Source organism: Cyprinus carpio, chromosome B8, assembly GCF_018340385.1.
Source record: "Cyprinus carpio isolate SPL01 chromosome B8, ASM1834038v1, whole genome shotgun sequence".
NCBI classification, from domain to species: Eukaryota; Metazoa; Chordata; class Actinopteri; order Cypriniformes; family Cyprinidae; genus Cyprinus; species Cyprinus carpio.
In genome coordinates, this window is record NC_056604.1 from 5530640 (window position 1) to 5589293 (window position 58654).

At 36.1% G+C, this 58654-nt stretch overlaps 1 protein-coding gene and 3 pseudogenes across 1 annotated transcript in view; 3 read left to right on the forward strand and 1 right to left on the reverse strand.

Annotated features, from left to right (window-relative positions):
* Positions 1-673, forward strand: part of LOC109045602 (metabotropic glutamate receptor 6-like) — a 200175-nt gene extending 199502 nt beyond the window's left edge. The window contains exon 12 of the mRNA XM_042729350.1: positions 1-673. This exon is cut by the window's left edge and continues 691 nt beyond it. The gene's annotated coding sequence lies outside the window, so the exon portion shown is untranslated.
* Positions 674-23022: 22349 nt separating this feature from the next.
* Positions 23023-26924, reverse strand: LOC122138174 (annotated as a pseudogene).
* Positions 26925-28627: 1703 nt separating this feature from the next.
* LOC122138318 lies at positions 28628-30285 on the forward strand (annotated as a pseudogene).
* Positions 30286-31953: 1668 nt separating this feature from the next.
* Positions 31954-48618, forward strand: LOC109086622 (annotated as a pseudogene).
* Positions 48619-58654: the final 10036 nt, after the last annotated feature.

A 58654-nucleotide genomic window follows, 5' to 3' on the forward strand; every position in this document is an offset into this window, starting at 1 on the left:
AAAAAAACCTGTAGGAAAGGACAGAATTAAATATCAATAAAGCATCCAGGGTGCACCATGTTAAAGAACAGTGTACAGTCAAACTTGTTTAACATTGTAAATAGAGGAATCTGCAGAAGGTTTAATGGATGTATTATTGTGTGTTTTAAGGCGGATATTTTGTGTTGTGTGATTGACAATATGCATGGGAAACTCTATCTGAAAAGTCTACATGAGTAACATGACTGCTATGTTTTGGTCCCATCACATTAAAGAAATGTACTTCATGTCTTTCTATATTTGCTATTTTTTACATCAGTGTTTTAGGATGTCCATATATTCTGCTGAGTTCATAATGCTTAAGAAAATGTAACACAACACTGGCTGTGTCTATGAAGATGTCATATTTGAGGCCGTATTGATGTAGAATGAATGGTACAATCGATAATAGAAAGAGCAAAGCAATCAATTGTAATTAAACAGATTGCTGATGGTCAGAATGCTTTGCTACAATAATTCCTACATGAAATAACAACAGTGGGACACTGTGCTGTGAATAAAACTCATTGTTTTCGAAATATTTCTTAGTTCAGTGTTTCTGTTCTCAAAAATCATTCAATAAAGCCCTACAGCAAGATGTTTGATACAAAGAAAATAGATATATAAAATATATATGGTCGTGTGTGCTTTCCATGCATGCCTGAGAATAAAATAAATGTTTTAATAACATCAAGACCTGTTGTTTTCTTTGTTCATATCATTGTTTTGAGCATTCATAATGTTTTCCATATGCTTAATTGTATTATTTACCCAAAATGAACATTGTATCATTACTTACAAACAGTCATTTTATTTTAAACCAATATTCTGCTATTTTCTTAAAAGGAAAGCAAAACGAGAATCCATATGCAAATGATCTGTTTCATGAAATCTTAATGATACAGTTATCACATTCAACTCACTGATTCACTGACTCACAATATTAGTAGCAGCTCACAGTGAATAATTGATTTGCAAAATCAGAAGATTCGATGCACCAATCATATGGAATTCTTTTATGTTTCATGATTTCCTTTGTGTTGCTTTTGGATCCTTTTTGCAGCTTGAAAGCTTCCCATATATTGTAATTGCACTTTTGATTATTTGGGTCAACTTCCTCTGAAAGCATCTCAATATAGTTCTTTCTTGTAACACTTATTATAATGCATTCTAACATAATGGTCCAAGTTCTCATGTATTTTGCACGCACTACTGTTGCATTGTTACATGCAATGCACAAACCACTTTACTTATGTATAAATATTAATGTGTATTAAAGAGAATCATTCTGTCCCTATTTACATAAGTGCTTGAATCATGTGTGACAGTATTTGGGTGAAAAACACATAATGGGCCGCTAAAGATGGTGGAGATTTTTCTTTTTTACAACATATGATTTCTTTTTCTCTACGTTGACAACAGAGGAACCATTAGGCCATTGCCAGCACAGTTTACTCACAGTCTGTAGGCCTTAACACTTAACCTTGATGACAGACGTGTGCGCTGGGGGTGAAGAAATGATGACATCTGATGACGGAGCAATAGGAGTCTAAACACAGGGCTGCAACGGAGAGACTGAAAGGCTCGACAGAGTGAACATTCACCACCAAATTATCAGCTGCTCATACATCAATCAGCCGTCAGTCAGAAATATGGAATTATGACAGTGACACATTTACCAGCCTAAAGATTCAGGGGCCACGAGAAGTTCTTGAGAACTTTTTGTGCAAGGGAATAGAATAAAATAATTGAAATTTAGACTCCGGGAATGTGTGTTCTCAAAGCAATAATGGTATTGTCTAGTCATCCATTTTTGTCTATTACTTTAGAATCATCACCTTCTTCAGGAAGAAAAGAACTAAATTCCAAGCACTTCTAGAACATGAACTTTGTCAGCTTTTATTTATTAATTTCATTGTTTTTAATAAAGAACATTAAAAATCTCTTAGGTCCCAAGGCAAATTTGAACAGTGCTTGTGCCCACACTAACAACCAAAATGGTATGCTACAAGATTAATCAGATTAGTTAAAAGGTCCTTTATTGATCAATAAATTAATCAATTTCTGGGTAATTGAAATTACTCGAATCACTAGTGTCTGTGTATTTTTGTCAAACACTGCCACCTTGTGCCAAATGCATAGTCCTACATCCAAAACTTTAGGTTACTTGGGTAACCTAACACACCCATTCTCTGATAACAAGAATGAAGAAATTAGGTCATTTGAATGCTTTTTATTCATCTATATTATTAATAGCTAAATGTAGCACTGTAAATTGTGGCTGTCAAATCAATGTCCATTTTAAAGGTTTAAATGTTGGAATATTATCATAACATACTGTAGCCTACTACTACTTATTTAGTATAAATCAGTTTTAGCTGATTTATGGGGACATTTTTCAGCATTTTACAACAATAATAGTTAACAGTTAAATTAATTAATTAAATAATAATTAAATGCGAAAATGTATATATTTTAATCAATGCAGAATAAATGTTTAAATAAATATAATATATATATAATTGCATAAATGTAATATTATCAGTATTAGCTGAATTTATATTGTAATGCATAACATGCTTCACTGAAAATACGGTCCATTTCCATTGTTGTAATATAATATTTAGATCTTGATGTAATCATCATCATCATCAGTTTTAGCTGATTTATGGGAATTTTACATTTAATAATTAAATGTTTCAGCAATAGTAGTTAAATAAATTAATGGAAAAATAATTAATGTATAAATTAGTATTTATATATATATTCATAATAATGCATCTATAAACAAATATATGTAGTATAAATAAATAAATAATTAAATGGCAGAATTAAAAAAAAAAAAAATCCAATGAAATGTTTAGGATACATCTTGTTAAAGTGGGAAGATATTGGTCATATCTTTTTGGACTTATTTTGCAGATTTGATCTAACAAAATAGGATCGAAACAAACTCTCTCCCTTCACACACGCCCTCTCGTCGGACACCACGCCCTGGAGTTCCTCGCAGGGCGGAAGTTGTCATTCTAACCGCTTCCTACTTCCTGCGTCAGAACATTCCGCTGTGTCTATGCGGCTTTAACGGCGCTTTTCGGATTTTCTGAGTGATTATGGCTGCGAGCAGCAGCACCGGCTCGGCTACGGAGCCTCCGGGACTAGAGACCCAGTGGAGGGAGATCGACAACCTGAACCAGCAGCAGCTCCGGGCCGGAGACAGCTGGTGAGAGAAACTTCAGCCTAAATAACAAACAAACAAACATTCAATAAACAACAACAACTACAACACACATTGCGCTCTGACAGAACTCTGTAAAACTTATAACGCTCTGGAGTTTGTGCGGTTCGGGGGTCTCCAGGTTCTCCAGGTTTAGTAGCAGCCGTGCCAACGTGATAAAGAGTTAAATGATTCAGATATCAAATAAAAGAAGGAAACTAACATACAGGTCAGTTTTCAGGCCTAATTAAAGATCGGGTTTCCTGGTTAACAGCTTCCTTGGCATCATTTAGTTCTGACAGCTTGCTTGTCTCACCAGATTCTAACACCATCAACTCCACCCGCTTTAAACGCTTTCATTTCTTTTCATTTTCATAAATCAGATGTGAACATGACCTAGTTTTATGTGTAGAAGTCATTAATGCAGTTGTTTTAAGTTTCACTTCCATCTCTAGAAGGTGTGTCAGTCTGTTATGGGAAAGTTACTTTCGGTTTGTGTTTGTCCCTTGGACAGGAAAGGCAGAATTGCTGTATTTCCTTCTCGTCCTTAAAGGCAAATGACAAGTGTTTGGTGTCTTAATCCATGTCTGACACTGGCGCCCTTTACAGTTTACATTAAACAGATTTGTACTAATGCTCATTAAATGATGCTGGACTGACACAGCCAATCAGTGTTGAATGTGACAGGTGCGTGTGTCTGTATTGCAGGTATTTGTTGGACAAAAGATGGTATGATCAGTGGAAAGAGTATGTACACGCCGGGGACCAGAATTCTTCATCCTATCCCGGGAAAATTGATAACACTGAGCTCTATGAAGGTAAGTGCTGCTATTCTGTGTGATGTTACACACAAGATCCCATTGATCCCATTACACACAGATCCCATTACACACAGATCTGTTCCCTTAAAGAAGTGGTTCACTTAAAAAAAAAAAAAAAATTGCTGAAAAGTTACTCGCCCTCAAGCGATCCAAGATTAAGACTGTTTCAGATTTAGAGTAATGTAGTTTTATGTCATTCACTCACAAACGGATCTTCTGCAGTGAATGGGTGCCGTCAGAATGAGAGTCCAAACAGCTGATCAAAACATCACAATAATCCACAAGTAATTCACACAAATCCAGTCCACCAATCAACATTTTGTGAAGTTAAAAGATGCATGTATGTAAGAAACAAATCCGTCATTTATGCATCTTCTGGCCAGAATATGAGTCCATAATCCATAGTAATGCTTAAAAGTTATTGTATGGAGGACTTGTATTTTAGCTGGAAGCAATGGTTTAAAGTTAAAAATACTGTAATGATGAATTTGCTTCTTACAAACACTCTTGCTTCACAAGATGTTTATTGATGCACTGAAGTCTATTGTGATGATTATTGTGATGTTTTTATCAGCTGTTTGGACTCTCACTCTGACGGCACCCATTCACTGCAGAGGATCCATTGGTGAGCAAGTGATGGAATGCTACATTTCTCCAAATCTGTTCTGATGAAAAAACAAACTTTCAGCAAATGTTAATTTTTTTAGGTGAACATTTCCTTTAATAATTATGGAAGTAGAAGATGTTTTGAAATACTTTTGTATGCTTTCTGTAGATCTGGATTCCTATCATCTGAAAGAGAGGCTGTCTGAGAATGAGGACTTTGTCCTGGTCCCAGCAGAAGCCTGGCATAAACTCTTGTCGTGGTATGACATGATGGACAATCAACCTCCTTTGGAGAGAAAGGTAGTGTTAACCAGACTGTTAACTTTTCTTTATATTAAAATTAAATGAGATGTTAAATTCAGAATCGGCAGTGTTTGTCATTAACTGAGGATGATGTGAAATCATCTTCTTTCTCTTTGCAGGTTGTTGATCTTCCCAGCACTGTTAAAGTAGAGGTCTACCCTGTGGAGATCTACCTCTGTCTTTCTAGCAACATGGAGAGTACTGTATCTGCATGCTTCAGTCGAGCAGACAAGATACGTGAGTACAGGCTGTTGATGGATAGAAAAACTATTTGGACACTTAAAAATGTCTGATTAAATATTACAGTCTCACTGTGCTTTCTGCATGTAAAATCACTGCAATGAATATCAGGACTAGGGCTTCTGTTTTAAATAACGTGAAATAACAAGTAAAAATAAATTCAGTCTACTTTCCAGCAACACTGTAAATTATGTATCTTTGAAGTTTGCTTTCTCAGTTTGTGATATTTAGATCCTCTACTGATGTGCATGTCCTGTACACTATACAAATTCATGGAATGCGCTTCCATTCAAAAGTTTAGGGTCAGTAAAATTTTTGAAAGAAGTCTGTTATGTTCTTCAAGGCTGCATTTATTTAATCAAAAATACACAAAACAGTAATATTGTAAAATAATATTAAAATGTACAATAACAAAATTTCCTGTGATACTGACATTTAAAAATAATTCTATTATGCTGATTTGTTGCTGATTTTATTTATTTATTTATTTTTTTTGGAAATGTACTTTCATGTTTTTTTTTTTTTTATGGGTTCCTTGATAAAATACATTCTTGTTATTTGAAAAACTTTTTTTTTTAAAGCATTCATTTCTTTAAAAAAAAGAAAAAAATCATACTAACCCCAAACTCATGAAAAGTAGTGTAAGTTATGAAGTGTGTATCTTTTTAAGTTAGATGACAGTTACCTTAATACATTACAATTTCTGCTAGCCATAAGCATAAAATTATGGTTGACAAACAGGCATACTACACTATACTTAAATTCAAATAAACTAAATGTCTTCTTTGGCACATCAAAGGTTTAGCTCAAACTCTGGATTGCCACTTAATTTACAGAATGTTCTCACAGATTTTATTTTATTTTTGGCATGTAATTATGTTTTGTAAACAGATGTGTGAACCCCCTCAGGTTATTGGCAGCCTGGTGTATCTGAGCTGCAGATCTCTGAGTGTGTGCATGTGTGTAAATCTCTCTCATGTGTACCTGTGTTTGATAGACGCTATACATCAAAAGATACGGCAGCATTTTAACGTGTCAGAGACTGCTGAGAGCCGACTGTGGATGAGGAGTACGGATACGAGCTCAGAGAGGCTACGCAACCTCAACATGACTATCCTAGACAGCTGCCTCAGCTCCGGCATGGTAAAATACACACACCTACCATTTACACCCCTAAACTCTGGTCATCTGTTATGTTATGTAACCATTTGGTAACATTTACTGTAATAAACACTGCCCGCAACCTCACCTGGCAGGTTTGTCATATAGACGAACTTTGCTACTAGCAAATGAATGCTCTGTCATGGGCCACCCTGCATGTGTTTGTGTGTGTGTGTGATGTGTCCTAACATGCTCTGCTCACTCTGCAGACGGTGATTATGGAGATCAGGAATGCGGATGGTACGTGGCCCACATCAAGGCCTCAGATCATGTGAGTATAAAGACTCCAGCTTTCTTCTCTCATGCACTAATGCAGGTTTCCTTTCTGTTTTTGTTTAGGAAAATGGAAAGACACGTGTCTAAAGCACAAAATGTTCAAACATCCACATATGTATTATCAGCTCCATTCATTTACATTGGTAGCTTGTTGAAGTAGGTTAAACGCTTATATCCTCCAGAAATGGCAAACCAAATTTGATCAGTGTAGCACAAATTAACTTTGAAATCAATCTTGTGGTTGGTAGAAAGCATTGTTCATTTTGAAAATAACTGGGACAATATAATTTACACCCACTGTCTAGTAAATCAGAATAACCCACATGTTTTTGTTAATGGGCAAAAATAATCCTTTATGCCTTCTATGCTAGTCCAATAAACAGTAAACCATTATAGTAGGTTAAAAAGAAGATTTTGCCTTATACAAATCAGTTTCAAAAATAAACAGACCATGTTTTAAGGGGTCACATTATGACCTTAAAGCATAGTATTATAGTCAACACAAATTTATCCATATAGCACTTTTTCAATGCACATTATTTTAAAGCAGCATTACAGAATATCATGATGTTCATGTATACGTTAGCCCTGTGATGCACAACATGGGTCTAAAGTGACCCAACTGAGTTTATTTTTTCTAGATCTTTGTAAGAAATTAATTTCATCATTCAGAATTCCATGAATTCCTCAATTAACTTGTTTTTGATCATCACAAATCCTTATATTTTCTTTGTTACTTTGTTTTTTTTTTTTTTTATAAAAAATTTTTTTTGTGTCACTACCCCTGTAATGCACAACATGGGTCTAAAATGACCCGTATTCATTTCCTGTGTTATTTCAGTTATGGATGAGTGATTCTTTGCTGAATCTTTGAAAGAAATGCATTTTATCATTTATTATTCCAGGTATTCATTAAATATCTTGTTTATTTATTTTTTTCCATAAATAATTATGTTTATTTGTCCTTTCTTTACTTTATAAAAAAGACAGTATTAATTTGATATATTTTTTTTGTTTTTTTTTTTTTTTGATAATTGTGTTTTATTTACTGCATAAAACTTTTCACCTGCCCCACATTTCACAACTCAGCATGGCTGCTATTGTATAATTGATGCATTTAGACTTATTTTTTATTTTATTATTTATTAAAATATTTGATATATTGTGAAAGATAACTGGATATAATATTTGAATGTTAGGCTAAGGTTGCCTTGACCTTGAAATCTATTACTAGTGAAACAGAGAAACATGTCCAATGCTATTATCTAGCTTGTTGTGGACATATTCTATTTTAACTAGCTAATGTTAGCTTGGTCAACAAAATAAAAGTCAAAATAATACATAATTATATACAAGTATATATCATTGCTGTCAGGCAGAAACCTTGTTTCTCCGGAAAAAAAAATCTGATGCTGATGACATAGGCAGTGTGCCACAGGGTCCGTCTGGAGTGGGTGTAAATCCAGCTCTCCTAGATGAAGAAGACTCATTTGATGTTCTGATGAGTCCTCTGAAGAGCAAACTCAGACCCAGTCCAATAGATTGAGTAAAAATGGTTTGCACCTACTCATGTAAGCAGAGAACACAGAGGTAGCCCCATGGTGCTGTGGTACAGTGTGCTGGATGTTCACCTTCAGTGCCTACACTAGGGGCGGTCAATGTTGGTCCTGGAGAGCCACAGTCCTGCAGAGTTAAGCTCCAACCCTAATCAAACACACCTGAACAAGCTAATCAAGGGCTAAAGGTTACTAGAAAACAACAGGCGGATGGGTTTTTATCAAAGTTGAAGCAAAACTCTGCAGGACTGTGATTCTCCAGGACAGACGTTGGCCACCCCTGGCCTACACCAACTTTGATTACATGTGTGGTGTGACCAATGCACATCATCAAGGAGCTGGTCATGCCACACAGGAAGAGGTGTTTGGATGGCACACCCCACCTTTAAAACCATATTTACATAGTCAATGGCAAGATGTGGGATAAAAAACAAAACACAGTCACCACCCAGCCACAGGTATGCATCGGGCAGGAGGGTCAGTCGAAGAGAAAGAGGTGCAGGATCTGCCCAGCTGCCAAAGACAGACAAGTCAGCAGCTGGTGTTCAGTGGCAGGCCTGTTTGCAAGGAGCACAAATCTGTAGTTGTCATTTGTGAGGCATGTAAGCACTAAGATGGCAATTTGAGTGTGATTTTATTTTGTTAGTTTTATTTTCCTCTATTCGGTCACATCACTACAGTTGCACCACAGACAGTTCAATTTCAGTGTTATCGCTCATCAGTGATATGTGTATGTTATGTGCGACAAAGTGACAAATAAACATATTTCAAGTGTTAAATGGGTTGTTCTAAACTGCTAAAATAATTATTGTAACAAAATGCCTATATTCTTTTGTTTTATCATGCTTGCATAGATGGGTAATTTTTGACCCATGTGTGTAAACTTGATGTAGTAACAAAAAACCTAGGGAAAAAAATATATATATATTAATTTGTAGTCATTGTAAAATGATATTTTGAATATTCATGCATAATGGAATTTATAGATCAGGGAATTAAATGCTGAAATAAACAGATTTCAAAAGATAAAACAAAATAATGCCCAGCGAAGTATGATATAGCATAGGAAATGAATACGGGTCATTTTAGGACCCATGTTGTGTATTAGAAGGGGTTTTCATAGCATGTGCATCAAAGGGTTAACATCATAATGTCTTATAGTCACATTTACAGATTAGAGCTGGGCGATAATGTTGTTTTGTGTCATTTTGTGACAATTAAATCAAGCAGTAGGGATTTGCTATATAGTATGCATCACATTACATGAGTGTACTGTGTGTATGCAGATGAATTTGGATGTACTTACTGTATATTTCCAACATTTTATATAGAGCTGGACGATAATATAGTTATATTTTGATTTGTAATATAGTTACAATTACCTATGCTGTTTACTTTTTTGTGACAATATAATTTTTGTATATAGTGTACATTGCTGTACGTTACTGTACTGTATGCATGCTGGCCAATATTATGGTTTACATTAATATAATATATTTTATAGTCATGGATTGTATGGCTGAAAAGAATGGTTTGCAAAAGTGCTCAAAAAAATAACAGATGCCGTTTACACGGAATTCTTAATGGTAACCTATCTCTAAATGTCTCATTTTATTTTAACTGTCAAAGAGAGAATGGAAAATAGTCGTATGAATATAAACTATAACTGGTTGTGCTGCAAAAAGCTTTACTAACATTATAAGATTAACCTAAAAATGAATTAAAACCTAGCTAGTACGTGTCACTGTAAGTGTCTTAGCCAAAAATGCTGAGCTCTGAAACTCACTTTTATTGGATATTTGGAATTTAAATGGAATTTTGTGTCTCTAGGCGGAACTCTGCTGACGAGGACTCGTATCGAGGGCCTCCTGGAGTGTGTGGCCTCACAAACCTAGGCAACACCTGCTTCATGAACTCAGCTTTACAGGTCAGAGGTCATGGATTGCTGAACACTCAGTCACATCATTTTTACAAAAGGCTTTTCTTGAAGTGAATTGTGTTTTTTTTTTTCCCACAGTGTCTGAGTAACACGCCACCACTGACTGAGTATTTTCTGAGGAACTCGTATCTGGAGGAGCTGAACTTCACCAACCCTCTGGGCATGAAGGGTGAAATTGCTGAAGCCTACGCAGATGTTATCAAGCAGATGTGGTCAGGCAGGCACTATTCTGTGGTTCCTCGGGTATTTAAGGTAACGTAATTGTACTGATCAACCTTGCATTGCCATTTTTTAGTGCAAAACCACACCAGTGGAGCTGAAATCAATTGGTCCATTTCAAATCTGGTTCCCATTCGAATTCATAATACCATTTCCCCTTTTTATCATTACCTGTCCTCTCTCTGTTTTAATATCTTAATAAAATAACTTAATATGCAGAAACAACTATGATTACAGTAATCGTTTAATGTTTTTGGAAGAATTATGTTCACCAAGTCTGTTTTTACTATATCAAAAACACAGTTAAAACAGTAAAATTGTGAAATATTTTATTATTACAATTTACGATAAATGTTTCAATATATTTTAAAAATATTTTCTGATGCATGCGAAGCTGAATTTAGCAGCCATTACTCTAGTCTTTAGTGTCACATGATCCTTAAGAAATCATTCTGATGCTATTTTTACTGCTCAAGAAACATTTTGAGAAAACTGATGCATTTAAAAAAAACTGCATTTATTCGAAGCAAATCTTTTGTAAAATTTTAAATACCTTTACAGTCACTTTTGATCAGTGCAAGTCATTTATAGGCTGCAAACAATGTGATTTATGATTGTTTGTTTTTTCTTTTGCTCCATTAATAGTGCAGAAATTAAGCAGTATTGTGTGTATGTCTTTGCAGACTAAGGTCGGCCACTTTGCGTCACAGTTTCTGGGCTACCAGCAACACGACTCTCAGGAGCTGCTGTCTTTCCTGTTGGACGGTCTACATGAAGACCTCAACCGGGTCAAAAAGAAGGAGTATATTGAACTCAGGGATGCTGATGGCAGACCTGACCAGGTGCTTTTTACACACTCACTATAAGTGCATGCCATATTTATCAGTGTCACATATCACTTTATTGATAGTTCATTTATTAAATGCTGTTGTCACTCTTGTTTACAGCCAAACTGAGTAAATGTGAAAATAAAAGTAATAAATGTTTTGTGACACTAGTGGAGCATGCTTATTTTTAATTATTTTATTTTATGGAATTTTTTTAAATAAAATTTTATTATTTCATAATTACATTTCCATGGTTAAACCATGGTTCCATGTTTTTTTTTTTGTTTTTGTTTTTTTAAATCAGCATTTGTCCAAAATGGAAACATTTTGTAACAAAATTTTAGTCTTTACTATAACTCTTTATCAATTTAACATATCCTTGCTGAATAAAAGTATTAATTAAAAAAACCGTACTGAACCACCAAACTTTTGATTGATAGTGTATATTGTTATAAAAGATTTCTATTTAGAATAAATGTTGGTTCTTTTTCATTTTTTAATCATCAAGTGATAATAAATAAGCTTATTATTATTATTTTATCTGTTTTTTTTATCTGATTTTTGTAAAATTTGCCCACTTACAAAGAAATGAAAGGTCTGTAATATTTATGGTAGGTTTATTTTAAAGGATAGAGACAGAATACCAACCAAAAAATCCAGAAAAAACACATCATAAAAAAGGTTAGAAACTGATTTGCATTTCAGTGAGTGAAATAAGTATTTGATCCCCTACCAACCAGCAAGAATTCAGGCTAGTGTTTATTGTTATATAAGATTTCTATTTAGAATAAATGCTGTTCTTTTTCATTTTTTAATCATCAGTGATAATAAATAAGCTTATTATTATTATTATTTTATCATGTTTTTTTTTATTAAAATTGCATTCTATTTTATATTATGGAAAGCTGTTGTTCGTATAGATGTTTACAAATATCTACTGAATTAATTTATCAACCAGTTTTTCCAGCTTAGCCTCTGTTAAAATCCACTATCGGTCAATCTTTTAAGTGTAACAATATTTTAACTTCACAACAAAACAAAGTGTTGCTATGGGAATCACATTTCTATTTGTGTATTGCAGGAAGTTGCTGAGGAAGCATGGCGTAACATTTGCGGCGGAACGATTCAGTCATCGTCGACACATTCCACGGCTTGTTTAAGTCAACGCTGGTGTGTCCCGAATGCAACAAGGTCTCTGTGACCTTCGACCCCCTTCTGCTACTTGAGTGGTGCCCTTACCTGTTTAGTAAGGAGAGGGTCATGGAGGTCTTCTATGTATCGCTGGATCCCACAGCCAAACCCACCCAGGTTTGTATTTATGTCCATATACTGAGAAAAAAAAAAACTGCAAAATACCAAATTGCTCAGTCACTTTTGGCAGGAAAAACAGCATGTGTGCAGCATGACAGACATGATCATTATGAGTGAGCCCATGCTATGAGTTTGGCAGATGTGAATGATGTAGCACTGCAGGTTTGTAAGCAGGAAGACAGCTGGTGGTGTGTGTTGATGTCATCAGAACCAGTTTTTGCTTAGGGCAAATTATTCTGTTTGAACAGAGTTTTAATAAGGATTCAGTAAAACCATTGCTTTACTGTGAGTTTCGTTCATCCTGATGACTGATGAATGTGTCTGTCTTCCCTCTGCAGTATCGTGCTGATTGTACCTAAAGCTGGGCGAGTGATTGACTTGTGCACTTCCCTTTCTCAGGCAACAGGCGTCCCTCCCAACCAGGTTCGAACAAGCACTTTAACTAACTGAAACACTGGCAAATTGAGTTTACAAATGACTTTATGGCTATAGTCTTGGTTGAGTTAATGCTATGACCCTGTATCCATTTAAGTTTGATTTACTACTGACAAATGTTGTATTTGTTCTGGATACTATAAATGATCTGCTCTTCACAGATGGCTGTGGCAGTTTTTTCAATCACCGCTTCTATAGGATTTACCAGGCTGATGAATCCTTAAGCTGTATATTGGACCGGGATGATATATTTGTGTAAGATAGAACTAATCTGAGTAAACAGCTTTTTTTTTTAAACATAAAAATTTATTATATATTTATATAAACAAATCAATTTATATATTTTTTGCCCCTTTTTTTTTTATTATTGTTAATGTCTGACTTTTCCAAGCCTTTAGCTTTATTGTTTATTTCCTTTCAAAATATAATTCATAATATGATATATATTTTATATATAAAATTATAAAAACATAATCTTTTTTTTTCAGTTGTTGTTAGTGTCTGACTTTTCCAAGCCTATAACATTTTTTTGATTTCATTTCGTATTAATGCAGTTTATTTTCAAAAATATAAATCATAGTGCATTACAGTGGGGGGAAGTGTTTATTTGATCCCCCTGCTGATTTAGTAAATTTTTTTGCCCACTTACAAAAGAAATGGAGGATCTGTAATATTTATGGTAGGTTTATTTTAAAGGATAGAGACAGACGAATACCAACCAAAAAATCCAGATAAAACACATAAAGGATAGAAATTGATTTGCATTTCAGTGAGTGAAAATAAGTATTTGATCCCCTACCAACCAGCAAGAATTCAGGCTCCCACAGATTTGTTATGTGTCCATGTGGAACACAGATTAGTCCTGTCACCTTAAAGAATTTACTCATAATGTCACCTCATTAGGTATATAAGACACACCACAATCTGTTTCTTCCATTCCAACCTCTCCCACCACCATGGGCAAGACCAAAGAGATGTCAAAAGATGTCAGAGACAAGATTGTAGATCAGCACAAGGCTGGCATGGGCTACAAGACCATCATTTAAGACAAGAAAACTAAAACAATGTGAATCAAAGCTGCATCTTGAGACAATCGGCTGGGTCTAAATGTGTTTTGTGATGTGTTGACGCAGGTATCAGCTGAGCAGTGGTTGTGTGGATCAGGATGGTGAAGAGGTGGTTATGGCCATCTATATGCGTGAACGCTCCCATTACAGAGATTACGGCTCGGGAAGCAACAACTATGGCACCTCCCTGTTCGGTCACCCGCTGCTGATGTCTGTGCCACGCGCCCAGTGCACACGGGAAGATCTCTACCAGCTCCTCCTGAAAAGACTGGCGTAAGTCTAATCAGCCATGCATGTTTGTCACAAGCTAGTTTTTTCATTAAATATTGGGATAGTTTAGTTTTTAATATTTTGTACATTTTTAAAGTGTTTTTGTTATTAAAGGGAGCACATGCAATGACCATTATGGAATTATTTCTACAAAAAAATATATATGTGAATATTAATACGGTTACTAAAATTGTTGCCAGCTATGTATGTCATTAGTCCTGGAATCAAAATTCATTAATTATACAGAAACACAGATGCTTTGTATTATTCCTTTATTTTGTGCATTTTTAACTGCATTGTATTGAATTATTAAAACAATTTGTACATATTTTACTGCCAGTAGATGCGTTGAATTATTAGTTTTTTTGTATAAATCTGGTAACTGCTTCAGTATGCTGTTATTGTGCATTTTTATTTCAGTATCACTGGTTTTTGGGTGCATAAATCTGTCGTGATCTGTTTTTTTTCAAGGCCAAAGTTGGGTTGCCATTCATATGTGTCATAATTCTGTCCTGCACAGGCGATATGTCCATCCCCTAGACCCTTCAGAAGAAGTAGAGGAAGAAGAAGATGAGGAAGATTTGTACAAGGCTCAAACCAATGGAGTTAGTGATGGTATGACTAAAGGAAATATATACTTTTATTCTGCAAGGATGCATTCAATTCATTCAAAGTTACTTTTATTCTGCAAGGATGCATTCAATTCATTCAAAGTGGCAGTTATGGTTTTTTTTGTTATTTTATATTTATAAAAGAATTTTAATAAAAATGTAAGTTTTTCAAAAAAAATATTCAGTTTTAAAGTTTCTTAATAAAATATTTTCTTGAACAGCAGATCAGCCGCATATTAGCATAATTCTGAAGATAAGTGTGACACTGAGGACTTGGAGTCAATGCTTGCTGAAATGCTACAGGGGGCTCAATGGAATTACATTTTTAGATATATTTAAATAGAAAGGGTTATTTTACAATTGTCATAGGGGGGGGGGATATTTCACATAACTAGCCTGTTATTTTACCTATATTCTTTATTCAAATAATACGCGGTGTTTGTGTTTTGATGGGTATAAGCTGAGAACTCTTTTAAAAACTTGAAATGACCCTCAAATTTTGTGTACCAAACATTGATTCATTTCTGAACAGATGAGGGTCGAGGAAGACTCTGAGGAGGCAGGGCCATCCAAGACAAGAGGAGGAGACTCAAGAAAAGCGGCCAGGCCGAAGAGCGATTAAACACCTGCCAATCAGAAGCCAGCCCAAGCATCGAGGGGAAAGAGAAGCTGAGAGGAGGAGTCGAGTAGCGAACCGGACCGGGGCAGCAGTACCGAGGAGGGCCAATCAGCCATGCGGCAGCACTGACACCAACTCCCAAGATGCCACTGACAGGGACCAAAGTGCTGGTGTGGAACCGCCGGGAAAGGACGGCGAGGATGAAGATGAGGACGAAGAAGAAGAGAGGACAGGCCGCATCTTGCGCTCAGGCAAACAAGAGGCTTCCGGGAAGACGGCGCAAACACTGAGAAGCAGAAAAAAGCCCTCTTTACCATTCATGCAGCTGGTGAACTCTAATGGCACCACAGAGCGAGGGATTGGATCTGAGAGGTGGACGCGGCTTCTCTTTTAGCTGTGAGTACATTTACTAATGAGAAACTCAGTTTATTACAGACACTTCTGATGCTTTGTACAAACTTCAGGGTCAATGGTGCGCACAAGCAAGGGTCATAAACAACTTGAGATTATGTGGACTTTTATCTCTCCGGTCTGCTCAATTCGCATCTTTTCATAGTCATGGTATCTTTGAACTCCGAGTGTTCATAAGTAGAAAATGTTCCCTGCTCTTTATGGCACTTAATGGCATCACCTGTTTTTTGTTTAGCTCAGCCATACATCGCCATCGACTGGGACCCTGACATGAAGAAGAAGTACTACAATGAGAATGAAGCCGAGGTAAGATTGCTAATGAACTCTTTGATCCTTAAAAATGCTTTTCGTCTGTTATTTGCAATCTCTCATATAAGGCTCAATCCAGTCTATTCCATTAGAAGTTTTGTGTCAAGTATTACTCCTAATGCAGTGAGTGCGTCTTGTATTGCATCACCCGCAGTCAATTTAGGGTCACCTCACACTTCTGTAGAGCTTTATACAATACAGACTGTTTCAAAGCAAGTTCACAGTAATGCACAGGACAAAATAACAGAATTTATGATATGCAAATTCTGCTGAAAGCATTTCTATAAAGACAATAGTGGGGTCATTATTCAGCTGTGGTCAAGTTCATGTTGATTCAGTTCAATAAAGGTGTAAAGCTGCTCAATTGTGAAACAAGTTCAGTTTAGCTATAAGAAGCTCTACAGAAGGCATAGTGTCGTTTATCCAAATCGAGTCAGCTCAGTTAAATAACGGTATCATTGTTGCAGAATTCATTAATTATGAATAACTAATTCAATTCAGCTTTACAGCAGCTCTACAGAATACAATATTTTCATGATTCTGCTTTACTTCAGTTAAAGTGTTGTTCGCATCCGATAATGTCAGTGCAGTAAAATCAAATATATTACTAAATATTAAGTGTTTTAAAACAGCACTGCAGCTTTTCTTTGTCAATTTTATTTATCAATTTATTATGTACATTCAAATAATAAAACACACATGCCTTTTAAAATGTACACAGAGAAAATTGTACTTGTTCTCACCCCAGTCTGCTATCGCAGTGATTTTTTTAAAGCTTTTTAATAAGCAAAATATGCTGCTTAAATGCAGTATTAATTTGATCATTTAATTGAATAAATATAAAAATCCATTTATTTCTGTAATCTTTTGTCTTACAAAAACCTAATCTTGAGTCTTTTTCGGAGCTATGCAACTGCAGCATTTTCTGTTGCAAACCTGTTTTTTTTATGTGTATGCAGAAATATATAAAGCATTCAGAGCATGGAGTCCCTCACCAGCAAATCATGATCAAAAAGTTGCAAGCTGCAGGAATGCATAGAGCTCTTTACCCACGGTAGAGACACTGGAAGAGGCAACAAAAAACCCCTGGTAATCTACTACTTTAGACCTATTACAGATTCAAGCCTTTTTATTTCAGTCTATCCTTCATAAGCATTGAGAGAAGAGAAACCCTGTCTGTGTTTGTTGCATAATGTAGAGCCATAACCATGTGTTTTTTCATAAATTACTAGGGATTGTATTTAAAGAACTGGATTGCTTCCTCCGCACACGTTTGTTTATGTGGTCTGTAGGTATTGTCCAACATGGTAAAAAGCATCAGCTTGCCACTAAGAAATTGGATCTGTGTTCCTTTGCCTGAGGTTCTTATCATCCATTTAAAGCGCCTTCTCCTACACAAAATACTCTCGAGAGAAAACTGGATACCATCGTGGAGTTCCCCCTGCGGTAAGATGAAGACATACATACACTAGTGTTCAAAAACGTGTTTTTGAAAGAAATCTCCTATGCTCACCAAGGGTTATATTTTTTAATCAGCAATACAGTAAAACAGTAATATTGTGAAATATAAATTACCAATTTCAATGTAACTGTTTTTCTATTTTGAATATATTGTAAATGTAATGTTTGTGTGATGGTAAAGCTAAATTGTCAGCATCATTACTCCAGGTCTTTTGTATCACATGATCCTTTCAGAAAATCTTTCTCTATGCTATCCGAACGATTTGCTGCTTAAGAAACATTTCTGATTATTATTATTGAAACCGTTTGTGTTATTTACTATTTTTGTGGATACCCTGATACATTTTTCAAGAATTTTTAATAAATAGAAAATATAACGCCATTATTTGAAATAGAGGTCTGTTATAATATTGTCAAATCTTTACTGTAATTGTGTGATCAGTTTATTGTGTTCGTTGCTGAATAAAATTATTAATGTCTTTCAAAAAATCTTACTGACCCCAAACTTTTGAATGGTAGTGTGCATTATAAATGCTTTTGTCTTTGATGTGATTGGGGGTCATAAATGTTGAAAATGGTGGACGGAGCAACCTTTTATCTTTTTTTTCTTTCAATTGTTGATACTCAGACTATTGACTTTTTCAATATGTGGTTTGCATATGTTGTTATTGCTTTCTAGTATTGACAAACATTAAAAGCAGCCTCTCTTTCTCTGACTGCAAGGATCTGGACTTCTCAGGTTTCCTCCTAAAGAAGACCGTGCAACAGTACTGAACCTCCCTGTACGATATGACGCTGATCTCTGTGTCCAACCACTTCGGCGGCGGACACTCCGAGATTGGCACACTGTAATGCATCAGTCTTCTTAGCCTTCATTAAACAGCATGCTTATTTGATTAGTGAGAATAAACATTGCAACACATTTTTCTTTTTCTTTTTCCCCCTTCTAGATACTAGTTATGCCCGGGAACAAGGACAACGGTCAGTGGTACTACTTTGACGACAGCAAGGTGACCTATGCAAGGGAGGAAGGAACCAAATAGTGGTGAGAATTAAAGCACCTTTTCTGTGGTTTGCATATCAACATGAAATCAAATAGGACTTTTTAGGGTTTTTAGTAAATTTCCTTGGTCTTGCCCCTCACATTACTCATCAGTGCACACTCCCTTTCTAAAATGAAATGTTTGTTTTTCCTCAAAATACAATAACTTTCTCAGCCTCTGAAATGACTGGGCCACATGTGTCCAAAAAAACATGGTCTGGTTTAAAATGATGTCCACAAGAAGTGGCCATATCAGTGGGAGTAGAGTTGATTTATTCTACATGAACCATGGTTGGTTGCCAGATTGAGATCATGTGATCTATCCAGTGCGTAATTTGGGAGTTGGCATATAGGACCATTGAAAATACAATTCATAAGTTTACTTATATAGTGCTTGAGGAGAGTTTACTAAAGTGACATCTAAACAAAGTCAAAAACACATTCAAAAAATAGCACAGTATGGGGTCAGTAATGGTTGTTTTTTTTTCAAAGATACATTAATATTTTTATTCAGCAAGGATGCATTTGATGCTTTATTAAAAGTGATAGATAAGACATTTATAACTGTTACAAAACTGTTTCTATTTGATCAATTTTCTGAAGGATCATGTGACACTGAAGGACTGGAGTATGATGCTGTAAAATCCTGCATTGCATCACAAGAATAAATTAGATTTTTATATTAATTTATATTGAATAGAAACAGTCATTTTAAATTTTAATAATATTTCATAATGTTTACCGTTTTTTATTGGACATTATTTGATTCAAGTAAATGCCGCCTTGGGTAAGTCATGAGCATTACTTTTTTCCATAAAACATAAAAAAAACTTGCAAACTTTTGAATGGTATTGAAAATACAATAGGCTTGTAATGTTTACTCTTCCTTTATTCCTGTATGACCAGCTGGCTCGTCTACCTCACTGTTCTTTCTAAACCACCAGCGGCCAACGCAAGAGCCGCACCCAGCCCACCGGTCCCTAAAGCCACCCCGTTCCCCTCCTCCCAGCCATGCCGGAGAAGAGCTGCAAGCGTGTGCCGTCATCCCCATACCCGCCGATGTCAATGGATTGCGCGCCTCTTGACGCTGTTTCAGCATGGAGACGGACTGATTTCTGTCCACGTTCATTCTTTCTTAAACTGCATCATCGTCCTAATCAACAGAACTTGAAGCCCCGCCTCTGCTCTGACTCTCCAGTACATGAAGTGCGAGGCATGGGGCAACACGTCTCTCATGGTTGGCTGGTGCACGAGCTTCAGGGGAGTGTGAATGTAGAAATATGCTATGGTCATAGTGGTTTGGTGGTGTGGGTGTCAGTTACACGTGTGGCGCTTTAGAAGACAAACATCAAGGAAACCTGGTTAGGGCTGGTAGACAGCAAGGTCGGATTCATAAGATCGCAAGGCACAGTATGGCATTTTTCTGGCGGCGTGAGCGGTTGAGAGACCGTGACGATAGAGGACAATTCAGGGAGAATGAGTGTTTGCGCTGCGCAGTTTTCATGCGTCACCCGCCATGTTGGTTCTTTATATTTTCTCCTACAGCTTGTCTGTCCACATGGTGGTGATGTTTGTGCTCTGACATACCTACCAGGTGTTTGTGCATCATGACTCAGTTTTATTCCAGCCCGTCGACGTGCCATCTGGTCGGCGCTTCTTTCAGCATGGAACGGTTTGGCTTTCTCCCTAGCCTGGATGGTCATGTGCTGTGCAGATATCTGAGATCTTGTGTAAAATGTGTGGGTGGCGAAATAGGTTGTAGGTAAATGAGATATTAGCTTTCTGTCCACCTCACGTCGTGTACACTATTTATTTTCATATTTGCTCAAAGTGCGCTATGGTTGGGAGTGAGAGCATCGTAAATTCGAAAGAGCTGGCATTACTAAAGATACTTCCATTTTTAGTCTCAATCTTGATGATGGGGTTTTTTTTTTTTTTTTTCTCCGTACTGTCCAATGAGGTCTGGGGAAGAGCCCACTCGTTGTTGCGGGCACCCAATAACAGGCCCTTTTGTCCCGTTGAGAATTTGCTTTTTTATCTTAATTAAAAAGTTATAGGGCACGGCAAAATTTAAATAATTACATTCTTTTTGACATTTGCGTGCAATTTCTAGTAACAAACTCTTTTGGAGCACAAGTTATAGATATCTTCCATCAAGGTGCTTATCTGGGAGAAGCTCTTTTGCGGGATGAGTTTTAAAAGGCATCCGTCTTGGACAGTATTTAGGCGATTGTCATAAATTGTGGTATTATCTTTGCTCATTGGCTCAGATGCTGGAAATGTGGGAGCTTTCATTTTATTTTTGTTTAGATTATAGAGTGAAATATAGATTTATAGCACAGATCTAGTTTTTATATGAATAACTGCTGACTATAAAAGTCAAGGTTTAGATGGAACACCTTTGGCTTCCATTTACATGGTTTTTCTCGATCGAAAAAAAGTGGATGTGCGAGTATCTAATGCGTTTCCCAGAGGGAGAAGGTCAGTTTTAGTGCTGGGACACATGGCATATTAACATTTCTCGAGGCTTGCGCACGATGTTTGTCTAATTAATTCGTCCCGCTGCGGTAAAGATGTTTCTAAAAAAAAAAAAAAAAAGCTTTTTCAATTGCACCTTGCCCCATTAAGTGACTGGCTTTATTGCATTCCTTGGATTTGTAATTGGACACAGTTTATTCTGTGTAGTCCTTTATGAGATTTTTATAAATATGTCCTATAGACCTCGGTATGTTCCAATATTCTTCACACCAGGTGAATCCTCACCAAACCTGCTGGACCAAAGACATCAAAACAAAGGAAACATATGAATAATAATATTTTTTTTATTAGAAAACGAAGCATTTTGAACATTTTCATGACCAATTTAGCATTCCATAAATTCTGTTAGTATGAAAATTTCTATACTCCTGATAGTATTTGTAATTAAAAGACCTGTTATTGTTTTCTTGACTTGCATTTGTGGCTTTACAAACTGTGAAAAAAGATGGGGGGGGGGGGAAAAAAAAAAAAAAAAAAAGCTGAAATTCTTGTATCTGCTTTACAAATAGACCGTTTGTTTTTAAAACAGTTCCCGAATGAACTGAACTCATTTATTTCTCAATCTGCTTCTCCATTTGTACAAGTACTTAATGAATGCAATGATCGAGTTTAAAAGAGAGCTTTTTAGTTTTTTATATTTTACAGTAATTAAATGCTTCCTTTTCGTATTTATTTCTAAATAATTGACTAGTGCTGAATCAACGCCTTCAGGAAGCCACAGTACAGGACCAGCCTAATTTCTTAAAAGCAGCATGGTTATAATATTACAATTCAGATAATTGATAGAGCTACTGTGTGACCTGCTGGTATTATTTCAGTGAAAATCCATCAGATGGTCAGCTGTAAATAACTTGAGATATTAAAGCAAATTCAATTGGTTTTGAGCAAATAGTCTATTTTCTGTCAATGCCTACTCAATTTTCTAAAGGCCACATTTCACAGTGATAACACCAAATTTCATATTTGTGATTGTGCAATTGTGTGGGCTTTTATTGTATCGAAGTTAAACATAAAGTTATCAAATAAAAGCGTTGGAGTTTTTGAATAGTTGAGGTATGTAGTAGTTCAAATATGAATCTTGGAGCTGTGTACGTGTACAATTTGGACCTCACCCCTCTGGGTGATTCACAAACATTAGACCAAACAAACAACATTTCCGGCTCGTCTGATTCAATCAAAAGACACAAGCACCAAACTGATTTCCTCCGCACCTTAGGGTTACATATACTGTTTATTAAATAGCTCTTTGTACCAGTAACCAAAATGTTATCGGTTTGACATTCAATTTGCTGTTATATATCTCTCTCTTGCTGAAATAATGGATTGTAAATAAAGAACTGTTTACAAACCACACCAGAGGAAATCTGCCGGATAGCGACTGTTTAATCAAAGATGAAAAACGAACTGACAGTTTAAGAACCAACTAACCCGAAAAAATCCATTTTCAAGGCCATCACGTCACACATAATAGACAATTACGACATGAGAACTTAATGTATTACTCACACCTGTGGCAACAATGAATACAATTTAGAATCTACACTGTGGCTTACAACAAAATTAAATGTTCATGTGCAACGCTCACCGTTGACAAAAACATGTCGACATAGTGTAGATGCTTTGCAGGCCATTCACGATTCATTCACAAAACAAAACTAAACGCTATCAGGATCACTGGAGGTCTATGAGTCCTGTGTTTTAGAATACATTCTGCTTGTGAAATTAAACCATCTTGAACAGCACTGGTGATTTGCAATCAGAAGTTGTTTTTACTGTAGTTCTTAGCTAAAGAGTCCTCTGAAGTTCAGATCCTGACACATGAAGTTTCCTCCTCTACGTTCTCCAAGGCCCAGTCTGTGCTCCACAATCTCCAGAGCTTCCCACTCGCTCTGAAACAACGGTAATGACTACGTGTTAGAGCATCGCAGAGCTTTATGTACATCGGAGAAGTCCGTGTGAACTTTCTGCTAAACATCCCCTTTTTTTGTGTTCTGGCAGGAGCAAGAAAGGCCATACGGGTTTACAAACAACATAGCATGAGATCTCTCTCTCCAAGTATATAAAATTATTTCCTGTTTGAGGACTGGAATTTGACTCACTGCAACCAACACTGAATCTGCATTCCTCAAGAAATATGATTGTGTCGATAGTCCTGAATTATGTGAGCTTCAAAAAACGCAAAACGGGTAAGGTTTCGCAAATATACTAAGATGATGAGGTTATGAAATTAAAACAACCACGTTTCCACATCGGCACTGCTGTTGCATGCATCATCTGTCCACTGCGGGCTGTACCGGTGCTGAATTCCCAAGAAAATTTGACTTTAACTAAATTTTCTGTTACAACACAAATAACTGCTGGCATGTTGTGTTTTTTTTTTAGATGTGCAATGTTTGTCCCAGAATATAAAGTCATACAATGACGAATGATCACATATAAATGGTTTTAATTTATGCAATGATGTTCTACTCACCTTAAATGCTTTATTAGGATCAGGATGGCATCGCCATTGCGAGGCATCCCGTCATTTTGATCCTGCATAATTCTTGATTGATCTGCAGCTGAAAATAAAACAAAACGTCTGGTTGAAATAGTGAGAGAAAAGTAATCTCAATTTCACAATTTTAATATAGCATTTTATATACGCAACTACAACAAAATAGGTTAAGTGTATATTATAGTCATTGAATGTATATAACTATTCAAATAATGCATAATATAATCAATCATAAAAAAAGTCTAAATTCAGATAACAAAAACAACCAACCATTGTCTTGTCCAAGGATGTGAGTATTGTACATGCTTCTGAGCCCAACACACATTGAGAAAATCCCCATGATGCTGAACTGAACCCTATACAAGCAACAAATTCAGATTTTATTCACGTTTTCAGCTTCTGGCAAAACAAAAAAATGCATCACATGTGAATACTGTACCAGGATGCAAGTCTAGTAGAGAGAAGCTCAAATCCTCTCTGTAGCATGGGCATTGATCTCAGCGTCAGAGGACAACGGAACTTTTAGCTGAAGGGGGAAACAAGCAGCACACAGAAAACCGGACTTTGGTAACAATTCATTTAAACTAACTCTGCAAGCTTACTTTTTTCAAATAACATTCACCTTGTAGATTTAATCAGCATAAATAGCAGCCACTACAACTTTTAGACATTTTCAAGTCATTGTATTTTTCTTTTGGTGACGCAGAGAAAAATCAAATGTAGCTGCTTTAAGAGAGAACAGAAGCCTCCATCAACAACTTGCATCAGCAGTGGACTGAACAAATGTTTATGCGGTAATCCTACTATGGTTGAGAGCCCACTTACCAACGTCTGCCTTTCAGAAAATGAGTTATGAATGTACTGGCCAAATTGTTACATCACCCCATTAGAATTCATGAGCCGGCTGTTAAGGTTTAGAATGTCTCCCTTCACATGTTCAGATGCTTCCTACACCCCTGAATTTAATCACACTTACAAATGGATTGTTTCAGAAAGAAGACCACATACACACATGGCTACACTAAGATCCTTTTTATAGTTTATAGTTTTAAGGGAGTTGCGCACCCAAAAATGAAAATTCACTGAACATTTACTCACCCTGAGGCCATCCAAGATGTAGATGAGTTTGTTTCTTCAGGGGGAACAGATTGGAAGAAATTTAGCATTAAATCACTTGCGCACCAATGGATCCTCTGCAGTGCATGGGTGCCGTCAGAATGAGAAAGTCCCCAAACAGCTGATAAAAAACATCAACAGTAACCTTCGCCAGTCCATCAATTAATGTCTTGTGAAGCGAAAAGCTGTGTGTTTGTAAGAAACAAATTCAGCATTAAGACGTTTTTAACTTTAACTCGTTGCTAAGAAAGCTAAAATAAGTTTTCTATCCATATATCACTTTCCACCATTGATCTTGGATTTTCTTCATCGGAGGATTAATGTAGATTATGGACTACAGCAATGGTTTAAAGATGAACGCGCTACATGATTGATCGGTTTCTTACAAACATGAAGCTTTTTTCCACAAGACCTGGAGTGGTCAGTGAGGACTGCTTGTAGCAGCTTATTTGTGATGTTTTTATCAGCTGTTTGAACTCTCATTCTGACGGCACCCATTCACTGCAGCGGATCCATTGGTGAGCAAGTGATGTGATGCTACAGTGTGTGGGGGGGGGTCCAAATCTGTTCCCATGAAGAAACAAAGTCCTTTACATCTTTTGCCGGTTGGTGAATACATTTTTCAGCAAAATCCTCGTTTTGGGGTGAACTATTCCTCTAATTCTGACAAATAAACAAAGCTCTTACTTGTGACAAAACCAGAAAAGGGCCCAGTTGATCCATCCTCCAATCCGAATCATTGGCCGCACACATTGGTCAGGGTCCCTTTCATCATGTCCGTCAACATGCTGGTGTCTGGGACAGGTGATGCGAAATGTTATGATGAAGCATATTTAGTCATTCCTTGTAATTTTAGGATGTTAAAGGAGCTCACTTACCGGTCATGGGGTTTTTTGGGGATCACTTTTCTTTTGACCCTATTGAAGAATCCAGTCTCAGTGGTTGTTGAAATAGTGTTTTCGCATGGCAAATGACTGAAATTGGACAGCATTTATTGATCACTGACACAAACAAGTAAGTTTATTCCATGAAAATATGCAGGGAACTGTTATTCATAAAGTAATTAATACCTGTTTGGGAAGATATTTTCCATTTTCCTTTCTCCTCAGGATGCGGCTGCGCAGCAACACCTGGCTGTGATTTTAAAATGAATTAAAACGGATAAATGTATGTGTTCACATTATAATTTGCAATGATTATGTATAAACTGCAACAGTTCCAAAGAGATTTTTATAAAGCATTCTTTCCTCAAAATGTTTCCTGAAGCTTTAAATAATTAAAATCTTAAGAAGAACTTGCCTAGGATTTAATATATTTGAAGAAATAAAACAGCTTTATTGTATTTCCATATTTTGTAATCTAATGATTATATTCGGGCAAACTTGAGAATTTAAAAAAAAGTCTTGCATTTTAAATTCCGATGGATTTTGCATAATTAATTTATACCTGTTTATTCCCTGATATCCAGAATACATATTTGCATCAAGTTATTTTCTGACCAAGACTGACATATCATTTACTCAGCAATCAAAACTTTAAATTTTTGCCAAAATAACTTTATAAAGACTGAACATTTTTAAATTTAAGTCAATCATTTTTATTTATTTTTTTAAGCTAAATGTAGTATTAATACAACTAACAAATTTGATAGACAAACTTCATTCATCATATTCTGCCAGACAGACTTTAAAAAGATAAACACAGGTATCCATTTTTTTTTTTTGGTTAATTATTATTTTTATTAAAAAATCAAGTAGTGATATAAATGAATTTTATATAGATGGCATTTTAAACATTCATTGTTTACTATTTTTTTTATAGAATTACAGTAGTCTATATGTTGTGAGTCTGATAACCGTTTATGGTTAAACACCTGTGTGTAGTCTCACCTGTCAGGACACCTGCTGTCAGATCCACTTTTTCTTCTCGTTATGAAGCAAGTTGTTGAGTTGACGTCATGCCGCAAGAACTCCGACAGATGAATGTGATGAAAGACTATGGGCAAAACGACCCACAGCGCGAATACTGGAGTCTAGCAGCAGCTCTGGACCTGCCATTTCCTACCACCAAAACTATCCTCTACACAAGTTGTAGTTAAATACTCAAATTACAACACGATGAAAAGTCAATCTATGGTAGAACTACTACTGCACTTTTATACGACAAGTAACCACCTTGCTGCATGAACAGCGCCAGATGCACATTGCACAGCTGCCTTTTGACCTTTGAACTAAAAGCGAAGTTCGATTCGTGAGTCGAATCTATTAAATGAAACCGTAAGAATCGATTCATGCACGGGGAAACTGGACTGTATCGGTCTGCGCGTTTATCGAGTCCTCACTGACCGAGTCTCTGTTGAACGTGACAGTTTTGTTTTTACAGTCTATGGTTTTTAACACATGTAAACGAATAGATATAGGGTGTGTTTTAAAAGTAAGTAGTAATGTGTGCATTTAAATAGTTTTATTACACGTTTGGAGCATATAAAAACCACGCGAGGATGTCGGGGATAACGTCATATCGTAAAAGAAACTTTTTTTAAACTTGCTCTTTAAGACGAATTGTTTAACTGAACCGATTCGCAGGAAAGAGTCGCACGTCCCATCACTACTTTGAACTGTGAGATATTTATGTTTTATTTTATTTTAACTAAACGGATTAGACTTGTCTAATTTATATATAAAAATGTATACTATTTATTTTTTTCTTTAAAAAAAAAAAGTTAGTTTAAACGCAATTTCCGGTTTCGAAAGACGTTTCCGTGTATCTTGTAAACAAGTGGAGAGCCACGTGACAGGCTGAAAGAAGGTTAGCTTCACACAGTCCGAGCATTTACTATTAAAAAAACAAATTCATTTGTCAACACTAATCTTTTTTATCGCTGCATCGATTTCTGATGCACGTTTATATTAGAAACAGACTACGATTAAAATAAAATATTGCTGTATCATAGTCGATCTGCAACCATCTTTTTTTTCTCATACCATGACTCCTGGGGCGAAGTCTTGCAGTATGAGAGACGTTTTATCAACGATAGTATTGAGACGAAAGACTTTTGCCAGTAAGTATCAAGAGCTTGAGATTCAGCCCTTTCGTGTAACACCTGCTTTACGCATGTTTACATGTTTGTAGCAATGGTAATACCATGATTTCTGTAAATATGTTCTATCGTAATACCATGTATTATTTAAAGTGCCATTGGGTTCTATATAAATACCATTTTACATGGTAATGTGTATGTTATATGTATATGTAAATCTTTCTCTCTCTCTCTCTCTCTCTCTCTCTCTATATATATATATATATATATATATATAAAGATTAAAAATAGGTGGATAAAATATTTTCTATGCACTTTACTTTCCATTGCAATAGTGTAAATTATGTTCATATGTTCATAGTTCTGCCTATAGTGTACATACACTTTCACATAGTCCATCTGTATAGTATGTTCATAGTACACCTATCTGTATATCATGCTGATAGTATTTAAAATTTAAAATCTGTAAATTATGTCCATAATAATTATCTGTATAAGTTATTGTACATATTGTAGACCTTGTATATTCTGTACTTACTGCTTATTGCACTTCTGGTTAGATGCTAACTGCATTTCGTTGCCTTGTACTTTACATGTGCAGTGACATTAAAGTTGAATCTAATCTAATCTTTTGATTTTAGTTGCATTTTGTTTTATTTTTGTTTTGATGTTAAGTTTGATTATAGTTTAATCTGATCTTATTTACACTTAAATTGCGTGTATGAGAAAATAGCACAATACCTTCAGCTGAAGAACACAATTAAAAGCATTCAGGTGTTTTATCTCTGTCCTTTTTTATTCATTTATTAATTTTTTATGTAACCTTGCCTATCTCTGACGTTTTCTTTGCTCTCATTCTGTATTGAGAGATGTGTATTATAACATGTAGCGTTTTGCTGTATTTTATTCATCTTTAGGAAACCGACAGCAAGGAACTCAAAACAGATGTTTGACCTTGGCTGCAATTTCCATGTGCAGGCTCACGTGTAAGTATTGCAAGTCTGATTTCTGTGTACTGTGCGTCAATGCCTCCGTCTTAACATTTAAAAAGGGCAAACTCATAAAGGATTCATTCCTTTTTAGACCTGATGCATCAAAAATATATGTGGCAGTTGGATATGGATTCTTTGTCGAATTCACACATACAGAGGCTTTGAAGTTCATAGAAAAGAAGACTAATCAGCTAACAGCATTTAAGATAGCATTTGTTTTATCTGCCGGGTTGTGTTTTTGATTGTTTTGAAATGTGCATGTTTGCCTATTCGTTATATATATATGCTATATATATAGTCATATATAGTGTATATATATATAATTTTTTTTTTTTTTTTACCGTGAGATGTTCAGACGTTTCATCATTATTGGAAAAATTTCAGGTATACTGAGGTCTTACCAAGATGCAGCAAAGAAAAAGCCAACATCCGCATGGTTTTGGAGGTACAAATCATTACAGTTTACTTGCTTATACTTTTTTTTAGTTCATTGTGATGCTTAAAAAAAATCTGTTTCCATAGGGTTTGAGGGAATTGCAGGTCTGAAAGATCTTCCAGAGGACAGAAGGAGAGAGGTGTGGTGTAGTACAGTACACCAATCACAGAACAGTGTATTAAATTTGGACACATGACTGTTATGTTTTGTTTCAAAGAGTGTGAACTTTATGGCAGCCAGGTCAGAGGAGCATTGCGTTTTAACACAGGTTATACTGTTGTTTTGAGAAGTTTGCTTGAATAAATACATTTTCGGTACAACTGTCAGTGTCATTGTGAATCATTTTAAATAATTATATCACTGTACACACAGTACATTAACACAATGACCTTTATAAACTTCTTCATATAAGATAGATAAGACAGTCTATATGAAAACAAATATGTAAGGGATTCTCTTTTTTAGATATGTCAAGCAACTTATTAATTGTACATTGAGATTGTATTATTAGTAAATGAAGAAAGTCATGTAATCTGTTGAAATCATTGGCGTTATCTAGATCATAAATGTTCAACCTTTCATATAAAACACAGGAATTTTTTTCACTGAAATAAGAATTCTACCATTAATTTCAGTCATTTCAAAAAGCCACAAAATTATACTATGAAGCCAATCCTTATGTATGTCTAAAATGTGAGGACAGTTTGATTCTGGAATAAAAACTTTAGCTTAGAAACTCTTATCTAATGTAATTCAAAATGTAAGCAGTAATTATATATTTGTTGAATCTACAAATGATAAGAACACAAACTATGTATAGATTACCCTGTCCACATAATCAGTTCTTCATTCTGTCTATGAGTGTGGCGTTCGATAAAATGCTTTCAATCTGTGTGCGTGCTTCTTTCAGGATTCAAGATCGCACCTTCAATGAATTACGTGGCAATTAATCGATCATTAATTGTACTTCTATTTTAGCTGTTCTGATTGATGGAGACTGTGGTTGATTTTAAGGGTTCTGCAGCGTCCATGTGACGGCTACCCTGTCACACTAGTAACAGTTGCCATGGAAACTGGATGTTGAATTGTGGCAGCACTGTAAGACTCTGCTTCCTGAAATAGATTATTTTTTCTTTGTACAAAGACTCACGCCGCATTTGGGCACAATGACACACACACACATCGTTGTAATGTGACATTGTCAGCACTGGGCTGTGAAAATTACAGATTTTTACGTTTTTTAAAATGATATATAATTCAGGATTTAAATGGAACTTTTTTGTACGTATGATTTCCAGTGCATCAAATATAAAGATGATTAATGCTTCCTGTATTATTGTATTACATGTGCAGTATGTATGCTTGACATTATTTTTTGATTATACACTATGTCAGAAGTTTTCAATCTTTTTAGATGCCACGAACCCCAAATATGATCATCCTTGTGCGACAGACCCCCATCTTAAAATGTAAACGTAGCTATAATGGTTTTCCCGTATAAAGTTGTGTGCCTGGATGAAGACCTGAAGGTCGAAACGTTGCTTGATAAAATTCTTCTGGAGCAGTAATTTTCAGTGTGCAGACTTCAACACTTCTTTATTTGTCTATATCGTTCAGTTGTCTTGCACCTGCATCCTATCTGGATGTTTGGGATGTGCACACCCACAGTTTTGTATATTTGTATTTTTGATTCCTGTGTACAGTTTCCAATTTAAACTGTGGGAAAAATGATATTATAAATGGAAAATACTTTAAGTTGCATTAGATATTCATGCTTACAGTTAGATGTATTGGTTTTTCTATTTATTCATTCATTCACTCACTCAAATCAAACTACTAGTTTTTTATTTATGTTGACTGTTTAAATATAAATAAATAATTATATAATTTTTATCATTGATTTTTACAATTTTTTACACTTTTTTTTTAAACATGTCCGCGGACCCCCTAGCACTCTCTTGTGGCCCCCTGGAAAACCCCTGCATTGTGTTACATGAGTGCGCAGGCCTGCAGCAACAACCTGTGGCTCGCGCTCGTCAGTGTGTGTGTGAGAGAATTTACGCAAAATTATTTGAGCTTGTATGTATTTTTTTTTTTCTGCGTAAGGATTTTCACTCGACCTTGGTGCTTAATAAAATATCACCAAGGTCTCTTCACTAGAAGACGGCAACACACACAAAAGTTTGCTCTCTTTCATTCATTTTTGCTCTACAGCCGACCCGCGTCATGCCTGTGCGGTGACGTCACGGCCGCACAGGGGGACTCGCGGACCAAGAGAGGTGGAAAAACAACAAAACAAGTAGTCGAGGCGCTCGTGGAAACAGGAAGCAAACGGGGGAAAGCCAAGCAGAGATTGTTGTTGTTAATATAAAAAATAAATAAAAAAAACCTTCCGAGGGGAGCGCTCTGTCTTTTACCTCCCCGTTATTTTGAGCTCTTTAAACTGACAGTGTAGCCAGTCCGTTGCTTGGACACCGCGCTCTGAAGGAGGGAAGCTCGCGCGCTTCGCGCCGAAGTGGATGGACCTGATCGGGGTTTCGGTTTATTTGCCCTCCCTCACCGGTCCACCACGCTGGAATGAACCCCCTCTTTTCTATTACCCGTATTGTTTTAAAGGCAGGGCGTGACATTCCGCCGTTTAAAAACGCGGCCCTGGTCGATTTTACTGGAGTATTTTGACGTTTGAAGAAGTCTTCAGTCCGTCTGACAGGAACGGTGTAACGTTACGCGCAGCCAGCCTGAGCTAACGCGAGCTAGCGACTTAGCTGCTAATGTCAACTAACATGGAGGGAGAGGTGCATGTGTTACATAACAGCCAAACGCAATTAAACCACCGACTTTTGACACCCAGCAAGCACAGTTATGGACGTGAATTAATCTCCAAAGAATAAAACTGCCCATAAACACATTTATTTGGGAGAGATGGAGTCGAACCCGCTGATCAGCGGTAAGTTTTATTCCACTTCAAGGAGGTTGGACATGGAGGAGTGAGTGATTGCATTAGAGTTTAATAAAGTGCTGGTTAGTCAAATGATGCTAAACACATTCACAACTCGCTCTGTTTTATTCACTATTTATTCGTACACGCTGCCTAATCCTGGTGTGAGTCAGAACGTTGTGTACAAATCAATGTGGATTGTCCAAAAAGTATTAAGGGACCGTATTTTGACACCATATTTTGGTCAGGGTGGGTTAACATACCTTTAAGAAGCCAGATGCACTTCAGCTGTGTTTTGAGTAAATGTTTTGCAAGCCAAATGTCTGGTAGTATGTCTACATGCTGCTGTTTCTGAATCAAATAGTGTTTGGCAGACTTGATTGCCTCCTGGTTATTTCTGAACTAATCAAACATCAGCTAGTGTAATTTTTAACAGAATTGCATTTGATTGTTTTATTGTGCATTAAATATTTAGATTTTGAGCTGTCAAACGAACTAGTTTTCAAGGGTGGATGTTTGTTCTTGTATTTGGAAAGGTGGTTTATAAATTAAGTGATTTAGATTATTATTATTATTATTATTATTATCATCATCATTTGCTCCCTTTGGTGTAATGTACAACAAGCCCTTTATAATTACTCTGAAAACTTTAAATAAAATGCATAAGAACTTGTTTGATTTGACGATTGTGCAATGCTTATGTCAGCATTTCTTTACTGTGTTTGTATAAATGAAACCAATGTCATCTGATATTAACCAGCAGACCTCATGTAAACCCAAAGAGACCATGTGGACACCTTGATGACCCACCAGGAACTGTCGTGAGCCCTACTTAAAACAAGTGTATGTGTGTTTTTTAGGGATTTGTTTGGTAATTTAGCTCTGGATTCATTCTGCTCACATCACAGTCCTGTCTGGCTCTCTCCTCTTTTGGGATGCCCAATTCATTCATTGGCTATAAGTCATCATGCAGTCTGAGAACTCAAGATAATTGACTATGAGCATTGAGGTCTCCTGAACAGTCTTAAGGCAATAAGGTCCGATGGGGAAAAACAGATCTGTGTTGTTCAGTGCCGGTCTTTGTTTGCTTTTCTCAGATGTACAGGCTGATTTATGAGGCATTAGACCAAGGCAAGCTGTGCAGTGTTAGTCCCTTGATTAGTCATACTGGAGCTCCTCGACTAAAATGTAACACTGCAAGGAAAATTAAGGGAATAATCAACATGTAAATAAGACAAATGTGCATCTGATTCTTTGGTTCAGGCTTCACTATGACATTTTTATCTTAATACAGTGATCCTTTGGTTATTTTTACCAGTATCTTCTGATGCCATATTTTTTTTAATGATTATTCACCATTGAAGTATATGTTGTTATTCATAAAATCTTTGATGTGTTATTGTGCTATTGGGAAAATCAAGCTGTTTGTTTTACTGGCCTAAACAGTTCAGTTCATTTTAAAAAACACAATTTATTATACAGCTACATTATAAAGGGCGTGCTACTCATTCTTTCACACAACTGGCTTTGTTTTTTCAATGGCTGTTTATTTAAGAATACACCTATGATAAAATTCAGTTTTAAAAGTCAGTCATAGTATTTTAGTATTACACTATTAGTACTATTTGTATAACTCTGACTGTACTTAAAACTAATTGATTGATTAAGTGAATTGAGACATTGCAACATTATAATGTACAAGATTAATTTTGAACTGAATAGTTGATGAAAACTATTCAGATAGGTTGCTATAATAAAGGTAAGACATGTATAAGAAAGTACATTTAAAGGCTCATAAATAGAATTAGCTGACTAAAGAAATCTGATATCTAAAATATCCAATATTGATCGATACAATTCAGGAAAACAGTCATTGTTGACATAAAGGATAACTGTACTGATATTATCGTTAATCTATAGAAAATTACATTTTGCTCACGTTTGTGTTCATTTTACAGTGTAGTTATATTTCATTATATGTTTATTACTTTCCATATTTTATTCATTTTTAATTAATCTATTTTAATTGATTGCTTAAAAATGTGTATATTCAGACATCTCGAATGTAATATTTTGTTTATGAATAACAGTGAGAGGTATTCTTTGTTTGCTTTTATTGGTCAAAAGATTTTCAAGCCGTGATTTTACATTTTTTGTAGAAAATGTCAATTGCTAATCGTCTACACGTTCTCAATGCATAATTACTGTATGTACAGTATATCTAGTAGGAAGAGTAATGGAAAGAGATGTCTTCACAACTTCTATTTTGGGGTCAACCTGTATGGAAATGAGTAATTTCAGCAGTCTGAGGGTCTCGCAGTGAGATATTGATTTGATGAGTATAAGAGTGGATAATGTGCCAGTAGGCACATCAAAAGTATGCCATTTAAATCCTGAACTACAGTTTTTGTAAAACCCCCTGTTTGCCTCAGTGTGTGTGCAGCTGTACAAGCTGCCCACAGGATATTCTTCTGGTGTTTCAGTCCTAGACTGATACCATTTATTAAAGACATTTTACTGCTAATGAATGCACTCACTCAATCACTTACAGCTCGATTTAATGACGGAATTAATTAATGAGATTTTATGTGCTAGGTTAAAATGGAAAGGGGTTCCCTTCATTGTCATCAGCAATTCACTGCGATTAATTTGGTTCAGTGTGCTTAAAGGGTGGCAGGGTCTTTTTTATTCCTTAGAAACTGTTGTTTAAATGCTTTTACCATGGTGATCGTTTCTAAGGTGTTGCTTATGAGTTACGTAAATGGAGGGGGGGGGGGGGGGTAATAAGGTTAATTTGCATTCTCAACATGTTCTTCCTGAACTTGTGATACACGTCCTCTGCTGACGGTGGCAGCATTAATTCTCGCCTGTTTTTCCTTGATTTCACTGCAGATATAATGTTCACTCTCCATTTATGCTCGTCTACTCAATCCAACCATAAAGAAAGAGGATTTCATTTACTACTGAGGATGTGAATTTGATTTCAGTGGATGTAGGATTCTGTTAAATCCCATAAAGGCTGTTTTTTCTAACATGGCTTCAGTTTCCAGAACATACTTTTCATGACAATGAGTTTCTAGGTATATTTGATGCAGTATTTTTAGAAACAGCTAGTAAAACCAATATCTCTTGTTTTCACAGCAACTTATGGATTTATGGGGTTAATATATTTTACAAGCAGGCCTTATCACAACTGAAAGATACTGTATATTGGTGTGTATTTCAGTGAAAGCATTAGTAATTGCAGGTTGTTTTATGTTTATTTAGTACTAACTTGAGGTTTTTCAATTCGTACACATTGTTAACATGATACTAAGCGCCAGTAAGGTTACAGACACTGCCAATTATCATAGTCTGTTTTTTTGTGCCCCATAGCAATGGATCCGTCCATTACATTGTGGCAGTTCCTGCTACACCTACTGGATGATCAGTCTCAGAAGCACTTGATCTCCTGGACATCTGGGGATGGGGAGTTCAAACTGCTGGATGCCGAGGAGGTGGCCAGACTCTGGGGGCTGCGCAAGAACAAAACCAACATGAACTATGATAAACTGAGCAGGGCACTTCGTTACTACTATGACAAGGTATGTGCGGGACTAAACTATGAATGGTGTGAATCAAAGTAGGGCTGCACGATTATGACAAAAATCATAATTGTCGATTATTCCCTTGAAATTCTAATTGCGATTATTAATTACGATTATCACAATTTACATTGAATAATGTTTATACCATTTGTTTGATGCAACTGCATGCCATATTTTTATATGGAAATAAACAAATTGAAAACTGAGAAACTTGTATTGCTTTTCTATAGTATTGTCTCAAATGTCAACTATAAATCGGATTGTTTTCTTCTTTAAATTATAAAAAAGTAAAAATATGAATGGTATTATAGTGTTACAAAAAAACTAAAATTAAAATAATGGGAAAAACCCTTAAGATAACATGTAGAAAGAAAATAACGCGTCTTAAGCACGCAGAATAACATAAGTGGACTATGAACGATTAGTTGACGCTTTGAATGATTACGTAATTGTGGCATCCATAATTGTAATCGTGATTAGAAATTCGATTAATTGTGCAGCCCTAAATCACAGACCTAATCGGTTCATTTTATATATACATTACTGTTTAAAATGTTGGGGTCTGTAAGATTTTTTTTATTATTATTATTTTTATTCTTCACAGATACAGTAGTGTTCAAAAGTGACAGTAAAGACATTTGTAATGTTACAAAATATTTCTATTTCAAATAAATGCCGTTCTTTTGAACTTTCTATTTATCACAGAATCTTGAATAAATATATCATGATTTTCCACAAAAGTATTTAGCATTCAAAAAATAATACGAAATGTTTCCTGAGCAGTAAATCTGCATATTTACTGTGCATTCACACCGACGCCGGCGAGAGCATCAAAGTTACTGGAAGTCATTCATTTTTCAATGTGAGCCAGTGGCGGGGCGCGTCTTGGACGGTGTGGGCGTCAATGAGAGTAGAAGTCAGGTCAACTTTTATGGTAATGAGCTATGAAGCGGTTGGGCAGCAACCAATCAAAATGTAGAAGTGTAGAAGCATGAAACAAACAACACGTTCTACGGAGTCACTAAAAGGTTAACCACTCGCTAGCGGTAGCCTGTTGCATTACAGTACATGAAAGTTCACTTATCACATGCACAGAGAAAGGAGATATGTCTGATAGGATGATTTGCAGATCCTGAGCACCAATGACAAACATCTAATCTTGTCAAAAGGTGTAGTAAGTACTGCTGTCCATAGTATAGAGTCCTTGTGATTGCGAATCTCGAAAGTAAAAGTAAAATGAGAGCGTGCAATCGAAAGTGGTTTAAATAGCAGCTCCCTGATGCCCGCAATTTATATATAGTCACCTGTACTTACCCAACGATATAATTGCGAGGAAAAAGTATTGAAATATTTTTTTATCCTCCCATCTCATAGGCTATTTATTCCCTTTAGGGTTTCTATAGTACACTTAATTTCCTTTCCGAAAACGGAACTGGGATGTGGCGGATTGCGGGAGGCGGGGGTTGGCAGATCACGATGTCAGATTAAATGGTTAGTTCATCCAAAATAAAAATTAGTGGTGCATGCGCAAAGCTGACCTCATACGTTATTCCACCGGAGCTAGATTCAAGTTATTATTACGTTTTGAATATTGGCATTTTTCTTACAAAAATGCATCCATTCGCTACAGGAGGCCTTTGTTCACCCCCCGGAGCCATATGAGACACTTTTTTTTTTATGGAAGGCCACTTTTCATTTCATGTCTTTTTGACTAAAGGAATGCAACACTCGTTGGGTGCCATGAAACTTTTTTTATATAACTCCGACTGGATTCGTCTGAAAGAAGAAAGTCATATACACCTCGGGGGTGAGTAAAATGCAGCCTAATTTTCATTTTTTTGTTGTGAACTAACCCTTTAACATTGTGATGTCTGTCAGTTATCGGTGATGGACGATGACATCGCCTATCGGCACAAACCTAAATAAGGGAAAATAACACTGCATAGTGTATACTGTATAAATTAAATATAGATTTTTATTCATAGCTGTTTTGTTATTTGATGATCAGTAATGACAACAGCAGTATGTATAGGCAGCTGTCCCTTTAAGACCTGATGCATGGATCCGATATAATGATAGACATATCAGAAGAGGATTCAGTTCAGTGTTCCCCCGCGCCTTCTGAAATGTGTGTGCACGCTTCATGCGTGTGCGGCTGTGCATGTAGAGAACAGGGCATAGTAACAAATCGAGTTCCCTTTCGCCTTTTATCTCTGGAATTGTTTAAAGGTGCCATAGAATGCAAAAAAATCACTTTTATAAAGTGATTGAACGCAGTTGTCTGGCCACAGTGTGTGAAAACAACCAGCCTATAATGGTAAAAATCAACTCACTCATTGTTTTATAATCCCAAAAAATCATAAACGGTCTCTCCACACAAGCAGTTCCAGACTAAGACGTCATACTCGGTTGTGCAAAGATTGCTTCTGAAAGAAGGATCGATACCAACGCTTTGTGCGCAAACGTGCAGACTCCAGACAAAGTAAGCCTCACGCATCATATTTTGTTTTACAAAAGAGTTTCCTGGCTCTCTGTAAGTCTAATGTTGCTAAAGCTACCATTGTCTTTCCCTGTTTTCACTAATGCTGTCTTCACGTGCTACCAGAATAATCGTGAATAGAAATTGCGTTTGGAAGCAATGTGAGGTCAGTAATACGGTCACCATCAGTTAAACCGTAACACCGGTGGTATGCCTGCGAGCATGAGCTCTTGAAGCGCCGTACTCTTCTGAGAAGGGAGGTGGGAGCATCAGCTCATTTTCATTTAAAGGGGACATACACATAAACAGTGTGTTTTGGCTCATACCCTAAAAGTGGCAATTTCCACAAGCCAATAAAAATTATCTGTGGGTATTTTGAGATAAAAACTTCCCATACACACTCTGAGGACATCAGAGAACAATTTAAAATATTGTATCAATGCACCTTTGTGGCACCTTTAAAATTTGTTGCTTGTGTAAATACGAACAAATGATAAACTTATACTCTAATGTGGTTAAATTTTGTAATTAATCCACAGATCACATGCGTGCCGAACCGTGGGGCTTGGTCTGTACAGATCACGGATTAACTGCGATCTGTTTAACCACTAGTCTCCTATAAACTGCATGTTGAAATTAGACTAAGTTAGCACTTAACCATGAACACAAAAAAACACCACACAAATGGCTTTTATTTGTTTATTTCATTAGCAGACATGTATCTTTAAGTTCTTTCTATCTATCCATTTCTTACTTTCACATTTAAAATATTTCATGAGGTTAACTTACACCCTAACGTTACTTGTGGTCAGTCTGCACAAGCTCAACATGCTTGTTTCCTTTGCGGCTCCTTTGAACACAAGACTAAGCGTTCAATCATCAGAGCATCCACAGATCTTTCTACAGCATTGTTGGCAGGGCGGCCAGAGTAAATTTGAATGCTCTCGTCGGAGGTGGTGTGAAACACTGGTTAGAATGAGGATCATGACACTGAAGGCTGGAGTAATGGCTGCTGAAAATTCAGCTTTGTATCACAGGAATAAATTACATTTAAAATATTTTCAAATTAAGAAACAAATTGAAAAAATTACATTTGAAATTAAATTGAAAAAATAACAAAAAAATAGCACGGTGTCCGTCAGAAGATGTCAATGTTTTACTGTCATAAATGTATTTTTTTGTTGTTAGCATAACTGTTGCAAATAAACATACATTTTATATTTTTAAAAGTTTTTAAAATATGCTATATAATATATAAAAGCTAATATATATAAAACTTTTAAAAAAATAATATATATATATATATATGTATATATATGTATATATATATATATATATGTATATATATGTATATATATATGTATATATATATATGTATATGTGTATATATATATATATATATATATATATGTATATATATATGTATATATATATGTATATATCTATATATATATGTATATATATATATATATATATATATATATATATATATATATATATATATATATATATATATATATTTATATTTTTTTCTTTCTTTCTTTTACTTACTATTTCATACATATTATTCTATTGTATACCAGTGTCCATCAGTGAATCTGCTAATAGACACCGTACTGTGTTGTCGCGGGAACATGCCAGCTGAAGATAATGAGGAAATTAGTAGCTCCCTTTGCCCAGTGCATTCCAAATGACTACATAATGGCACACATGTGCCCTGCTCACTCCAATATCCTCACTCCAAGGGATAGGGATGCTCACTTCCATTTGGAATTTGCCTTGTGAACCGTTCGGTACCAATTTTCATAGCAACACACCCCCATTCACAATATTACTGTTTTTACTACGTTTTTTTAATTAAATATGTGCAGCCCTAGTGAGTATAAGAGACGTCTTTCAAAAACATGAAGAAATCTTACCAACCCCAAAGTTTGAACACTAGTCTATATAATTGATATACAGTAATACCAATTCAGTGATATGAAATAAATGAAATTAAATGATGTTAACCAGTTAATGAGCCTGGACAATATTTTTGGTCCATCACTAGTATTTATCCATAAATAAATATGAATAATTCTGGGATTTTTACTGCCTAACTACTATGTAAAGGATAGAAAAACTTTTAAGATTGGAGCATGATTTAATGTTTAATGTCGAGTGCATGTTATTGTTATATTTATAGCTTTTCAACAAGCTTTCATACTTCCACAGAATATTATTAAGAAAGTTAGCGGCCAGAAGTTCGTCTATAAGTTTGTGAACTTTCCGGACCCCAACTCTGCTGATGGGCTGAAAGGACCTGAGGATTCCCTGGGGGCCACCATGGGGGAGAAATTGGAGCTGTCCATTCAGACCAAATCTAATACCGGTGCTAACACCACCAACCCATGTCTCTCCAAGAGCCTGCAGGTTCAGCGCTCCTCCCCTAGCTCAGTGCAACGCAGCTCCCGCAACGATTACATGAAGTCTGGTCTCTACTCCACTTTCACTATCCAGTCCCTACAGACGCCCTGCAAAACTACATCCAAATTCATCAAAACGGAGCATGTCCTGAGTGACAACAGCCCCAAACCTGCTCCTCTGGACCGCACAGTGCATGAGGTCAGCTTCTTTCTGGTTTTCATGTTTTTGTTTTGGAGCTGATGTTTTTCATTCTGCAATAAATCCTCTTCATATGACATGTGACATTAAATTAGTTATCAACAGGTTAAAACCTGCAAAACCTTGTGAGATGCATTGTGTGTAATGTATTTGATTCACATTGATTATGTATTATGTATATGTTGCAGATGCAAATGTGTCAGACAGAAGCACAGCAGGGAACTGCTCACAGGTGCAGTCGAGTATTGGAGAGCAACAATTTGCATGTGATAGTTGACCCACCCCTCCCCATGTGCTACACCCGCCCCCAGCCCACAGACGTCCTCTGGATCTGCCACTGCAACCATGGTATGGATTTGCTCTTTAGCTCTCAGCGTCTTTAAATGCTTAAAGCTGTGCCATTTTAGCACAGATGATGGTGTCAACAATGTTTTGGGAATCGTGTAAGATTTCTTGCTCTAAGCAAAATTGTCAGTCTTTGATCTCTTAATGTGATGTCACTTATGGCAGTAGTGTTCATTTTGTTTTTTGTTTTTTTGGTTTAGTCTTAGTCGTGTGTCAAATGTCCTTTATAGTTTTTATCATATTTAATCAACCTATTCTGTTTTTTGTTTAGTCATACAGCCAAGTATGGTAACCCGTACTCAGAATTCGTGCTCTGCATTTAACCCATCCAAAGTGCACACACAGAGCAGTGAACACACTCACACACCATGAACACACACCCGGAGCAGTGGGGCAGCCATTTATGCTGTGGCACCCCGGGGAGCATTTGGGGGTTCGGTGCCTTGATCAAGGGCACCTCAGTCGTGGTATTGAGGGTGGAGAGAGCACCGTACATTCACTCCCCCCCACCTACAATTCCTGCCGGCCGAGGACTCGAACTCGCAACCTTTGGATTGCGAGTCTGACTTTCTAACCATTAGGCCACAACTTCCCCAAAACTAAGTCGTATTTTACTCTGGCTGCATAAGGGTTAAACTGATAATCACAGTTTTTTTTGCTCAGAATTATTACTATGATTACTGATCATGATTTTTGTCATTCGAGAAATTACATCAGAATTATTGCACTTTTACCCATAAGTACCCATAAATGATCATGTTTTTTTATTTTTGTAATATGGTAATGTTTTGTTATATTTATCATATAAAACACACTCTTTACATTATGAAAACTGGTAAAACCTTATTTGTTTTTTCAATTAAGACTTTAATTGTGGCACAGAGGTGGTGAAAGTGCATTTATTCAGCAACCCCCCCGATCACAAACATAGTTAAAATCCATGTTTGAATTTATTACGGTCAGCATTCTGAGGCCTTGTGTGTGTTTTAAATTTTTTTTAACTAGTTTTAGTCTCATCTTTTTTTTGTCAACAATGTTGCAAAGAAAAGGTTGTCAATTAATAATTTTTCTTCATTGTTTTTGTTAATGAAATTGCATTGAATAGCAGGTCATTGTTAGAAATTGCGTCAGTCAACCAAGCCCTTTTCCCAATGAACAAAATAAAGCACAACATTTTTATTGTTGCAGTTAAAAATGTGTAACACTATGGAAGAAAATGATTTACAAACTAGTCATTGCTCATTGAAGCACTCATTGAAGCCCCTGAAAATTGTTCATCAGATTTATAAAGCTTATGCAACCGAATTCCTGGAAAATACCTTAAAGATCAGCTAAACAGCTTGCAATCCAATTATTTGACACCATGTTAAATACTGTTATTATTAAGAATTATGTGCATAAAATGTTGTTTTGAATTCATTCCACAGAATACTCAAGCACAGAAGAGCCAGGAATTTGGGGACCCACCCCAGATCTACCTGTCCGATCCCAGCTCTCTGACCTCGCTCATTCCTCTAGCTCATGGAGAATGTGTCGTCAACCCCCTCTCAGCCTGTATTTGTGGTCATAAAGCCTTTGCCTGTTGGACTGCCCAAAGAGTCCAGCCTCCCGCCTGAAGAAGAATTGCTGGAGATTGTCGATTTGGATGACAAAACAGATGTTGAGGTGAGCAGATGAGTCAATTAGAAATCATTCAGTGTACATCATCCAAAAATTATTGAACATGTTTGGTTGCAATGAAATGCAGGAGTAATTTAGCAATTTTATTTATTTATTTTTAGCTTTTTATTTATTTTATTTTTTTATTTGCCATACTCAGCCAGTGTCCACAGTGCCTGTCTCTGGAGTTACAGATGCCCCAATCTCTGTGGATGCCCCATCACCCTGCGTGGAGCCGGTGGCCCACCCCGGTTGGAGAAGGGGAGGTAAAAGAGAAGCCTGAGCTACCCGGTTAGTCAAACATTCATGTCATTTATGCATTAAAAAGACATTGAACTCAAAAGAGCTGGTGTGGCTTGTAGCAGTTTGTTTTTTAGGTTTGCAGTTTATGAATTGCAAGCAAATCTTTGTATTAGTAGAAGTTCATTCATTAGCGTTTTAGTTTTTAAAGTTATAAAAGGGACATCAGTTAAGTTCCATTTTAATATTGGTTGTCTGGCAATGAAAAACAGCCTACTGTTAAGATAATTAACTACAATACCTATCAAAAGTTTGGGATTATTAAGATTTTTTTTTATGTATTTGAACAAAGTCTTTTATGCTAACCAAGACTGGATTTATTCAATCCAAAATACAGTAGAAACTGTTGTTTTAATATTGTTAAATATTACTACTATAACTGATTTCTGTTTTAATATATTTTAAAATGTAATTTATCTCTGGCACAGCTAAATTTCCAGCAGCCATTACTTCGGTGTTCAATGTCACGTGATCATTTAGTAAACATTCTAATATGCTGATTTGGTCAAAAAACATTATTATCAATGTTGAAAACAGTTGCACTGCTTTATATTTTGTGGAAACGTGTATAATTTTTTTCAGGATTCTTTGATGAATAGAAAGTACAAAAGAGTAGCATTTACAGTGGAAAAAATATTTATTTGATCCCCTGCTGATTTTGTAAGTTTGCCCACTTACAAAAAAATGAAGGGTCTGTAATTTTTATGGTAGGTTTATTTTAAAGTATAGTGACAGAATACCAACCCAAAAATCCAGAAAAAAAAAAAAATTATAGAAAGGTTAGAAATTGATTTGCATTTCAGTGAGTGAAATAAGTATTTGATCCCCAAGCAAAATATGACTTAGTACTTGGTGCAGAAACTCTTGTTGGCAATCACAGAGGTAAGACGTTTTTTGTAGTTGGTCACCAGGTTTGCACACATCTCATTCCATTTCTTCCCCTCAATGTGGTGAAGTCGTCTTGTACCCTTAGCAGAAAAACAGCCCCAAAGCATAATGTTTCCACCTCCGTGCTTGACTGTTGGCATGGTGTTCTTGGGGTCATAGTCAACATTTCTCTCTCTCCAAACATGGCGAGTCGAGTTAATGCCAAAGAGCTCAATTTTGGTCTCATCTGACCACAGCACTTCTCCCCAAGCAACTTTAAACAGGCCTGTACATGTGTCTTCTTGAGCAGGGAGACCTTGCGGGCTCTGCAGGATTTCAGTCCATTGCGGCGTAGTGTGTTACCAATGGTTTGCTTGGTGACTGTTGTCCCAACTGCCTTAAGATCATTAACAAGCTCCTTCTGTGTAGTTCGGGGCTGATCCCTCACCTTTCTCATGATCATCCTTACCCCATGACACGAGATCTTGCATGGAGCTCCAGACTGAGGCCGATTGATGGTTATTTTGTAATTCTTCCATTTCCGAAAAATCACACCAACTCTTGTCTCCTCACCAAACTTCTTGCTGATGGTCTTGTAGCCCATTCCAGTCTTGTGCAGACCTACAATCTTGTCTGTGACATCCTTTGACAGGTTTTTGGTCTTTGCCCCTGGTGGTGTGAGAGGTTGGAATGGAAGATACAGATTTGTGGGCCGGTGTCTTTAGCCTCGTTCAGACTGTCAGCCCAAATCCAATTTTGTGCATATCCGAATGGAATCTGATTTGAATAACTGACTGTCCACACAGTGTATCGCAATGGTTCATTTCCGATTTGTGTGTCCATACTACGGAATGTGCTTTGGTTTCTATGGCAATGGCGTTGTGTTGTTATGCCTACCCTAGAAAACAACAATAACAGCAATACAGTTCGCAATACAGATGTTATTTTACGACATGACAACATGCCGCCATCGCAGCTGCGCTGTATTATATTTTGTCTCGGGAGGCAGCATCAGAAACGCAGGAAGCTGGAATGTGTGGCTTTATTCCACGCTGCTGTCTCTGCTACTCAAAGAGGTGCATCTACTGGCAATATATTTGTTTTTTCCACTTTACTTGTGCCTACTCTTCATTTCTTTGTAAGTGGGCAAACTTACAAAATCAGCAGGGGATCAAATAAATATTTTCCCCATATGTATTTGTTATCGAAATCTTTGGTAACATTATAAATGTCTTTATTGTCACTTTTTATCAATTCAATGCATCCATGCTGAATAGAAGTATTTATTTCCCTAAAAAATTTTTTACTGCCCCCAAAGTGTATATTACTTGGTAGAAGAGTTGTTTATTGTGATTATTAATAATAAATTAATTATCAAATGACAATAACTTTTATCATATTGCTAATCCTACCTTTTTATAAAAGCAGTAAGCCACTCCAAGCAATCCTTTGCAGTTATTTGACATGGTTATAGGTCAACAAAACCTGCAGTGCTTAAAAATCAATTGTCAATTTTAGCCTCTCATTCAAAACTGTTTTCAGAGGACACCAATACTGCATCAGCCTCCCTCCCAGCGAGCACGCAGGAAGTCCAGCCTCCTAAATCAAAGAAGCCACGTGTGCTGGAACTGCCATCCTCGTCTACGCTGCTACCGTACTCATTAACCCTGGCTCTCGTTGGATAAGGTCAATGCAGCGGTGAACAGCCTTCTTGCTTCTGGCAGTGCCACAAACACCTTAACACCCACAGTCATCACCTCCCATTCCCTGGTGAGCCATTCAGTTCAGAATTGTGGTTGTTTAAAACATGCTAACATTTAAAATGTAAATTTTTGCCTTTTAAATGCATTTAATTCTGTTAAAAATTAAGTTGTTTGCACTATTTTGTGCAATTGTATTATTGCTGCTTGCAATTGCATTACTAAGATGAAACCCACATGAAGACATTTCAGAAAATAATTATTTTAAGCAGTTGACAGCCCTGATTTCAACACAATGTAGTCTTTTAACCACATTTACTGCTCTTTTTTTTTTCTGTTAAATGACTGAGTTTCAGCATTATCTTACAGTCTTTCAGTGGAGTCGTGCTTGGGTGTTTTTAAGAGCTAGATCTCTGTTTATGCCATACTTTTGATAATTATCAGAAAAATTTTTTTTTTTTTTTTTTTTTTTTTTGTCTAAGGCAAACAATAGCGTTTGTGAGGTATGAATGGATGCTTCACATGTACCAAGCTCTTATTCACACAGTCTCAATGTGATTTTTAAACAAAGCCAGAGCGATATAAATGCTTGTGTTACCAGATAACCAAGAACAAAGAGATGCAACACAATGACCTTGTAAAATGGTTCATACACACACACGCATGCACAAACCTCTTCAACTTCCTCTCTCTCTCTCTCTCTCTCTCTCTCTATTTCAGACTCCAGTGCTGCTGACACCGAGTCCGCTGCCATCAACCATACACTTCTGGAGCACGCTCAGTCCAATCGCTCCACGCAGCCCTGCCAAGCTCTCCTTCCAGGTGAGACTTCCTGTCCACACAGTTTCCGTCCACAGCATGGCAGCAGCACACCATCTGTCTCCCTCACACTCCTCGGCTCATTGCATGGCTGAGAATTTACTCCCTTCCCACTTCATTCATTACCATCAAATACATTACAACATATACATTTTATGTATTCCACCTTTTCCCAACTTTTAAGATTGCCATGGTAAACAATATCTTATTTACATTTGTGCATTATAGACACTTTTATCCAAAAAGACTTCCAATAGAGAAAACATAAGTGATTTTTTCACAGAACCAACCATATTCCTATGCAGTGGCATGTTTATTAGAAAGCTAGATTAGGAAATAAGCTGGAAAGAAGCTCATGAAAGAGAGTTTTTCTTTATTACCAAATAGTCTTGTAATAATTTAAAATTCTGAAATACTATTTGGTTTCGTGACTTGAATATGAAACTGGTGTATTACATGGAGTATTTTTTGGATGATAAATGGTTTGGTAAATTCTGAATGGATGAGCTACATTTCAAAATGTTAAGTAAGTTATCCAGCTATTTCCACACATGTGACCACACATTTGAATTCTGTTATTGTGCCTTTACATTAATACTGCATTGCTACAGTGCAATAAAAACCGTAAACTTTGATTAAGCTAACGAGCTAATAATTTCAATGCTCTGCACTGCAGGAAATTCACAATGTTCTCTTACGCTTCTTTCTTTAGTGGACGTCAAATCTTTTGTGCTTAATTTTGAGAAAGTGTTTGTTTTTGTTAAACTGTTCCTCAGAAAAGCATGTGAGCATCCTCTGCTTGACAATAGCAGCAGTGCAGGGTTTGGAACATTTCTACATTGTTATTTTTTAGAGGAACAGGTGCATTAACCTAATCCTACATAAGTGGCCTCCTGTCTGTCTTGGTAGATGTTCTTTTTGGACTAGTTTATATTTTTATTATTATTATAGGGCAATGGTCTTTTAATATTTTCCAGTTTATTAAGTAATCCATATCAAGTATCAGTACCAGCTGAGTATTCCAGGTTATTAGAACTTTAATGTTCCATTTTAAATGCATTGCTGTTAATTTGCACATTCATTTATACTCAAAGGGGTCAAAAGTATTGTCTGTGGCAAGGTTATTTTCATTAACTAAAAACAAATGTGTATCTTTCCATTACTTGAAGTGCAAAACATATTAGCTGAAATAAAGTGTTAAACTATTATAAAATCTTAAAACCGCATTTCTTTATTTTTTGTGTAGTTTAAGTAGAAGTACTAAAATAAGAGAAACTAAATAAAAAAAAAACTAAAACCTAATAAAAACAATATAGACATTTTTAAGAAAACAATACTAACAAAAATGGCAAACAACTAAAATTAAAATGAAAAAAGATAATATAAAAAATCTAATTCAAAATATTTACAAAAACTAACTGTAAATCAATAATACTAAAATAACCATGTGGTCTGTGGAGACGGATAGCATGCCATGAATACGATACATATAATAAAAGTAATAATTTAATAGTCAAGCTTAAGTCCTAATTAATACCTTCCTGTTATTCTTACAGTTCCCCACCAACGGAAGCAATCAGATCCAGATCCCAGCACTGAGCGTGGACGGCCTATCCACACCTGTCGTTCTCTCCCCTGGACCACAGAAACCATAACTTTATTTTAATTCCCTTGTCTTCTGCCATAGCCATTGGCTCCCTCCACAGCCAATTAAATGCTGAGGACGGCCAATGAAAGTTGGGACACTCCATAACAAGTTCTTCTGTGAGTTGGGCGGGGCCCCTGCTCCAGTGACGACTCGGCAAGAGGAGTGCGCTCTCAGCCGTCCTTCACGATTGGTTGACGGAGCAGCCCGATTCTGTTCTTGATGGTGGCATTTGCATAGACTATTTGATCTTTTGTTTTTCCCTTTGCTTTTTATATGATCATCAACGGTTATTTATTTATTTCTGATGTTTCTTGGTGCATTGTGAGATGCTCGTTCCCAAATGCTCATGTGTGATTTGGAACTCTGAGATCTCACTTCAGTTGAGTTATGGACCAGACAAGTTATCCTTTGATTGAATCAAGGCATGAAATGCCATTTACTTCACAGACGGAGTATAGCTTTCTTAAAAACTTTTTTTTTTTTTTTTTTGGAAATGGAAAGCATGCATTTGAAATCTGCAAGTTAATTTCTTTCTTTGGCATTACAGAGACACAAATACATCATTTTTAGTATATGACACTGCTGTTTTAAACATTTTGTGTTTTTCCATGGACAACGGAGTCCATTTTGCTAAAGTGGCATTGAAAATGCCAGAGGAATGTCACAGCCATTCCCAGGATTTAAAGAGGTGGAACCAGGGGGGAAAGATACAAAGAGATTCTGAATGATATCAGGGTCTGGAATGTATCAGTCTTTTTCTTCTATGACATCATTCCTTTATTTCAGAACTTTCTTCTTGTAAATAGACGTTGCACCCATTCCAAGATTTGAAATATTGAATTTTTTGTTCTTGCTTTCCTGTTTTTTGTTGTTGTTTTTTAGTAATTCTATCAAGGAGCCCTTTCTCTGGCAGCATCGACAAAGCAGGCAAAGGTTTCAAAAGTGTCACAGTGAATCTTTGCAGTTTCATGCTTTTTTCTTCTAAAGAAAATACCAGAGGAGACCAAAGACCAGCTGTTTGTATACAATCCATCTTTAGTGTCTCTATCATTTTTTTTTTCTGTTATGTTTTGCATTTTCTCTCGCTCTCGTCTTTATTTTTACTCTGCCACATCAAAGGGCTAAAAGAACCTTCACGCAACCAAAACGCTCACACTTCTGACACTGTATATAACTGATACATCTGACTCGCCAGCTATAAGTGTAAAACTCAATAATCGTTGTAAATAAAGTAATTTATGGCAGAACAGGAAGTATGTAGCTTCAGCTGCTTTTGATATTGTTAGTCATTTTGTAAGGCCTGCCTCTTATGCTATGTTCGTCTGATGTGTTAAAATCACACTCACGGTTGTTACCTCAAAGCTGTCAACAGCTCGACACATCAGAACAGGCACGCATATACGTTGCAACTGACAAACAAAGCCAACGATTATATGCATATATTATTGCGCTTGTAGTTTGTGTGTGAAGCTCAAGTTTCCTGTGGGGAAATCATGGTGGATATATATAGCATTCTACAGAATGCTGTAGTCAGTGTATATGGACAGTAACTGCCTCCACAGCATACAGCCTTTTCTAAATGGCCGTTTTTATCATTTCATTTGACCTGAGTTTGCTGAACTCACACATAACATCCTTATTTTTTAATTTTAGGAACATTTGGGTGTCAATGTCTTTCACTTTTAGAACATTTCAGCTCTTTAAGTTGGTGCTCTTTGTTGTTTTAAAGAGGTTTTCTGCTTTTATCTGCGTAATTGTAATGAACTTGAGAGGATTTGCTTGTAGCATGCTGCAATTGCTTAAGCGTGTCACCTCTCTCCTGCATTTTGTGCGCCTCATGGCTGATTTGTTACGTTCTGAACCAATGTTCTGAACTGTTCTGTTGTCAGTGAATGACTGTTTGTTTTCAGATGAAGCGGTTTAGAAAAGCCTTGAAGATCAGTCAATGTTCACTACCGCTCTTGGTGTCGCTCTGATATGTACCGATGATGTCATGGATGCCCACAAGTCGACACATTGAATGTTCTGTTCGGGTGGGCATTTTGGGAGTCGCCCCCTCACGTTACTACATGCCAAGCTCAGTGACCTGATATCAGCTTATATCATGATCAAATTGATTTTAATTGGTGAGTTACTTATGGTTCTTTTACACCATGCGTTGGGCAAAATAAAAAGCCTGCAATATCAAATAACTCACTCTGATGATGAATTAAGTGATTTGTGAGTAATACTTTCACCATTTTTGATCTTTTATGTGGTGTAGTAAGTCTGCAGTACTGCTTTCAGCCGTCTTGTCACTTTCCTCTCAAGCTTGTCTGGATCGCTGGGATTGTTTGTGCCTCTGAACGTCTGTGCAGCTATGCTCTGTAATGCGCTGTGTATGCGTTTTAACAGCTGATGTCTTTGAGCTAACCTCCTCCTATTTCCCTTGCTCTGATGCTGCTGTTACTTTTACTGTACATCAGCACTGATCAATACAGTGACAGCATACTGTGCACGGTTCCCCCGAAATGAACTATTACATAGTGCTGACTTCATTTATCCCCAGAGAAGTTGTTTACAAACTAGCAAGCTTAAAAGACAGAAATAAAGAGCCATATCTATTTAAAACTATTTCTGTTTTATAAATACAGAAAAAAAAAGTTTTTTAAAAAAGTCAAATATTGTAATATTAACAAGCCTTTGTCATGTTGATGAAATTGCTGCCCCCTTTCAGATAATGAAACTAATGCTGCACGTCTCTGGACCTATGAAGACTGTTTGGGTATCATAATACCACATTAAATGGGTCTTAAAATTGGATTTCTGGGTATGTGCTCGTCCACTGACTAACTATTTTGGTATTCATACCTTCTAAAAAAACATTGTTCTTTTTTTCTATTAAGTCATCCCAGAATAAAATCTTCATGCGGAGTAATGTTAATCAGTAATATTTATTGTCCTTTTAACAAGTAAAGCTCCAGCTGAAATTTTTATTTCCATTCTATTCTCTTATTAGAACCAAAATTGTGCAGATATTGTATTTGTGCAAGTTTTAATTGTGCAAAAAAAATTGTAAATGGTTGTTGGTAATCTGCATGTGTAAATGTTCTAGTCACTGAAACCTTTATGCAAATGAAGTCGCGCGTTACATAAAAAAGCCATTTATTGAATAATTGATTGGACCGTAGAGATGATGGCTGAGACGGTTTTTCTCCTTTTGTGGAGGAGTCTCTAAATTATTTCCTAATACCACCAGCATAGATTTCGTACCATGTACAAGTTTCCATTGTAGGACAGTCGATCATATCAATATTTCTCATTGAGAAAACCTGTTTAATGCTTGTTACCTGCTTATGAAGTCACAAATCCAAGCACCAAACTGGAGTTGATACTTGCGTGGCTCAAAACTGTTAAGACATTTGCCTCGTTTTGCTTTTCAAGTTACTGAATTTGAACATCTGCAGTTGTCAGATGCTGTAATAAGTCTTTTCACTTGTGTTTTCTCTTTGAAACGTTATGTGGGAACTGTTAACGTATTGTATGATTCTATATTCAATAATGTGTTGGGAAATCTTGCGCTACGCATATATTTGTGTTTTTTTTTTTTTTTTTTTTTTTAAAGTCTGCTATTTGTGTGAAGAGCGAATAAACATGGTCCTGTTGGACTCTTGGACTGTTGGGAAGCAGATCTCTGTGGCCTGAGCTCCCTTTCCCAGATGAGAATCACTCTCTGGGAGTTTATTTCATAAAGGGATGGAGAGGCTTTTATTTTTGTCTAAACTGTCTAAATACTATATTATATGTACTGGAAAGATACAAAACTATTTTTCATCTGCACATGCTACTTTGTTTGTGTATGTGATAGATATTAATCTTGTTTTCTAAAGACAAAAGAGACTCGGAACTAATATGAAAGTTATGAATAAAAGGCTATTTTGTTCTTTACGTTGTGTAATATATTAATTTTATCCATCTATCCTTCTATCTATCCATCCATCTATCCATCGTTAATTCAGTGTAATGTTCTATCATATGTGCTATCATTATTCTACCATTTTTATGTATCCATTTATCATTCCACGGTTCAATCTATTGTTCTATGTTACATTGTTCATTCTATTCTATCTAGCATTTGGTCTATCTATCATTTTATCTATCATCTATCATTCTTTCTATACTGTATATCTATTAATCAGAAAAACTATTACAATGTATTGTTTGCAGTTATTCACAAATGTGATTGTAAGTAATAATGCGTGTGTGTGTGTGTGTGTGTATATATATATATATATATATATGACCCTGGAACACAAAACCAGTCTTAAATGTCAATTTAAAATTTGTAATTGAGATTTATACATCATCTGAAAGTTAGATAATTATGCTTTCCGTTGATGTATGGTTTATTAGGATCAGACAATATTTGGCCAAGATACAACTATTTGAAAATCTGGAATCTGAGGGTGCAAAAAAAAATCAAAATACTAAGAAAATAGCCTTTGAAGTTGTCCAAATGAATTAGCAATGCATATTACTAATCAAAAATTATGTTTTTATATATGTACGGTAGAAAATTTACAAAATATCTTCATGGAACATGATCGTTACTTAATATCCTAATGATTTTTGGCATAAAAGAAAAATCGATAATTTTGACCCATACAATATTTTTTTTTTTTACTATTGCTAAAAGTATACCCCAGCGACTCAAGACTGGTTTTGTGGTCCAGGGTCACACACACTATATATATATATATATATATATATATATATATATATATATATATATATATATATATATATATATATATATATATATATATATATATATATATATATATATATATATATATATATATGGGCCATTAAGTACAGAATTAGTGAGAAAAGATCACTAAATGTTTATTGCTTGATACAAAAATAATTGCATTATCAAAACAGTCTAAAGAAACAGCACCTGATCAAGTGAAGAGATGAAGAGATCTATAAATAATCCCTCTTTTTTTCCCTCAACCTCAAAATTGGATGAAATAATACATGCCTCTTCCTGGTGGGGGAATGTGAAAATTAAAAAAAAAAAAAAAAAAAAAACATCCAAAAACAAATCCCTGAGGGACTCAGTTTTGTATGTCATGCCTCCTCCGGGACGGCAGCCCTTGGGAGGAGAGAATAGATATTAATTAAAGCCAGGCTAAGACTCAGGCACAGTAGGACCCCCGCACAACACGCTGATTAACCAAACCCCACAATGCTCCTCAAACTGACTTTCACTTCTCCCGAAATGCAAGCAGAAAGAATGATGAAAGCATCAGGATTCTTTTAACGTGTTGACGATATCTGCGCCGTAAGCTACAGAGAGACTGAAGAGGAAAGAACTGTTGATATTGCGAAGAGATGCAGACGAGGCAAACCTGGAATAACCTTCTGAAGATAAAGCATGTTTTAGAAAGTTTGGCAGTTAGAACTTTTAGTTCATGAACTGTAGTTATGTTCAGGATGACAGCATACTTCTTCCTCTATTTCTGCAGTATGTATTCAGTATGACCTATTAGAAATAACCATCCATAACACGTTAGCATTGTGCTGGTGAGGTTTGAATACGTAATTTAAAAATGTATATATATTTTTCTTTCTTTTTTTTTTCAGTGTGTCCTGCATGCATAGTATTCAGTTAGCAGCATGCTAAAATTTCAAAAACTGACCGCACAATACACCAAAAATGCAGTAGAGTTGCAGTCAAATAAACGTACCAGACCAAAATCTAATTATTCTTCTTTGTGAATTTCAAATAACAAAGCAGAGACTGTAGAATAAATGATATTTGAGAGCATAAGGCCTTGTTTTATTGTCCTGGTGCCTTGGGCACAGCTGCAGATGGCACATAAGAGACCTGAGCATCGGGTCGCTGATTTTATTATGCTGAATGGACTTTAGTAGCTTCACGCTGCAGGTTTGCTTTAATTGCACCTCACCCAAGGTCCCCCTGATGAAGATCTTCAGTAAGGCTCATTAACTCCCAATTAAACAGTCTGTTTACACCACCACCTGTAAGCACTCGGTTTTTGTCTGTTCAACATAGATCCACAGCTCAAGCAACAATAATCCTGTAGATTAAATGAACGTGCTCTAGGGTGGAAGTAAAAAACAAAATGCATTATGGCCTAACGCATATCAGGGGACTGAATACATGACTCCTATGGTTTGTTAACTGCTGATGTTTAGCTTAACTGCTGTCAAAGCTGCAAACACAGCTCACTATCCTTCTGCATGTACTGGAAGATCTGATAATTGGGTTGTTCTTAGGAAGTGGTGCCATTTGTGATTTTTTTTAGCATTTCATTTAAAATTATTACTGTTGAATTTTAATTTAAACATGTTCTTCCACATCAGTCTCAAACTATAAGGGCTGTAAACATTGTAAATTGCATCCAGCCCAATTTTATATTAGAGGTCAAAAGGTATCCAAATTAGCTGCAGTGCCTAATATCTCCACCTCCCAATGAAACTAAGTGAAACTAAATATATTGACTGTTTTCAAACAGGTTTCCCACTCCAGCTGACTTTTAATATATATTTAAAAAAAGATTTTGCAAAGTAACTTACTGTATTTTTCATTGCTGTTAGCCCAGTCCTAAATCACCACATTATATTACAGTTGGGAATTCATATGCTTATTTGTTCACTCAAACCATGTGGTCAAAATTAACCTTAAACACTGTGTCAAAAAAGGCAGGGTTGATAGGGAAAATGCATGAACCTATTTCAATAAAATGAAATAGAAATAAATAAATAAAAATACAAATAAAAAAGGCTTTTTATTATTGTCAGATAATGTAAAATGTATATAACACGCAGAACACTATAGCATCTTTATAGCAACACATTAGAATCTAAAAACTACATAGAAACACCCTGGCAACCACCCAAACACACTAGAATTGTGCTAGTGAGTTTTGCATGGGTAGAAACCATGCATATTTGTCCTTTATGCCCTAGAAGCCACTCAGAACACCATAGCATCTAACAACTCATTAGACACCACTCAGAGCACCTTAGCAACTGCATAGCAACTCCCTGGAAACCACTCTAGCACGGCAAAATGTCTGACATGAAAATTACATAATTTCAGTAACCTGTTAATTATAACCGTAGTCCGTCATGAGGACACAGATGACACCAATTCTTGAAAATGACCCAATCACCACATCAATTTAAAATCTGATGAAATTGTTCATTCTATAAAAATTAATCTGCCGTTTCAAGCAGGTCTCTGAAAACCGGAGACAGCATGGTTAATTAGTGTCTGAATAATGGATTCATAAGAGGTAAAATACCAGTGATATTTTCTGTGCTACTTATACAATGACCTTTTTCCTCTGTATAACAAAATGAGTGGAGAGCAAAGGGAAAGAAAAGGAGGCTGCTTTAAGAAAAAAGAAAAAAAAAATCTTGTTGAAAAATTCATAATCACTCAGAATATAAGCTTGCATGCATGTCATTGTGCAAAGCCAGACGTCAGATGCCTTTCAAAGCCAATGTGAAGCAGAGTCCTGCAGTAATCCTGGTTTCTCTCTCTCATGGGTTCGGTTCTCCTCGCTCCAGCACTTCTGTGTCCTTTAGCATATACTGAATTACAATGACCTATTTTGTCAATGTCGAGCCCTAACGAGGCAGGGAGAACAGGCGGTCTGCGGTGCTATGATAGTCATTAGAAGCCATGACTGCAGCGAGGTCTCATAAACGCAGCAAACATCTTTACATAAATAACTGCACTCAATCTACTGCGAGTAAGAGACGAGACGCTGAAAATATCATATCAATATGCACAGATGTAATATGTGTTGGACTCGGCGGAGGTTTTTATTGGGTTGTTAACTTTATTATTGTGGTTATTTGCTTTGTGAGCATAGGATATATTTAAATTTTACATTTTTACTCACTTATGATGTTAGTCAAGGTTTTTAGTGTGTTGCTATGCAGTTGCTATGGTGGTCTGACTGGTTGCTAGGGCATAAAGTGCAAATGTGAGTAGTGTTTTTCCATGACAAAAATAACCTGTACAATGCTAGTGTGTTGTGGGTGGTTGCCAGGGCATTGCTATTCAGTTGCTAAGGTGTTTTGACAAGCTGCTTGTGCATAAAGGACAAATGTGAGTGGTGGTTCCCTGTGCAAAACTCACCAGCACAATGCTATTGTATTTTGGGTGGTTACCAGGGCATTGCTATGCAGATGCCAAGGTGTTCTGGGTGGTTTCTAGTGCATTGCTATGCAATTGCAATAGTGTTCTGAGTGGTTGCTAGGGCATTGCTATACAGTTGCAAAGTAATTTTGAGTAGTTGCACAATGGTAGTGTGTTGTGGGTGGATGCTGGGGTGTTGCTATGCAGTTGCAAAGGCCTTTTGAGCAGTTGCACGATGATAGTGTGTTGTGGGTGGTTGCCAGGGAGTTGCTATGCAGTTGCAAAGGCGTTTTGTGCAGTTGCAAGATGGCAGTGTGTTGTAGGTGGGTGCCAGGGCGTTGCTATGCAGTTACAAAGGTGTTTTGAGCAGTTTCTAGTGTATTGTTGTGCAATTGCCATAGTGTTTTACTGGTTGCTAGGGCATAAAAGACAAATATGAATAGCATTTGTCGGTACAAAACTTTCCAGCACAATGCTAGTGTAATGTAGTTGGTAACCAGGATGTTGCTATGCAGTTGCTAAAGTGTTCTGAGTGGTTTCTAGTGTGTTGCTATGCAGATGTAATAGTGTTCTGAGTTGCTAGGTCATAAAGGACAAATATTAGTGGTGTTTATCAGTGCAAAACTCACCAGTACAAAGCTAGTGTGTTGTGGCTGGTTGCCATGGTGTTGCTTAGGTGTTCTAAATGGTTGCTAGGGTATCTTACATGAGTGGACCCTGTGTAAACAGCACTCATGCAGGTCTGATTTTTCATTAAAAGTGGCCCCTTTAAAAAATCTAAATTTTCTGAACATCACAGAAAGAGTCTAATAATAGATGTTTGAACATTTAGATTTGTTCTATCATGACAGAACAGACACCCTCGGTTCACACTGGTCCCCGATGGCTTTCACTGTGAGTCAGACACGTGGCTGTACTGACTGCCTCATCCTTTCACTCACTTCATGATTCAGCACTCCAGCCCTACATCTGCTCCAGCTACATCACTGCAAGATCGCACGACACAACACCGCCTTAAAGCGCTGCACTGTTCAATAAAGAAAAGTAATAGCATTGAAAGGTTACTTGGCTGGAACACAGCACAATCCTCATGAAAGAGCATGTGTAGGACAGACTTTTGTTTGATCGTGATGTTTACAAAGGAAGCTCACTTAGCTGTGTGTGTATCAGCGGGCCTCTGAAGTCACAGGCCTGTCCCATGGACCGGCCCTGCGGGAATTAATATTTGCCTGCATAATCCCTCTTAATCCCAGATTTCAAAGGATGTGATTGTTTTTCATTGAGCGTGGCAAAGCTGTAAGATAGCCACAGGTTTCTCTTTGAGAGGACATTAATGACAGTTAAAATAGGCTGCACAGTATTTATTTAATACTTTGGCTGCTCTGTATGACACAACATATAGGGAAATATGTCATTATTATTGAACTGCAACTATAAAAAAGTTTTACAATGCCAAAAAATAATTACAAAGAAATCAAATTTAAAAAATATTAACAACATATAAAAAATAGCCTACACAAAATAAAAAAAAAATTCCAGAAATTTTGTATATATATATATATATATATATATATATATATGAGTATATGAGAATATTTATTTTTATTGTTTATTAAAAACTGCCCTATGGATTTACCAAAAAATTTATTTTCTTGCCCATTTAAGTAAATTCAAAAATAAATAAATAAGTAAATGTTGTATATATATATATATATATATATATATATATATATATAATATATATATATATATATTGTATTAGTGCTGTCAAACAATTAATTGCGAATAATCGCATTAAATATAAAAGGTTTTTGTTTACATAATGTATGTGTTTATAATGTGTATATTTATTATTATTTATTATGTATATATAAATACCAACACATGCATATATATTTAAGAAAAATATATTATGTTAATGTTCAATATGTTTATATATAATTTAAATGTAAGAATATACATATATTATATGTGTATTTATGTATATATATTAAATATACACAGTACACATATATTATGTAAACAAAAACTTTAATTTTGGATGCAATTAATCGCGATTAATCATTTGACAGCATTAATATATATATATTCTAATCATTTTGCTATATGGGTTACACTGTCTGTTTTGCATCTGTGAAATGTTGCTGATTAACACTGAAAATAGTTTGTAAAAGTGAACAATCAAAAATTGTGTGCACAGTCAATTATTTTT